The 72,089-nt window shown below is 40.0% G+C and overlaps 2 protein-coding genes across 2 annotated transcripts; both read left to right on the forward strand.

Annotated features, from left to right (window-relative positions):
• Positions 1-4,028: 4,028 nt before the first annotated feature.
• Positions 4,029-5,283, forward strand: LOC137260866 (beta-1,3-galactosyltransferase 5-like). Its single transcript, XM_067798416.1, has one exon. It carries the CDS (start codon positions 4,029-4,031, stop codon positions 5,244-5,246), a length of 1,218 nt encoding a protein of 405 aa, XP_067654517.1. The 3' UTR covers positions 5,247-5,283.
• Positions 5,284-33,409: 28,126 nt separating this feature from the next.
• LOC137260867 (beta-1,3-galactosyltransferase 5-like) lies at positions 33,410-34,540 on the forward strand. Its single transcript, XM_067798417.1, has one exon. It carries the CDS (start codon positions 33,410-33,412, stop codon positions 34,538-34,540), a length of 1,131 nt encoding a protein of 376 aa, XP_067654518.1.
• The last annotated feature ends 37,549 nt before the right edge of the window (positions 34,541-72,089 follow it).

A 72,089-nucleotide genomic window follows, 5' to 3' on the forward strand; every position in this document is an offset into this window, starting at 1 on the left:
ACCAAACTGACAATTGTTTTAATGACTTATACTAATCTTCCTAAATGCTTACACTCTTTCACATTCCCAGGAGTTGGCAGTCTATAGCCTATATATATATTGCATCATTCACCTTTTAATTATTAATATATATCTGAACTATTGCTATTGCTAAAGTGGCTTTAATTTTATTTATTTTTATACAATATTTTACTGAAAGGAATACAAGCCCGTACACAACTCAATGATCCAATAAGTTATAATTAATATATAATAAAAGTTTGAGCAATGTTTCTATGCAGAGTCAACTCATCTTTTATTCTTGTATATAGATATCACTGTTTTATTATTACTTTTCAGATAAAGCGTCTGATCCTCAATTTGACAAAGCAGACAACCGAAACCTGGACTTGTCCCATTCATCACAATCTAGAGAAACGGAACTAAGTGTGCCTCGCGCACACAGCTGGGCAAAGGCCATTTATAGCCATTCGTCCTTTCACCATTTGCATGTTTAGTACGGTTATTGTGAAGTTTGTGTGCATGGTAGTTGGAATATGATGCTTCATTACATTACGAATAAACAAGAATGTGAAGGTAAAAAGTGTATAGTTTGTTCTTGTATCATCAGTTTGAAGCCACATTTATTATTGTGATATCCACAGAATGATGCGTCAACAATTTACTTTTGTTGTCTTGTCATCTAAGCAATGATACGAATCTACTATTCCTTCCCCAGGCACATTCAGATTGAATTATAACACCTCGTGAAAGCTAAGTTTCAGTCAGGAATGGAAACCAACACATGACCATAGCTTCGTGTCAGTTTCCATCACCGGAGCTTAGAGTATCCATTATGGATTCTATTTGGAAACTAGGTCACCCAGTTTTACTGAATGGATACCAACTGGATGTCAGGATGGTAAACAATTTATGTTACTTAGTTCAAAACAGCGCAATGGAAACCAACATGAAACTACATTTTCTACTTTTATGTTGGTTTCCATTTAGTGAGATCTGAGAGTTGCAAATTCCAGGTATGGAAACCAACAAGAAACCCCCGAACTTAGTTTCAGTTTGGTTTCCATTTACAGAAATACCAAAATCACATTTCCAAAATGGAATCTAGTTGGAAACTCAGTTAGTGAGTTTCAGGGAATGGAAACCAACTGGATTCCGCAATTACCCACATTACGGATGGTTTCCAGGTTTCTGGAAACCAAGTCATTTTTGTAGTGATAGTTGCCTACATCTATGATGGACATTCCTCTGAGAGAGAGAAAGAGAGAGAAAGAGAGAGTGAGAGAGAGGGTGTGGGGTGGGGATGGATAACAACTTCTGTTTATGACGTTTCGATACAGATTCTGACGTTTCTATACAGATTCTTTATGGTTGTCAAGCAAAACTGATAACCGTACAGATCTCTGCATCGAACTCTCACGAAAAAAAGAAGTTGTTTATGCATCCAGTTTGTCAATATAGCGTGTCACGGTCGTTGGTTTAATAATATTTCATTGATCTTGAATTATTAAAAAATGAAAAATGTATTCCATGCATCATAAGATGTAAGAATATCGACATACATATTCACACGCAACAGAAGGTTGTATTAAAATAGATCCATAACATTCTAAACTCACGAATTGGTGTTTCTTAAACCTGAGTTGAGGAAGAATCTCGTATGAATGCATAAAACTGCAAAACATTGCCTAATTATAAGGTTCTCATTGGGTCATTGTACATGTATTGTGGAATGTTAAACTCCATTTGCCAACTATCCCTTTATAGGTACAAAGACAAAAATTCAAGACCTTTCAGCTCCAAAATGCCTTTCAAAAACTTGGTACACCCTGTTTCACCCTTATAGGTACAAAGACAAAAATACTACAAAACGAATACTTGTGCTCCAACAAATAATACATAGTATAATGTTCTCAGCGGGTCATTGCACATGTGTTGTTGAATGTTCCACTCCATGTGTCAACTACCTCATATGCGAAAAGTAAAAAATAATACAGGACACAGTGGCTATACTTGGTGTACCCCTCGACCGAGCGAAACAAGTCTTCGGGCTAGGCTTACTGCAAAGGCAGGTATGAAAGTCTCTCAGTCGGTAGGTTTACATCACCGCTAATATCGGATTGCACCTCCATCAATCATTCATTAACCGGCCTGATTGGATATCAGTTTCTATGCCAACCAATTGTCACCCGAAAATTAAGTGTAGATAGAAATCTCTGTGGGACTATTCCCACCCTGCACAGGACTGCTTGTCGCCGTGTACCTGCGTAATGGGCTTTGATCATGAACATTGTAGTGAATGTAGATTGTAAAATAAGACCTCACCCCCACCCCCTCACACCCAAATAAAATAAATAAATAAATAAATAAACATAAAAAAACAAAATCCCCCCAAAACAACAACAAAAATACAACAAAAACAAAACAAAAAAAGACAAAACCAAAAAAAAAACAAAACAAAAAAACCCCGAACCCCCCAAAAACAGAGAAACAACAACAAAAAACCACCACCCCAAAAATAAAAACCAAAACAACAAAACAAAACGCCCACACCCAAAAAAACCCACCAAAACAAAACAAAAAAACAACAACAAAGAAACAAACAAGCAAACTAAGAAACAAACAAAAACACACACGAACAAACAAAAGAAAACAAAACAAAAAAAACTACCTTTATTTTACAACCGTTCTGGTCTACATGTATTTGTGTATACAACAATTGGAAACAAAGGTTTGGCGAAGCCCTTTCTGCAGTGCTAAAGTAATAAATAAAGCAAGTTTCAAGCTTGAATCACGGCCTTCATTCTCCCACATACTCGTCAAGCTCTTGAGTTACAACTGGGTTGGGATAGAATACATGATTGAGTATAGTTTTACACCAGTTTTATCAATTTTACAGCATTGTCATCAGAAAAGGGATTCACATATAATAATTGTACTTTTATGGAGAATCGAACCTGGGTCTTCGACGCGATACCCGAACGCTTCAACCATTCGGCCCCGCCCGTAGGTCGCTGCCACAATAGTATGTGTATGATGCAATGAGACATATCTTGCCATGTTTATTCAGCAGCTCCAAGACATCACAGCCTCTGCAAAGCACCAATCGATAATTCCATTGTTATTAATTCATGATGTCGCGGCAACCATTAGTTTGGTGCTAACAGGGACAGGCGTACTGTTTCCAAATGATAACCAGTTGGGAAACTTTAATTAAGTTCTGGACAACGTAACAAATAATTAATGTCTCCCTAAGTATAAACTGAAACGAAGTCACGCGAGATGAGAACAAGTTTTGAAAAAGCCAAGTTGATTTACGTAATACTGGTGATGGGGGAATTCATGGTATGATTAGTGTTCGACATTGACAGTTCTTCATATTTCTAACTAATATTTTAGTAGCTTTACCAAAATGAATCGATGGTAATTTTTACCGTATTTCCATCACTGTATGAATTCTATATCTACTTGGTACACCGTGAATACATGACACGTTTTATGGATAACAACTTCTTTGATTCTTTTTTTTACACGTAGTTTCAGAGCTATTTCTAGCTCCTTCATATGGTGAATGCTGAGCTCCATAATTAGCTTAGAATTCATGATGAGAGAGCTAGAATTAAGTCAGCATTCATCTGATGAAGGAACTAGAATTAAGTCAGCATTCACTTGATGAAGGAGATATAATTAACTCAGCATTCATCCGATGAAGGAACTAGAATTAGCTCTGAAACGTCGTGCAAAAAATGAAAAGAAGTTGTTATCCATAAAACGTGCCATGTATTCAAGACCTTTCAGCTCCTAAATGCCTTTCAAAAACTTGGTACACCCTGTTTCACCCTTATGCACCGAACGATATTTAATGTTTCACAGACATCCCGGGTAGGAAATTGGTTGTTTCACAGATACACCTTATACGGGACGGAATATTTCAGATATATACTTTGTATTGGATGTTTCCCGGATATTCCTCATATGGGCTGTTTCACAGATACACATAGTGCTGGGTAGGATGGATCAAATCATATATGACTCAAAGAGACACATATACGTATGACGCAAAGATTCACTTTTACAAAAAGGTGTTTGTTTCAGATTCTAACAGCGTAGTCATGCGCCGCCGCCAACTATGTGGAATCGCTGTGGTTGTGATTGTCCTCATGTTAGGAGTTGTACGGTATACACAGTCACCAGGCATCGATAATTCCGTCTCTACCCAAAACCGGCGTCTACCGGGATCTAATGTATTAGATTCTCGCAAGGAAAGAGTCCAAGTACTTTCAAAGAAGACAGAGATAAAAACAAGGCGTGTTACAATTCCTTCAAGGACAACAGTTACGCCAAACAAACATGCACACAAAGACAATGTGCCTAGTGAGGAAGAATTATATTTTGTCAAGCGCCCAAAACGAATAACCCCGCTTGACTTCAAGTTTACCATACCTGGACCGCCTGTTTGCCACAGCAAGAACTATCCTTTGCTGCTAGTGCTTGTGTTGACAATGCATGACCATGTGGAAGAAAGGAAGGCAATTCGAGAGACTTGGGGCAGTGTTGTTAAGACCAAGAAATGGGGAGAAGCGGATGTCCCCGAAAACACCTTGCTGGTATTCTTGCTGGGGAAACCAGATAACGATTCCAAATCCGATCTCGCTCGTCAGGAAAATGAGGTATACCACGGCATTGTTGAAGCAGATTTTAAAGAATCCTATTTCAATTTGACCTATAAGGTTTTGATGGGATATAAATGGGCAAAACAGTTTTGTCCTGCAGCGAAATACATTCTAAAGGTAGACGAGGACACATTTATCAACCTGGCCGCACTCGTGAACATTCTAGGAACATTAGATTTGGGAAACACTGTCCTTGGGCCCTATTTTGAAACAGCAGGCGTTGAAAGAGGTGGAAAGCATCGGTTGGACAAGGCGAGTTATCCTTTCAGAGCCTATCCTCCTCATGTAAAGGGAAACTTCTATGTAATGCCATCTGACTTAGCGTTCAGGGTTGTGGAAGCAGCGGAGTATATGCCCTATGTCTGCATTGAGGACGCCCACATAACAGGGATTCTTTTAAAGGTCATAGGGGGCAAACATATAGGTGTTTCCCCAGCTGCCTATCGCCCGAAAGGACCTTCAAATCAAATATGTGACTTTAAAAACCCGTTCAAACTTGCATCACAAAAGGTGACCCCAAATATGGCTGGAGAAATTTGGAAGATTATATTAGGACAGAGAAAGTGTTCGTGAAAATATACACATCAAACAGTTTTACTTCTCTGCTATGAGTTGGCATTTGACAAATACATTATATTTAATTACCTTGCTTTGCATGTGTTTGTTCTAGGTGTAAGTGGTACAGGATATACCCTTTCCGCAGAAAACATGAGGTATATTGTTACATTTCTTAATGATATTCTACTTTTTACACCCAGTTTAATCTGTTTCATCACATATACGAGACTTGTTAATCCTTTGCCTTTAGTTGTATATTTGTATCCATGACCCGTGGCCGGGTCATTTTATTACCATTCATTGTATTATCCACTCATTGTATTATCCCGTTTTGCAGGAAACCTTTTCTGCTCCGACCCAACCTTCTGTGTTACTTGTCTGTTGTGCTCAGATACGATATACGTTGTACAAATGGAGGTACTTGTTTGTGAGTTTTATGTTCTTAAATCAGTTTGATCGTGAAAAGTGGGTGAGAGTTGTGTTTTACGCCGCTTTAGCAATACTCCAGCAATATCACGGGACATCAGAAAAATGCTTCATGCACTGTACCCACGTGGCGAATCGAAGCCTTCGGCGTGACGAGCGAACGCCTTAAGCTCTAGGCTACCCCACCGCAACTTGACTGTGAAGAATACTAAGGTGTGCATATACGAATATAGATGTCCTGTTAAGTACGCGTGTATCATAATTATTATACAAGGATTAGATTTGGCTAAGAATCTTTGTACCTTGTTAATGGAAAATGATTACAAAAATTAATAGAAATAACAAGATAAAGACTCGTTTCCTTCTCATTCTGGATATACATGGACGGAGCACTTAACCTCCGAGATTTCCACTTCCATGTCAGCAATTAACCAAACCCTAGAGTGAGTGAGTGTAGTTTTACGCCGCGGTCAGCAATCTTCAAACTACCTGGCGGGTTTCTATTAATAATCTAATCTGGATCAGACATTCCAGCAACTAGCAGCCTAAGCATCCATCTGTGCAATTGGGAAACCGACATGCGTCAACCAAGTCAGCGTGCCTGACCACCCGATCCCGTTAGTCGCCTCTTACGACAAGCACAGTCGCCTTTTATGGCAAGCATGTGTTGCTGAAGGTCTATTCTACCCCGGGACCTTCACGGGTCAAATACTCACAAAAATGTGGAGGGCCGTGGTCCAGGAGGCAATAGTGAAGGTTTTAGAAGATTGCTTACCTGCCGGTTTGAATATAACCTGACCCGACTGGTTACAAACCATTTGCAACGGGACATAGTCGTCCTGCGCAGCGTTGTGCGAAGGTGTGGAAGTCTACGAACTCGCCGTTCCAATTTGTTTGCCTGACAGAATGTTTACCGTGAGCTCCGGTGTGGTCTGTGTTGTAAGAAGCATGGGTTTTTGAAGGCCAATATTCTTACCCGGACCTTCACGGGTAGAAATCCAAAAGACTTCCCGAGAAATCTTTCAGTCAGACCTGCATCAAGTTCTGCAATAGCGGTTTGTGATTCATTCAAAATTGTGGTTGAGGGACAATCATTAAGTGAGACAACCATTTCTATACCAAGAAAGTCGTGACGATCCGGGTTAGAATTGCTCTTTAGCAACGCATGCTTGACGTAGAAGAGGCGGCTGACGGGGTCGGGTGATCTTGCTCACTTTCCTGGTTGACACATGTCATCGTATCCCTTTTGCGTAGATCGATGCTCATGCTATTGATCACTGAATTGTTCGGTACAAACTCGATTATGTACTTATAATTAGAATATTGCGGAGTGCGACGTAAAAAAGTCACTCACTCAATACGCCAACGAGGATGTCTGCCAAAAGCAGTCCACTGTACGGTTGCATTCGTGACCAAATCGTGCTATTTCGGGACAAGCCGTGGAGGTTACGAAAAGGGGCGAACGCTGACGAGTGGTGCGATTGAACACAGAGTGACCTCCTTCGGAAAGAGTATTACATATCAAAACTTTGGTACTCATGTTACGATATCATCATAATTTGATGATACAAGTGTTTACAGAATCCGTGTGATAAAATAGGTTACATAATGGTTGTGAGCGCGGGTTTTCAGCTGGAGCTATAAAGGGCAAGGAGCTGTGATGGGCAAGAATAGGCCCAAACGACATACTGGTTTCGAGTACACGATCTTAACGCCGAGAATTGACACCGGGTGGAGATCTGCGCTACTGATCACTGTTTGTTTCCTAGCAATGTGATTCACTCCCTCCAAGATGTGTGAGCTTTCATTATCCGAAAATACGAATATGAATATTTGACGGGATCCCTAACGTAAAGTGTACTGGCGGCTGTACATCTTTAGTAACCTGCGATATGCATGAATACTTGATGGAAACCGCAACATACAGTCTATTGCTAGCTGTACGTCTGCCTCACAGGCAAATCACAAACTTCAGTACCGTGATTTAGACTGCGTGTGAGGATTGGGGTTCTGAATTATTTCAGGTGAAGAAATGACTAGACTTAGCATATGTATATGGCGGGTGCCACCGGTGGGGCAGGATACGCTTGCCTTGTAGCAAACACCTGGTGTCATCACTATTACTAGTGATTCATAATCGCATGGGAGACGATTTAAACATTTGGCGTAGCAGAATTGGATGTTTTAGAATGTCACGGGAATGCAAACAAATAGAACATGTAAGTCCCTACTCATGCGAGACAAGATGGATACCGGCGATGGACTTTACGTACAGGGCTCTAAGCTCTGATCATGACACTGCCTACTGTTCTTTTTTTTATATTTTATTTGTGTGTGTGTGTGTGTGTGTGTGTGTGTGTGTGTGTGTGTGTGTGTCAAAGTTTGCTCATACAGAGTGGAAACTTTGAAATTATATTTTTGATCATCGCTAAACTACCATGCACAGACAAGTTCATATGTGGTTTCGAAAACAACAGCCTTCAGCCTGTCTTGTTTACCTTTGATCAAAGATTTCGGCTTGCGTTGTCAGGAGACATTGAGTCAAACCCCGGTCCTGGCCGCAACACAAGAGGAAAAGGACCACACCCGGACAAAGAGATGGATCCCACTCTGAATGAGTCCATTAAAGCTCTTACAAGTACGTTTGATGCATTGAATAAGACAATATCATCTATGGGTGAAATATTGAGCAGTCTCAAGCGCACTGCCGATGAAAGTAACGCTAAACTGAGCAGTCAGCTGGAACTTATTAAACAAGAAAATAGTGACCTCAGAAAGATAGAAACGCTTCAAACAAAGAGTATCATTGCCCTGGAGGATAAATTGATAAAAATGAAAATTCACGCCAGAAGAACTAAATTGTCTTTGGTATTGGCATGGACGATGTAAAAGAAGAATCAACGGAAACCAAACGGAAGGTTTATCTACTGGTATTTCTCAAAGATAAACTAAAACTGGAGAACTGTGATGATATTACTTTCGATACTGTGCACAGGCTGAGCCACAAAAGACCTCAGGGAGCTAATCCACCGATCATTATGAAGTTCATCTCAAGAGACGACAAATATCTGGTGCATAAAGCAGCAAAGGAACTGTAGAAAGGTATCGGAGGACTTCTCCCCCAAAATCAGACTCCGAAGAAAGCAAATGGTACCCCATCTAAAACGAGAAAGGGAAGAGGGGAAGACAGCTTATATTAAAGGTGACTTTCTCTTCATTGATGATGTGAAATTTTCTGTGGACAGCATAGCTCCAGATAAGGCTCGTATTTGCGTATTTTACTCGATAAAAATCACATTTACTGAATTAATTACAAATCTGAAAAAAAACCCGCGTAAGAATCACCAATAGGTTTTTAACACCTTGTGCACTTTTTTCAAAAGTAACTAAATCGGCTTGCGTATGACTCGTCGTGGAGCACAATCTCTACAACAGCGTTAGCTAATTAGCTAATTGTAAGAGATGCCTATATTTACATATAGTTTTATAGTTGAAGCCACTGTCCGGGGATACTGTATTTACTGAAAACCTTTTGTCTATTAAGATGCATTTAAATTTGCATGATTAGATGAGGTAACTACCGAATTTACATTGAGTTTAGAAGAGTTAAGTACCCAGTTTACACGTTTAGAAGAACTAAGTACCCAATGTACATGTTTAGAAGAGCTAAGTACCCAATTTACATGTTTAGAAGAGCTAAGTACCCAATAAGGATAAGAAACTCTGTACAAAAGTACTCAGTTCTTTTTACTAGAGGGAGTATACAAAATGCACGTTACTGCTAGAAAGATGCAGTTACTCACACACAAACACACATGGGAGTAAATACCCAATTACTTGAAAAGTTATCTGGAGCTCTGGGACAGTATGGGAATTCTTATCCGTTCCTCTGCTACTCGGACTCCGTGGCATGATGACCAGAGTGCTAGCGTGTTGGTGCAATGTGGCCTTGACCTCAGTGCTGCTAATGACAACCCCTCGGAAAGCTCGTGCACTCCTAACTTGCATTTGGTTACAAATTTATTGTGCTGGAATATACATGGTCTTTTCAGCAAAATTAGTAACCCTGATTTTATACATTTTATTTCTGAGTATTTAATAATATGCCTAACTGAAAACTGATGAGGACTTCAATCAAATACTCGACGATTTTACAGCTTTTCAGTCGGTGGAACCTAAACGTAAAACTCTAGGACGGTATAGTGGTGTTGTTGTTATATATATAAGCAATGTTATCTCATCTCTATTCACGAGAATTCGCGATGAGTGGTAGGGCTGTGTTTTTCTCCTTTAAACCCAAATAAAATAATTATTTTCGGATGTCTTTACATAAAACCAGAAACGCCCTCTTGTAATGATAACATGGAACCTATTGAAAATTATGTTGTTACACTAAAGGAAGAATTTCCTAATTGTGATTTTATTATCATTGGCGACTTAAACAGCCGCACTGGCACAGAGCTGGACTATATTTGTTTTGATAGTGCTGATTTCCTGCCACTAGATGATGGCACATATGAGGAGTTTGATGCTCCACCATTGTCTCCTAACCGTTGAGACAAAGACCAAGTTGTGAACAACTGTGGAAGAGATCTTCTGGAATTGTGTAAAATGTTGGATTTGTATTTATTAAATGGCAGGATTCCTGATGAAGGCGACTTCACCTACATTGGCCCAACTATGTACAGTACACCTGATTATGTTCTAGTATCTTCCTCTTTGTACCACTGTGCGGAGGTCTTTAAAGTTGTCTCTCGTATGGAATCTGATCATCTTACCCTCACAGTATTATATTCTGGGCTGTTTATTGTGGATGTGCCAGTCTCGGAGGATAATGTTAATAGCGGTGTTCAATGTAGGTTTAAATGGAATCCTGACAATGGAAAGCAGTATTGTGAAAACATGAAAAGCCAAAAGTTTCTTTTGCCCCGATTTCCACTTGTGTCTTGTCTTTCGTTTTCTTGCGAAAAGAGTTGCATTGCCGGGCACTATGGTTTGAACTTTTTGCATTTTGAACATTTGTGAGGATACTTGCAAGATGATCTTGAAAACTGAGAAAGATTTAAATCCCGGCAGACTTGCTTATCAGTGACGGCGGTGACGGGACTAGCAGTGCTAGTTTTTGTGTCTTTAGTAGTATAATACTACCTACCCTGAACCATGTAACGGAGTCACAGATCGCCATCGATGGCGCCCCAGGAATGCGTGCGATCCCTAGCCAATTTATGGCGGAAATAATAATCGTAGGTGTACCACGAGACATTACCGGACATGTATTCAGCGCCCTGAACTGCATCAACATATCCCAACAGTTATTGCACTGTACCTGGGTGTTTTTGTAGGTAAATCCTCACAATGGGTGAGTGAGTGAGTTGAGTTTTACGCCATACTCAGCAATATTCCAGTTATATGGTGGCGGTGTGTAAATAATCGAGTCTGGACCAGACAATCCAGTGACCAACAGCATGAACATCGATCTGTGCAACTGGGAAACCGATGATATGTGCCAACCAAGTCAGCGAGGCTGACCACCCGATCCCGTTAGTCGCCTCATACGACAAGCACAGTCGCCTTTTATGGCAAGCATGTTTTGCTGAAGGTCTATTCTACCCCGGGACCTTCACGGGTCAAATACTCACACAAGTGTGGAGGGCCGTGGTCCAGGAGGCAATAGTGAAGGTTTTAGAAGATTGCTTACCTGCCGGTTTGAATATAACCTGACCCGACTGGTTACAAACCATTTGCAACGGGACATAGTCGTCCTGCGCAGCGTCGTGCGAAGGTAGGAGTGCCTAAAAGTCTACGAACTCACCATTCCAATTTGTTTGCCTGACAGAATGTTTAGCGTGAGGTCCGGTGTGGTCTGTGTGGTAGGAAAGCGGGGCAAACCTGCATTAACTGTTGTGGAGTAGGATGTTTGCAATTGATTGTGGGAATGTTCAAATGTGAAGTTTCCCATTCGAAGCTAAATATGCTAGTTGCATAAGGGGCTGTGCGTGCTGCTACATCGGGATTAAACTCAATGTGCGCGTCTACCGCCTGCTGAAACATAGAGTGCGTGTTTGGCGCCGGCTGTGCTGCCGTGGTTTGGAAAACTGGCTCGGGCGTTAGGGGCGGTGCTGTTAACAAGTTTGGATCTATGTGGTTTGAACATATTTATTTCCAAAAGAGGAATCGGTTTGGTAAACAAGCGGTATGTTGCTTACGTGAATACCGCCCCGGGATACAAATAACTTAGATATAACAGCCATGAGGAGGAAAGCATGCTAATAACGAACAATAAACAATAGCCTTCTGAATATATAACAATCAAAAGTTGTTAACATAGCCACCTATAACATTAGAATCAGTAGTGTCGGAAGTGCAAATTCGTTTTTAATATTACAACTCAAATTTGCCTGAGAGTACAATGAAAGAATGAATAGATTCTAATAGTTCAAGATTATCTTTAGCAGATCCATTAGAGTGTCCGTATAGTATTGATTTGATATCATATCCTTTGATATAGAAGTGCATGTTATGTATTATGCCAGCGTAATTAATGCGCGAAAAGAAATAGTGAATTGGATCTTCGTAAGAGTAGCCATAAGAACAAGGACAGGAGTTTAAATTATAGACTAAGTAGTTTTGACTATTACTATTACTATTACGCGACTTTTACTATTTGACACATTAATTTGTTTCTTAAAACTACCCAAAGTATCTGAGTCTCTATGATCAGTAGACAAAGAATTCCATAATCTTATAGTATCTGGGAGAAATGACTTCGCACAAATTGCTCTTTTACTATCGATAGTGTGGAGTTTCAAACGGTCAAGGAAACTGTAGTTTGCAGTGTCAGATACCTTAGGAGGAACAAGACTGCTCAAATATTTTGGAGTTAAATTATTAAACATTTTATAGAAAAATGTCAGTATTTGGATGTGTCTCCGAGTACACAGTGGTTGAAAATTTGTCTCATCGTAAGTTTTCTTTTGACTCATACCGCGAACAGAACCACAAATAGTTCTAAGTACATCAAGATTACGTTTTTCAAGTATTATTGCTTGCTGTTTGGTACAATTGTCCCAGATGTGACAACAATAGTCGAAATTAGGCAAAATTAATTGTCTATACATTGTTTGTAAAGTTTTCCGTGAGAGACGATATTTGAAACCTCTAAGGTAGTTTACCAAGGGCGCAACCTTTTTAGCGATACAGTTAACATGGCCAGTCCAGGATCAATCATGCTTCAAGTAAGTCCCAAATGTTTATGGCTGTTAACATCATTAATAAATATTATAATCCTTCATTGTTAAATTAGGAGATAAACATCATGTGCTGGCCAATTTCCGGGTTTTATTGAGTATTTGAAGTCAGGGAATATTTCATTTGAAACCTCCGGCTGACAGGCAAGGTCGGTGGTAACGTGAGAAGTGAAACGCGAGAAGTGAAGTTACACGCAGTTATTAATACTGTCGCGTCGTGTGATAACGTAGTAATTCATGCATATGGCGTCATGTATTGACGTAATATTTGCAGCATCTCGTGCCATGGTGATGTTTATAAACAAAGGCATATGGTATGGCGACGCCAACAATAACATGATTTAGTAGTATTTTGTATTGAGCTGTATGACTAGATTACTTGTACATATATGATAAATAAATATAGACAAATATTTAATCAAATGTAGTATCATTTTACCACATTTTGTATCAGATACTCTTTCACTGGGAACAAAATAAGGGATTAAAGGGATTATCACACGCCAGTGATTTCTTCTACTGAAACAATAGAAGTTGGGTAAGTGGGAAGACAAGTCACTTTGTAAGTGTTATACATGTATACAGTACAATTACAGCGTGGTGAGCCATAATCCTACTTAACATGTGTTTTCGTTACTGATGAGATGTTCTCACACACGCCAAATCCTAATTAACAAGTGTAGTGACACGCATCCCTAGTGCTTTGATGGGCAATTAGTTTAGTCAATTCACATTAAATTGCACTTCGTCGTGCTGAAACAGTATTGACATATGCACGTGTGCACAGATTTGTGCGTCCTGAAAACACGATAATAACCGTTCTATGGGAACGGTTTGAAAATCCTTCACCCGGGTCCGGAAACGCGGGGTCCGATTAACCGAGTACAATTACTGAACGTAAGTTTCGTTTCAAGTCAAATCGTCCGGAAGGCGGGGTGCCCTGCCCTGCCCTGCCCTGCCCTGCCCTGCCCTGCCCTGCCCTGCCCTGCCCTGCCCTGCCCTGCCCTGCCCTGCCCTGCCCTGCCCTGCCCTGCCCTGCCCTGCCCTGCCCTGCCCTGCCCTGCCAATAGTGAATATTAATAACTGTGAATACACCATGATCTGTTCGGTCTTGCCTATATATGATAGCTGTGTATCTCCTTGAGCACAATGTGCATCAGATATTCCCCATTCCGATGAGTAACTGAGGTGGACATGCTGGCTCCTTCCCGGCAGATCAGCTGAGTGCTACCTGTCTTTCATATATGATTTACATACATTGTTCCGTGGGCTACTATATTCCTTGTGGTTATTCACGTGACCTGAACAACACAAGTGTTACGCCACTCGCTGAAGTATAAGTATTCGGTTTAACTCTCAGAGCTGCATCACTCGCGATCGCTATTACTAGTTTGTACAGTTACATTGCAATTTCTTAGTGTGTCATTTTAACAGGTTGACCACCACTGCGCATGAGGTAAGTGCGCTTGTTTGAGCTTTCTTTCGTATTGTTTCATTATGTTCCGACCCCCACGAACACCCTCCCCCCTCTCCCTCTCCCCCCCGTCCAACTTATCAGTCTGGTGGACATATGGAGGAAAGTTCCAAATTTGATGTACCAGTGACAAGAATTATGTCCGATGCTATTTCCCTATGATACTGTACTTTCACGAGTTATTGCTTAAATTCATTGCAATTTCGATGTAGCCTGTGTACAGCAGGGATTTGTGACAGTCAAGATACAAATGTCAGAACGTCTTTGAATGTCACTTTAAAATATTGCTAAATTTTCCCTTTCTTTTTTAATCTTTAAACATAGGGACAAGTGCACGACTATTGGTTTGCGCTCCACCAAACTGTACACTGTTAAACGTAACGATACGACATGAGATGCTCAATTTTACAGTAGAAGCTTGACATTGTGGAAACATGGACAGTGTTGATACATATATTTCGTGAATAAAGACGTTTCTTTGTCCATAAAACATGTCAATATACAGTCATAAATTTACCTAACAGTTGCAACATAAGTTAGAAAATATGCAACAGAAAATCCAATTTATTATACACTATCTGCAGGTCCCAGCATCTGACGTCAGTATTGATCCCTGATCGAACAGGTGGCCAGGCCGAACGATCTTTTGGCGTTGGATCATAGTTCCATATTAGATTTAGTCGGAACACATGTAGCGAACTAAGGGTGTAATGAACGAAAAATGTGGTCCATGGTTATAACGAGAGAGAATGCTGCGTATAATCGAATATGTCTTGTATTCATATATTGATGTAGTGGAGAGGTATTCAAAAAAGCCATAACGGCTTGTTTACCAATCCTTATTTAATTTATGCGTTGAATTGATATATGCAACATAATTATGTCATATTTGGGATTTCACTTTCTTAGTACAAATTCTAGTACTTTTTTGGTTGAGTCCCATCCGGGATTCGATCCCGCACCCTCAGATTCAGGCACCTAGTCGCCAGCGCACAAAGTCAGCCGCCTAGCCCACTCAGCCACCGCGACTTCCACAAAATAAATGCCGGACAACTGGAAGTCTAGACTGCGTATTTTGTGTACCCCTCTGATAGATGTAAACTGGCACGGCTCCCACGGCCGAAAGCTATGATTACACGATGCCATTTAGAAAGTGGTCAAATGCAAGTGTGAACATATGTCATATTTGGGATTTCACTTTCTTCCTAAGTACATTTTTGGTTGAGTCCCATCCGCAGAAATTTGCATTTGCATTTTTCTAAATGACATCGTGGAATCATAGAACTGATATATGTTTACACTAGATTCTGAAGTTTCGATACAGATTCTTTGTGGTTGTCAAACAAAACTGATAATCGTACAAATCTCTGCATCGAACTCTCACGAAAAACAAGAAGTTGTTTATGCATCCAGTTTGTCAATATAACGTGTCATGGTCGTTGGTTTAATAATATTTCATTGATTTTGAATCACTAAAAAATGACAGTTGTACTCCCCGTATCATACTCAGTAAGAATATCGACATACATATTCACACGCAACAGAAGGTTGTATTAAAATGGATCCATAACATTCTAAAGTCACGAATTAGTGTTTCTCAAACATGAGGTGAAGAAGAATCTCGTATAAATCTAAAACAAACTGCAAAACGAATATTTCTAATTCATAGCGTAAGGTTCTCATTGGGTCATTGTACATGTTTTGTCGAATGTTCCATTCCACAAGTGCAGGAATCATGACCACTAGGCCCTTAGTAAGACTGTGTTCAACGAAGCGTGTCCTCTAAGATTACAAAGAAGGACGCTTAGAAAACCTCCCTAAAACTTCCACATTCTATTATAATGCAATACTAAGTAGCTTTATGTCGTATTCACATTCATCTGTTGTTTGAAATGATATAACTGTGCAGTGAAATACATTTACACACGGAAATCATGTATTTTGGGCTACTTTCACACAGAGACCATATACCAGTATCAAATTAAATACAACACGCTGTAGCTTCACAACATATAGCTTTATCATATTGAAACTCAAATGATTTTCAAAAATTTAGTTTTTAATAAAACAAACATATTCTCGCTCTACACTTATACAAATATTTGCTTGAGTAGTGATAGCAATGTGTACAAATCTGCCAAGAGGCACTAACAGGGCGACACATTCATCTAAAGAATGAAGTCACCTCTTTCCACACAGTGTCGTGAATCAGCTCTGTCAAGTTGCTTTTAACGCCAGCTACGAAGTGTATATAACCGAAGCACATATCAATGTGGGTTATACCTTTCCTTTGTGCGGGAGACATTTGTGTTTGTGATTTTGGCGATTAACAACAGATTGCATAAGACGGTGGATCTACGTACACGAGGGACCACAAACTGGAAGCGCATACACGAAGGGCCCATGCAATCTTCACCTCGATCGCGATCAAGATCAGCTCTACCTGGACTTTTTCAAGTTGAACGTATAACCACTCGTCGTCGTGTCAAAGAGGTAAGGTGTCATTCTTTGTGCTTAGTAGATTAGTCAGTAGTTTCCTTAACTTAACACCAACAAGTTTTTTTAATGGAGGGTGTATTCAATTACTCAGTTCATTGTCAGTTCATATAACTGCAGCGAGATATCCAAACATTTGCATGCTAATCTTATATGCATCATTGAACTCATATGCAATGATACTATAAAGTTGGTATTCGCGTAATTGAGATGCCAAATAATAATAATCATAATAATCTGAGGGACTTGGGAAAATGCTATCTAAAATTACAACTGCACGCTAAGAAATTCGGGACAAATTCGCTATAGCAATTGCAGATCTACTCTCTATGCTAGATCCTTAATACCAGATGTAATTAGACAATGGATCTATCTGCCACATTCAACAAGCCCTGTTAATAATCATTCTGATTTCAAACGTTTAATATCTACTCCTAAAGGTGTCTCGTTCTTCTTTCATATCAACTTTGGCAATAGACAACATCAAGAAATCCATGCGCGCCTCGGGCTCAGGTGTAGCGATATAAATTACCATAAGTTCGACAGACACACCTCTTCAAACTGGGCCCAATCCCGTGGTCGCGAACAGTATTCCCTGTTTCTTTACTAGTCCCGTGTATAACGACTTACGGTTTCCAATGGACATTTATCAGCATGGGTATGACATATATTCGGTATTACATGGCAATTCTAATGTACACACTGAAACTAACAATAAGTTGATCTCGTGTGGCACAAATCCATTCTACTGCTTTATTTGGCATGGAACTTAATACATGTTTCCCCCTTCTGTTCAGGGTACAGGATATCTTGTCAAGTGGCAGGGGTATCCCACCGAGCAGTCGACCTGGGAACCGGATCGGCACATTCCAACTGTGATCGGGCTGTTTGCCTGTATCTCACAAGTTATCTAAAACTGAACAATATCAAAATATGACCAACAAGTCTGACTGCAGTTCAAGAGTGTTTATTGAAAACGGCAAGAATTGATAACGTCAATATATATTAATAATCATTGTAAACCAAAAGTCACTGTGTTCTGTAATCTGATTGGTTGAAAAACATGATCAAATGGTATTAGATTCCCGGAAACTGCAAGACTATTCACTGCGTATTTACACGTAAACAATTGTTTTGTTGTGTCATCAACAGTGGTGACGTCATTCAAATCATATTGTGACGTAAAGTTAGAATGACGTCACAAATGAGCAACTCCAGATGCTACCATGGGAACCAGCTGAAACGGCCTGCTGATGACACTTTACTGCTGTACTCATACTCGATGTAAACGAGTGCAGACAGTAAAACCCCTTTGGTTTACTTTTTTGTTTACAATGTCGATAAACATCATGTGTTGGCCAATTTCCGGGTGTTATTGAGTATTTGAAGCACGGGAATGCATTTGGAACCGACGGGAATATTTCATTTGAAACCTCCGGCTGACGCCGTCGGTTCTAAATGCATTCCCGTGCTTCAAATACTCAATAACACCCGGAAATTGGCCAACACATGATGTTTATCTCCTAAACGGATTATTAATATCGTCTGTAACAGATTTCAGAAATGATAACATCGTTGTAGATTACTTTTATGTCTGTATGTTTTACTATTATATAGATAGAAGTACCTGAATAACATCAAGAGTAAAATGATAGTAAGTTACATATACAATATAGGGTCTAATATTTCATATCATGACTTACAATAGAATAGGATATAACTTTATTAAGCGTACACGTTACATAAATGTTACCAGTGAATGTTTTAATCATACGTATTCAAGTAATACAATGAGAGTTATAAATTTAATCAGATATAAGTTCAAAATAATTCAAGTACAAAATAGTAAATCCAACATCGACTTAGTAACGTTTCATAAATGAAACGTAAGTCAAGTAATACATACACAAAATACAGAATGCAAGGTCTTACCTGAACAATATCAAAATATGACCAACAAGTCTGACTGCAGTTCAAGAGTGAAGATGAGGGGACGATACCCTGTATTTATGTGCAGGGAACATGCAGTCAAACCTGTTGGGGTAAGACCCGCGGCAATGTTTCACAATAACTCTTTTGGTTAAAGCTAAATGAACAATGCAGTAGTGTGGCATATTTACGCCGTAGGCTTGTGTAATGTCACAGAGACTGGCAAAGGTAATTCAGAAAACTTAAAACAATGGAGTGAGCAGTGCTCACGAGCTTAGCCAGAAGACAATGGGATACTGGCCAGGAAGTCCTGGCCGGGGGCTATACTGATGGTTATAAAGCGGTAGTTGTTTTGACAAGCCGAGAGGGAAGCGATAGGGTTTAATTTATGGTTATTGAAAGGAGCTTATCTGAGGTGTGTTTACCTTTGCCAGATGAATTTTCTACAGTAACATTTAGTATACAGTAAATGAAATGTATAAATGGTCTTTATTTCAAACAATATATTGTTATAGAGTAACAATGTGGAATATGTTTTGTACAGTTTTTACATTGTTACTCTATAACACAACCAGCATCAGACACTCGTTCGACCAACCCGAGATCTCAGCTACTCAAAGAGAGACCTTTTTCCATGACGTTCGACAGTTGTTTCAGTCAAGATTGAAGACCCGGGGCCTAAAGTTGTCGGGCCTTATTTAGGACTGACCTCTTTTAGACAGAGAGGAGCTAGAACATACATATCTTCCACCCTGCTCGTGGAATAGCATTGACGCGATGAAGGCACATGTGTTGTTTCCGATCACAGCTAAACCCTGGTTGAGAAAAAGTACACCGGGCATGACGGACGAATCGCCAAGACAAGTTCAACATTGAAATATCATCCTCGAGGAGACAGTTGTGTTTCAGTAAGTTCAAGGACACTACATCTCTGAAACTGAACCAAGCCCATGCATCAACTCAAAATACCTCTGGAAAGATGATAAATTCGCAGTGCTAATGACAAATCTCTTCCTTATAAAGAAAGGAAAAGAAAAGCATGACGATTTGATAAACTTCAACTTCCAGCTTACTTAGATCTATTATATGGTCTCTCCTTAGATCAGGACTCACCAGGATGATAGAGAACAGGCTAGCTACCCAATGTGGAATTGTGTTTCAAATTGAAGAAAATGAAAGGTGGGAAACAGAAAATGAAATGTGAGTAAGGAAATGTTGAAATCATCGGAAAGGAATAATGGTAAGTATGTGTAACAATTTGACTGGAACAGAGTGGAAGTAGAAGCTGAGTGTGACGAAATACGGTGCTCTTTAGCTGAAGATGCCATAGACACCCCAGTGAATAGTGATAGTCTCACCAAGTGACAGTCTAGACGACGACTCACAAATTCGAGAGAAGTTTGAGAAAACACCGAAGTTTTGGAAAGAATATGGGTTAACAGCCAAACGACTAACATGCGAATGGTAATGCTGGGGATATCAACATTACGTACTGCAAAAGTAGCTACTCCAAGCTACCAGAACCTGAGAAGGAGACCCTTCGTTCCTTAGTTGTTGTGCTGGACAGGTTTGGAATGAGTTCATCAGCGTATCACGAAATTGCCCAGCTGTTTCCTACACTTCCAAGATCTCATTCCGTTATCAGCATGAAGAATGACATGACATCTTCCACAGAAGTGAAGGGCGTTCTAGGGAATATGTGTCAGAGGCCATGCTAAGCTCCAGGCATGAACTGTAGAAGAAGGTGGCACAGAAGTTAGAAGGCGATCCTAATCTGAACCGTGTCACTGTTATGTATTTCTGTTGGTGAACAGACATTCATGGCAACAGACGCTGTGTTTTGTTCTAACATGAAAATGATACTGACCATACTGAGCTTAGGAGGCGCAAAAGGACATTTTGCATGTCCTTTATGTCTCGTGCACATGGATGACAGGCACGACATATCTTTTGCAATGGAATATTATTGGAGAAATGAAAAGGACTCTTCAAACGATCCAGGAACATGCGGACAAAATGATGTATGGCGCCCACCACGACCCTCCGCTGGACGTTCCATTGGAGAATTATGTCATTGATGAGCTCCATTGTCTTCTCAGAGTAACGGATGTTCTTGAGAGCAATCTGATCAATGAGGCAATAAGGCTTTCAGAAGAAACCCAAGATACACTTAGATGACCTAATGCACTGCACCTGTAGCTGTTGGGTACCATTCAAGGTGTGGGAGAACAAGGACTCTAAAATGGACAACCCGGTCAGGTCATGACAAGAAGACACTTCTCGCTAAGTCACTGGGACTTGGTGGGATCTTTGCTCCGGGACGGAATCTACAGTATGTTCAATATGGATGACGTCTGGCGAATACCTCATCACTTCTGACGATGCATGCATGTCTGACCATGCAGTGTTTGAAGCTGCCAAGTCCTGGATCGAGAGTTTTCTCACCTTGGCTCCTCCATCTGACGGCTGTCGGAGAATGAACAATACTTCCTACATACACTGCATGGTCTACCACGTTGCCAACATAATTAACAGGTTTGGATCCGTAAGTCCATTAAGCTGCCGAGTTGTTGAGAAAACAAATGATGAAATACAAAACGATTCATCTTAGAAAATCTCAGAAATGAGATGCCACATTTGACACCTTAACTATTCGGAAGAGAATCACTTAGCTTAGCTAGTGAAAAGCGGCCTTACTGCGAATGGCGCCATGAGTATTGGATGGAAGAACTTGGAGAGGCAAGACAGGCCAGAAGGGCTTAGTTCGTAAAAGAAATTCACGATCAACCGTCCACACAGGTTGATCCTGAGCAAATGCCTAGAGCTGAGTCACACGATATTCAATCTAAATCAAAGAGCAGGAAACTATTGTTGGAAATGCGTTTGCAAATAATAGTGATAGTTCCATAATCTAAAACAATATATTAGGGTGTATTTGAGGTGTGTGAAAAATGTGACATATCGCCGATCTGCTCTGATCCGCCATTGAAGTACTATACGTCCTTGTTTGAGTGTTTCTAATTATTACTTAAAAAACATCTTTCATATACACCTTTAATTCTTATAACGGGAATATACTATCAAGTGAAATGTGTTTGCAAGTAATAGTGATAGTTCCATAATCTAAAACAAAATGTTAGGCAAAACTGGAAAGGTGTTTAGATGGAAAGGTGTTTAGAACGTTTTGTGAGAGTTTTACACTTTATTTTTGAGGGCAGTGTTACAGTGTCAGTTAACATTTTGTTAATGTCCATTCCATTCCCCACATGCAACAAGATATCTGAATTGATTATTAATGTAGACACAAATGTCTCAAAGTAGATTTTGTGAAAGGACAGCTGATGTTAACACGTGTTCTCGCGATACTTTTGCGTTCTTTAACATGTTTTGGAAGGGAAGGCCGTGGTGTATCATTTATTCTGTCATTCATTCACATACCTACCATCTGTCTTGTATTCTTTTTCTTTACTTCATTCATTCACATAATTCTTGCTCTTAATTCTTACTATAATTCATTCATTGTAAAATTCCGACTGACACAATAAACTGGCTTAAGTTCGGTTAAAACAGGAAAATCTACAACGTATATACTCCATATATTCTCCATGTTAAACACAACTTAAGTTGCACTGGGAAAGAGCCAAGTCAATGTGTGCATTGGAGCATGACGAGGCTCCCGTTATTAAAGAAAGCAAGCGAGTGACCTATCCCTGTTTTAAAGTATCCCTGTATAGACAACATACACGTAATAGGACGTGCGTGCGAGTTATGATTTCACATTGGCAAACTATAAAGTGTCTAGATATTACATTTCTGTTATACATTCTCTATAAGTATCAGCAGATCGCTTCTTTATATTAAGTTTCCCAATGCATACAAGTATGGTTGTAAAGTGCTGTGGATTATAATAGCAAAGACGTACATTCACTAGTGTCTTTATACAGGTGACTGAACGTTTATGAACCAAGTGAATTTTGTAACTGAAGAAATTTATCGCGCAGTATTGTCACTTCGACCCCCACCTCTCCTCCGTGGAAGACGTTTTATTACAAGTTGTGTCCTGCAAAATCCTTTTGGTCATGATTCAAATACATATTTAACTGCTAGTAGAAAGTAGTTTTGATTTTCTAACTTGATGAAAACAAAGCAAAATCTCATAAATTCTAACGGACTTTAGTCCGTGACTTTACCCTTTTCAAAAATGGCTGAGCCCTTTCTGAGGATAAATGCTATTTAAGTTTGTTTTCACCTACTTACATTATCAAAATTAGTTTCTACCGACAGTGAAGCAGACGACTTTGGGCAACTTTTAATCGCTCGGTATGAATTAACCACAAGTGGTTTTAACAACGAGTTTAGTTCCGCTTAAGACTAACCACAAGTTTTTCATATGTAATGGTTTAAAGAAGAAAAGAATGAGTTTATTCGTTCTTTGTGAGATTAGCACGATCCTTTGATCAGGAACCTTCAAACAATACCTGCTGGCAAACTGGAGACACCCCACCATGGTAACGTAAGATGTCACAACGACCCGCAAATAGCTGGTAAGTAATATGTGCTGTGGAAGGCAGGTTGAACTGATAAGCTATGTATCTCGGGGACAACATAGCCAGATAACAAATAACCACTTTTTATCCGAACTATCAGTCCAGTTAGAATACATGTATATGTATGCATATATGGCTTCCCTGAGTAGATCTACCTATTGATTCCAATGGATTTGGTACGTCTGTTCTTTCAATATTGAAACACAGACACACTCACATTGCACATTACACATATTGTACAAACATACACGTATACACACATTGCACATACACACATTGCATATACACTGAACACTCATTTTCCTTCGTAGCGTTATGAGCTATATATTCGTCCTAGAATGGTGCTATATAAGTGGAATATTATTAATATATTTTACAGATTAAGAGAAGGTTCAGGTGATCCTGGCAGTCACGTCGGTAAAGCTCATTACCAGCTCAGGCAAATTATAAGTTGTCTAATTTACTATTTTGTCTTCCCTTGCCTATGGAAACAATCTGTTATTATTCCAATCCAATGTATACGTGGTTGTCACTTTATCAGTGTTATACATGTATACAGTACAATTACTGTGTGGTGAGCCATAATCCTACTTAACATGTGTTTTCGTTACTGATGAGATGTTCTCACACCCGCCAAATCCTAATTAACAAGTGTAGTGACACGCATCCCTAGTGCTTTGGTGGGAAATTAGTTTAGTCAATTCACATTAAATGCCTTCCGAGAGATTAATGATGAATACAGCACTGACGGGACACATACATATGCACGTGTGCACAGATTTCACCTACCTACCAACCTACCCACCCACCCACCTGGACCAATGAAGCAATAGGGAATATTAATAGCAGTGAATACTAATAACGGTGAATATATCATCATCTGTTCGGTCCTGCCTATATATGATAGGTGTGTATCTCCACCAGTTGAGTGTGCATCAGATTTTCGTCATTCCAATGAGTAACGGAGGTAGACGTGCTGGCTCCTTCTGGGCAGATCAGCTGAGTGCTACCCGTCTTTCATATATAATTTACATGCATTGTTCCATGGGCTACTATATTCCCTGTGGTTATTCACGTGACCTGAACAACACAAGCGTTACGCCACTCGCTGAAGTATAAGTATTCGGTTTAACTCGCAAAGGTGCATAACACGGTACTACAAGTTTGTACAGTTTCATTACATAGGAATTTCTTAGTGTGTCATTTTTACAGGTTGACCAACACTGCGCACGGGGTAAGTGCGCTTGTTTGAGCTTTGTTTCGTATTGTTTCATTATGTTCCGACCATCACGAAGACACTCCACCACCCTTTGAACTTCTCAGTCCCACAAGTTTTCTGGTGGACATGTAGGGGAAAGTTCCAAATTTGATGTATCAGAGACAAGAATTATGTCCGATGGTATTTCCCTATTATACTATACGTTGACGAGTTATTACGTGAATTCATTACAATTTGGATGTAGCCTGTGTATAGCAGGGATTTGTCACAGTCTAGGACATTTATCAATCAAGGAGAGAGAGAGTTTCATTGTCATGCTGCGTATAATTTAATATTTCTTGTATTCATATATTGATGTAATGGAGAGGTATTCAAATAAGCCATTACGGCTTGATTTTACCAATCCTTATGTAATTTATGTTGAACTGATTCTGATGTTTCAATACAGATTCTTATATGGCGACACTGGGATATATTATTTATATTTCAATTTATTTTCACGTACATTTTTTCCGCTCTGTGAAACCTTTAAAGCTTGAATCACTGGAAGTTAAAGCTTTAATCACTGATAGTTAAGCTCGAATCACGGATATTTAAAGCCCGAATCACTGGGAGATATAGTCTGAATCACTGGTTGATAAAGCCTGAATCAGGGGTAGTTAAAGTCTGAATTAGTGGTAGTTAACGGCCGTATCACGTGTAGATTGGTGGCAAACGTGTCCAACAGACTGCAATGTCTCAGTTTTGTTTGAAATTTCAAATTCATCTTCTTCGAGAGTCATTTTAGAAGTTGTAAAGATGAAAAAAATAACTATGTGGATAGTCAACTTCATTATTGTAGTGAATACGGCATTTCGGCATAGAAACTATATTTACACTGTGCGCTCACTTTTTTCTTTCAAATTCACATTGAATACAAATATAAATCATACATTACATGTAAATTTAAAACGCCAGAAAATACCAACCTGGTTTATAAATTTTCGTATATAAACAATATTTACTTGCACTCATGCAACAATTAGATCTTTTTCACGCTGTTTGATCATTGTGAGCACTGTGGTCGGAACAAACGGAATTTATATTTTGTTTCAGGTAATAACATGGATATTCACCACGTTATGAAACATTCCATCAATATATCGACCGGACACACAGGTGTATGTCAAAATGTCCATATCACGTGGCATGGTCATATTTGTTGTTTACAGGCTCGAATAGTCCAAAAATGACATCATCAAAGACCTGCGTGAGCGCATTTCGTCAATGGCCTTGGAGAACACTATGGCGGTGACTTCATTTCACCGAGGGTGGGGGTGAATGACTGTGGTGTGACACATATCGGACCGACTGAGGGGTTCAATGACCGCGCACCTTTGGGAAACCGACATCACGCCAACGAACACCTGCGTGACCTCATCAGTTTAGACGTCTGACGTGAAACCAGTTTTTTCCGGTTTCATGTCTTACCTATATAAACCCCATCATGAAATCACCTTGCATCACTTGCCGACTTCCTCTGTGCTACATGTAGACACTTGCCGATTTTGACAAGCACACACACAGACACACACACACACACACACAGACACACAGACAGACAGACAGACACACACACACACACACAGACACACACACACACACACACAGAGCGTAAATGATAATCGCTCACATACCTGAACGGGCGGGCGCCCATTAAGGCATGACGAATCACCACCCACAAGACAGTAATCGCTCTGTTTATGAATACAGAAAACATATGTGTCAGATGCTCGGTTTAAACACGTCACAAGCGCCCGTGAACCTGTGGCGTGTACAGGAAATATGTCATGGCTTAAAGGGCGGTTGTTTATCATCGCGCCTAGGCACTTATCAGATGCTTATCAGACGTCGTAGTTTTAAAACAGAAAACACATTTGCATGGTTTAAACGCGAGCAGTTAATTCGCGCGCATCCGTTAACGCTTTCGCGTGTACACAAAGTGTTTGTCATAGCGTCCCGTTAAACTACCGCATTTTAAATATGTATTAGTGAATCGGCTTTAGTCATGTCTCTGTCGACTGTTTTGAGTGTACGCGTACGAGGGCGCTCGCATTATTACTAGGACGGAATTGTGAACTTGCTCTGGCTAAATAGGATCGAATGAATGCCCCATGATAAGACATTTTAAAACAAACATAAATGAATAACTTGAATACACTCATATATACGTGCGCTTCATCAGATTTCCATCAGGAAAGTGTCAGACAACACATTGGTGTAAATAGTTGCATGTTCCCATGTGCAATGGACAACTCCCTGAGGAGCATCCAATTGACACACACTTTGTGACTAAAGGTGGTTACCACTCATTGAGAAACACAAAAGATATATAGATTTCATGGTTTATTAGCTCTGTTTTCAAATGAGTAAAACTATGGGATAGGAGCACGCCCAATAGTCTACTGTACGTGTCATTGTCCTTCATCATCCTCCTGTCCTTCGCTCTCTGTCTCAGATAGGGTGTCTGTATCATCATCATCATCCTCAGTCAACCCTTCCGCCAAAGCCTTGTATTTGTACAATTTGGAAAACACATCATCATACATATTATTGCTATCATTTACTTCTGTTACTATTCCTTGTGTCTTTGGGCCCAACTGCATATGATACAGATAAGTAATAAAGCGAGCATTCGCCTCCTTAAAACGCGATCTAGGTTAATTTTTTTCAGTCTGGTTTGGATTACGTCCTCGCTGAAACCTCTCGTCGTGTACAGCTGGCGTTTCGCATCCACTACATCTCTATTCAGCTCACGTGTACGTGATTACATTTGGCGGATACCTTGCTCTTCGTGATCAGCCATCGTACTTTTCCTGTTGTTGACATTGCTTGATGATTCATCATCGTAATCATCCTGATCCATTTCAGTACATTGCTTGTCGTGTAAATGTCGTTGTAAGTTATGGTTACTGATAAACACTTCTTGACCACAATAGTCACATTGTGACAGAGGACGTGGTCTCTTCACATCAGAGTTGTCTTGCTCCCATTTCCTTTTAACTTGGGGTATTCCAGGAGAACCCCCATTGGACTTTTCGGGACACAAGTTTCGCCTGTGCTTTTGCAAATCAGAAGGATCTTGAAACGTGAGTCCACAGACATCACAAGATGGCATGGCTGAGAGCTGTTCTTCACACTTCTGCTCACGATGAACGTCGAACTCTGACTGAATCGTCCTAGCTTGGAGGTTTCCTCTTAAACTGAACGCATTAGGACAAAGTCGCAAATGGGGAGGTGTTTGGGGTTTTAGATCAACCAGCAACTGTCCATAAGGCTTCTGGGTAGCCCTTTGAAACTGGTCCATGAAATGGCCTGTGTTACCCGGAGACATTTGCCTCGCCAAAGTCATGATGGATTGTGCATCAATAGGATTATTGAACAGAAGTAGATAATGACAATTTCTTCATTGAGTGGGATCCTTAGTGTAATACAAATTTTGGTTCAAGGCAATGACTGAGAGATTCCGATTATGACTTCCTTCCCTAAACAGATCTGTAATGCGTGGATCTTTGGTCGCTGTGAACATTAAGTCGTCAAGCACAACGACATTCACCACATGAGGGTTCAGAAACTCATCCCTTTCCAGGTCAGTAGGAATGCCTTGATGGAACTCAACGTAGGGATAAACACAACTTTGAATGACATTATACCGGGACCGCCATCGTTTGTAGAGCCATAGAATACGTTCGGGATAAGGTTTAATGTTCAATCTTTCTGAAAGCTGCTTCACCAAGTAGGTTTTTCCACAGGAGGTCGGCCCAGAAACAATCATGGTAAACGGGTGTAAGAGTCTAAATTCGTCCTGGGTATTACTTTCCGATGAATGTGGTTGCACTAGTGTTGGCAATTGCGGCGGCGGCGGCGATGGATTTTCAAAATCATTAATGTGCTTATGTTTCCTGTGTGACAGCATAACATCCTTTCTTGAAAACCGTCTCTGACAATCTGGACATGTTACCTCCATGGTGGTCCAAGTCTAAATGAGTGGCAGACTCTCTGGCAGCTACTTTTATCTAAAAATCTATTTTCATTTTCTTTTTTGACACTGTTTCCGTTGTAGTTCCCCCTGGCTAAATGAACCTTTGCCTTTCTCTATTCAACTTTGCTTTCGCCTGTTCGACCACTTTTTGAGATGGGGTCACGAAATTAATTTTAGGTTGTTGTTCTGAGGTTTGTTTTTGTTTATCTTTCTTCCACTCTGGATCGTACAGTTCTAAAAAGCGATCCACAGACATCATGGCAGATTTTTCTCCTCCATGCATGATGGAATGATAAGGATCTCCTTTCCCTTCAGCCTGTAGCGTGTAAAACCGAGTCCATTTTTCAGCATCGGGTACAAAGAGTTTGTATCGTGGATTATTGATAATGAATACCAAAACGGGAGCGACTTGAGGTGATGTGTCACTGTCACTGGTCCACAACTAAATGATGCAAGATTGTCCTCGTGGTCATTTATATCTTAAATGGCCATCCATGGCTTGGTATAGTATCACTGCTAGTCATATGAAGCCATAGCTCTAAGCCAATGCTTTATTGAATAACCAGGCATTTTGACAAACTGTGGTTTCAAAACAAATGCAACGATAGGCATGTTACTGGAGAAAAGACTCTTCCAAAAGCTGTGTGTCGTCCACAGAGGGTGAACGAATCTTCGTAACACAGCTAGATAGTTATTGCTATCATTTTTCCTCAGGAAACGACGTCTTTCATATCGAGTCACTGGTAATCTTCCTTTTAATAACCTATTGATAATACCATTGACGACAAGAATCTGTTCTCTGTTCATGTCTAAGATGTCTTGTAGAATTTCCTCAACATCTTGAAACATTCATATGTCCCTTAAAATGAATAATGTTTCAACACGTACCTGGCCATAATTCTAGAAAACAGGTTTCTGTCTGATCGCAATGAGTAAATCTCTATTTATGCACAGACAACACATATACTCTCATATTCATTTATTTCCCAACAATAGACAGTATTTTACATTACAAATCTACAAGACTACCCCAACGTTCCATCTCTGTCTGAGGGACTCCTACCAGAGTCAAATACGGACAGTTTGGAGACCACTTTTCATGTTCGACCCAGGGATCATCATCGACTTCCCAGTTCTTGAGAATGACACCACATTGAACACACTGAGCAAGTACACAAATCGTGCCTGGGCCATGTGACTAGGACTCTGTTTCACCTGTACAGGCCAAGACTGAAAGGAATTCAGCCGTTCTTGGAACTGCGGTTTGAAAGGAATACTGTCCATACATAAGTACCCATCATCACATTCGGTCTTGTCTGTCTCTAGTCCCAGCAATGTCATGGCTTCTGTCTCTCCACATTCCTGCAGTGCTTTGCAGAAGAGGGAGTAAGCTTGAGGTCCTCGTCTCGGAAGTATGGTGAGTAGTTTTCTGACCCTGTCAAAGGACAGTTTCTCCATAATGTCCGCTTTCATGAAGTTATCGAGCACACCCAACTGTACCAGTCTGTCGACCACTCTCTGTATAGTTTGCATGAGGCCAGAATAATTCTTCCTCAGGGTATCCCGGTGAGTAGCTTCCATTTTCAAGAGGAAGAGAGAGAGAGAGACATGGATGACATCTGAGTATTCAGGAATGAAACTGCTGCCTAATCCGAAATGACAAGGGTTTTATATATTCCCAGTGTCAAACCGGATGGAAGCGGTTGATCTGTCTGTATGGTTGCTAGGCGTCTGACCTAAAATACGCCCATGACTGTGAGGACCGCACAAGGTCGTGGTGAAAATGAGGTTAGTGTTTTCCAAGGCCACTGATGAAATGCGGTCACGCAAGTGTTTGATGACGTCATTTTAGACTATTTGAGCGTGTATACAACATATATTGTACTCGTGTAGATTTATACTCAGCAAAAAATGAAGAACCACCTTAACTATATGGTATTTCAATATTTAGCAATATTCAAGCTACATCACGGTGGGGAACACCAGACACGGGCTTAAAACATTATACCCATATGGGGGTTCGAACCTGGTTCTTCGAGGTGAAGAGTCGACGGTTTAACAGCTAGGCTACCCCGCTACCCTGATAGTATCACAAACATCTTCCTCTTATCGGTCTAACTATCAGTGAAACGCATCGACAGTCATAAACTTCACTTCTTTTCGTGGCATTCCTTACAATTTGAATAGTAACACGCGGACAAGACTAATGGATGAACAACTTCTTTATCCAGATGAAGCAAAGTTTTAGATTCTTGTATCGTTGTCAAACTAGGAATGCCAACTTTGCAACGATACAAGAATCTGTATCAAAACGTCGCTTCATCTGTCCATATACAGTTATACATTTAACTGATAGTTGCAACGTAAGTTAGAAAATATGCAATAAAAATCCAATTTATTATACGCCATCTGTGGGTCCCAACACTTGACGTCAGTATTGATCCCTGATCGAACAGATGGCCAGGTGGAGAGAGAGATTCTGGCAGGTAAAATCTTAATCATTGGTATTTAAAGCCTGAATTACTGGTAGTTAAAGTCCGAAATCACTTTTTGTTGAAGCCTTAATCACTCGTAGTAAAAGGCTGAATCAGGGGTATTTAAAGCCTTAATCACTCGTAGCTAAAGCCTGACCTAGGGGTATTAAAAGCTCGAATCACTGGTAGATAAAAACGTTTCGATGTACATTCTTATATGGTTGTCAAGCAAAACTGATAAACGTAAAAATCTTTGTATCGAACGTCACTTGTGTTCATTCGTTGATTTCATACTATTTCATTGATTTATAATCACTAACAAATCACAGATGTACCTGTATCATACTCAGTATGAATATCGACATAAATATGCACACGCAGCAGAAGGTTGTATCAAAATAGATCCATAACATTCTAAACTCATGAATTAGTGTTTCGTAAACAGGAGTTGAAGAAGAATCTCGTATGAATATATAAAAACGCAAAACGAATGTTTCTACTCCGTAATCCATAGCCTTAGGTTCTCACTGGGTTATTGTACATGTATTGTGGAATGTTGAACTCCATTTGTCAACTATCCCGTTATAGGTACAAAGACAAAAATACAACAAAATGAGTGCTTGTACTCCAACAAATAATACATAGTATAATGTTCTCAGCGGGTAACTACCCGATATGTGAAAAATAAAAAATAATACAGGACATAGTTGCTATACTTGGTGTACCCCTCAACCGAACGAAACAAGTCTTCGGGCTAGGCTTACTGTAAAGGCAGGTATGAAAGTCTCTCAGTCGGTAGGTTTACATCACCGATAAAATCGGATTGCACCTCCACCAATCATTCATTAACCGGCCTGATTGGATGGATATCAGTATCTATGCCAACTAATTGTCACCCGAAAATTAAGTGTAGATAGAAATCTCTTTGAGACTATTCCAACCCTGTACAGGGCTGCTTAATGGGCCTTGATCATCAACATTGTAGTGCATGTAGACTGTAAGAAAAAATGATTAAAATGAAATAAAAGTAAAAAAAAATCTACCTTTATTTCACAACCGTTCTGGTCTACATGTTTTTGTTTAATCAAAAGTAGAAAACAAAGGTGTTGCCAAGCCTTTTCTGCAGAACTAAGGCCCTAAGTAAAGCAAGTCTGACACACTGTCTTCATTCTGTCAAACACTCGTCAAGGTTTTGAGTTACAACTGGCCTACGACAAAGTGAACATGGTTTTACAGCACCTTTAGCAATTTCACAGTATTGTCACGCTTAAACCATTCGGCTACGCCCGTAGGTCACCGTCACAGTTTTTAATGGTGTATGTTTAAGATACAATGAGACCTATGCAGCCATGTTGGGCCTGTTTGTTCAGTAGCTGCCAGACATCGCGGAGGCATTACAGGGACAAGTAAGCGTTGTTTCACAGCCTCTGCAAAGCACCAGTCAATAATTCGATTCTTATTAATTCATGATGTCGCAGCAACCATTAATAGTTTGGTGCTGACAGGCATAGGCGTACCGTTCCCAAATCGTAATTAACTGGGCGACTTTAAGTCCCGGACAACTTAACAAGTAATTAATGTCTCCCTAAATGTAAACTGAAGCTAAGTCACGCCAGATGAGAACAAGTTTGAAAAAAGCTATGTTGATTTACGTAATACTGGTAAGGGGAATTTATGGCATGCTTGGTTTTCGACATTGACGGTTCTTCACATTTCTAGCTGGTACATTGGTAGCTTTATCAACATGAATCGATGGTAACTTTATTGTATTTTTATCACTGTTTGAATTCCATGCCTACATGGTACACCGTGAATACACGTTTTATGGATGACCACTTCTTTGATTCTATTTTTACACGTCGTTTCAGAGCTATTTCTAGCTCTTTCATTTGGTGAATGCTGAGGTCCATACTTAGCTCAGCATTCAACTGATGAAGGAGCTAAAATTAACTCAGCATTCACCTGAAGAAGGAGATAGAATTAACTCAGCATTCATCCGATGAAGGAACTAGAATTAGCTCTGAAACGTCGTGCAAAGAATAAAAAGACGTTGTTATCCATAAACTTGTCATGCATTCAAGATCTTTCAGCTCCTAAATGTCTGTCACAACTTGGTACACATTTCACCCTTATGCACCGCACGATATGTAATGTTTCACAGACATCCAAGGTAGGAAATTATTCACTTTGTATTGAATGTTTCTAATAAGGGCTGTTTCGCAGAAGATACACATGGTACTTGGTAGCGTGGTTCAAATCGTATATGACTCACGGTAGCACAAATACTTATGACGCAAAGATTCACTTTTACCCCGTTGTTTGTTTCAGAAACTAACATCGTAATCATGCGTCGCCGTCAACTATGTGGAATCGCTGTGGTCGTTGTTGTCTTCATGTTAGTTGTACGGTACACACAGTCACCAGGAATCCCCAATTCCGTGTCTACCCAAAACCGGCGTCTACCGGGATCTAATGTATTAGATTCTCGCAAGGAAAGAGTCCAAGTACTTTCAAAGAAGACAGAGATAAAAACAAGGCGTGTTACAATTCCTTCAAGGACAACAGTTACTCCAAACAAACATGCACACAAAGACAATGTGCCTAGTGAGGAAGAAATATATTTTGTCAAGCGCCCTAAACGAGTAACCCCCCTTGACTTCAAGTTTACCATACCTGGACCGCCTGTTTGCTACAGCAAGAACTATCCTTTGCTGCTAGTGCTTGTGTTGACAATGCATGACCATGTGGAAGAAAGGAAGGCAGTTCGGGAGACTTGGGGCAGTGTTGTTAAGACCAAGAAATGGGGAGAAGCGGATGTCCCCGAAAACACCTTGCTGGTATTCTTGCTGGGGAAACCAGATAACGATTCCAAATCCGATCTCGCTCGTCAGGAAAATGAGGTATACCACGACATTGTTGAAGCAGATTTTAAAGAATCCTATTTCAATTTGACCTATAAGGTTTTGATGGGATATAAATGGGCAAAACAGTTTTGTCCTGCAGCGAAATACATTCTAAAGGTAGACGAGGACACATTTATCAACCTGGCCGCACTCGTGAACATTCTAGGAACATTAGATTTGGGAAACACCGTCCTTGGACCCTATTTTGAAACAGCAGGCGTTGAAAGAGGTGGAAAGCATCAGTTGGGCAAGCTGAGTTATCCTTTCAGAGCCTATCCTCCTCATGTAAAGGGAAACTTCTATGTAATGCCATCTGACTTAGCGTTCAGGGTTGTGGAAGCAGCGGAGTATATGCCCTATGTCTGTATTGAAGACGTTCACATCACAGGAATTCTTTTAAAAGTCATTGGTGGCAAACATATAGGTGTTTCCCCAGCTGCCTATCGCCCGAAAGGTCCCTCAAGTCGAATATGTGACTTTAAAAACCCGTTCAAACTTGCATCACAGAAGGTGACTCCAAATAATGCTAGAGAAATTTGGAAGATTGTATTAGGACAGAGAAAGTGTTCGTGAAAATATACACACTAAACTGTGTTACTTCTCTTCTGTGTGGTGGTATTTGACAAATAAATTATATTTAATTGCTCCAAAGGACATTCTTACCCTTTCCGCAGGAAACATGAGGTCTATTGCTACATTTCTCTCTGTCTTGAAATATGTTCACGTTCCAGTCGAAAGGTGGCTGACGAAGATGTCTGTGAATCGCGGCCCGGATTCCGACATGTTAAGACTTTGAGTAAAACTTGCCATCGCTGTTCCGGAACTCAATTACAACTTTAGACAACTCTTCGACGGTGTGAGTCTCGAAATCTTGCGATTGTCGATGGAACTCTATCCACCCTAAATTGAAAGAAAGGAAAACAAAATTAACTTTATTGATTTATACTCAACAATGGCTTTCGAGGTCTAACTCTTTCGGAAGTCCATACGCTTTTTCACAGAGGTTATTATTATTATTTTTAAGTCGTTTATCGTGTTTATTAGTTCTTACGTTTTAGGATTTTCACACACCAGGTTTATGTTTGGTTTATGAAAATAATTTTAATTTTTGTTCATATTGTATGGTACTTTGTAGTTTGCAAAGTAGGTTTACTTCGGGAATTCAAAACAATGGTCTTTAGTTCAATGCCGCTTACGGTCTTGAATTGCTTTGAAGCTGGTTCATGTCTTCCTTAATCTGGGGAAATAATGTTTATGTTTCTTACGTTCATTGTTGTTTATGAAAATAATTTTAATTTTAGTTCATATTGTATTGTGCTTTGTTTGGTAGCAAACGTTTGCAGTACAGTTGTAGAATCTAGCGTTCACTTAGAGACACTGAAAGTTTGCTAATAAGACGTATCTGTCTTCTCTTGTTGAAGAATTTCATATGTATCCGTTTATTCCAGTAGGTCTTCATCGAACCGTCCTGATTTTCGAACAAATTCCTCTCCAAATATCTCGTAGAGGCTACCGAGATGGAAATCGCCCATGTCTGATTTAAAGGACATGTTTGTTTACAACAATAGGGTCAGCGAGTGCTATGTATTCATACGCCGGTAAGGCGGTCTACGTGTAATTAGCGGTCCTTTGATTCAGGTTTAAGGGCGGTCATGTATATCAATCAACCAATCAGATTCGAGTATCCCACAAGGTCGTGCAGGAACTGGTCTTCAACATCGCAAGTTTGGCGTAAGAGGTGGCTGACGGGATCGGGTGATCAGGCTCGCTATCTTGGCTGACACATGTCATCGGTTCCCATTTGCGTAGATCGATGCTCATGCTGTTGATCACTGAATTGTTCCGTCCAGACTCGATCATTTACTTATAACTGGAATATTGCTGAGTGCGACGTAAAACTAAAGTCACTCATTCACTACACCAAGAAGCATGTCTGCCCAAACCAGTCCACTGTACGGTTGCATTCGTGACCAAATTGTGTTATTTCAGGACAAGTCGTGGAGGCTACGGTAAGGGACGAGTGGTGATGAATGGTACGATTGAACATCGAGTTCTCTTCCTTGGAAACAGTATTACATATCAAATGCTTGATAGCATCACAATTTGATGATACAAGTGTCCTCAGAATCCACGTAAATCCATGTGATAAAATAGGTTACATAAAGGTGAGCACAGGTTTACAGCTGGAGCTATGAAGGGCAAGAATGGGCCCAGACGACCAACTGGTTGCGAGAACTGAGACCAGCTAGAGATCTGCGCTACAGACAACTGCTTGTTTCTTAGCAATGTGATTCAGTCCCTATAAGATGTGTGAGCCTTCATTAACCTATAATATAAACTTGGAGCGTCCGCCTCACTACATATTAGGTCATCTGTTGTTTTCCCACAATAACCTCATTTGAGCTTTTTGTTTTGTAGGGGCAGGTTTTACTTTTCTCTAGAAAGACCTCTTGCCAGGTTTCACTTTTCATTAGTAAGACCTTTCCCATGTTTTACTTTTTGCAATCACCTTTTCCTAACTGTACATCAACATCAACTTTCATGTGATCATCTGGTTAAATATTGTTTAGAATTAAGTTCAAAGTGCAAATGTTTTCCCTAGCAAGATTGGATCTGCAATCCTCTGATTTTTAAACAGACGCTCCACCGGGCCGACAGAGGAAGTGGGCTTGAATTATCTATTTGTAGTGCACGGTCATTAAAATGATTTTACGTGTGCTTCAGTTATTGTCATGTAGTTTCATTAAATGATCATCTACACTGTAACTATCCATCACTGACGGTATATATGTTAGAGGAAACACTTCTCCTCGGTTCGGTTTTGGTAGACTATGTAAAACCATCAGGGTCGGGAAACCCTCACCGGTTTCTATTGTCTACCAAAAGCTCGGAGAAGTGGTTTCTCCTATACATATGAATGAATACTTGACGGCAACCCTAGCATAAAGTGTATTGGCTGCAGTACACCTTCAGTAAATTCCGATATGCATGAATAGTTGATGTAAGCCGCAACATACAGTGTATTGTTAGCTATACGTGCAACCGGTGGGGCAGGATACGCTCACCTTTCCGCGAACACAAGCTGCCACCACTATCACTAGTGATTTATAATCGCATGCTCTGTCATCGTATCGCATGATGACAATCAGGGGCTTTACTGTTCCAAGCTCAATTTGTTTACGAAGCAAACAAGCAAAGAAACAAAACAACGACAACAGGAACAAATATAACAAACACACACATACATATATACTCATGATACAATGGCAACTGTACAATATTTTGTGATTATATATATCCTCATTGTAAAGTGGATGAAGTGTCATGGTATGTTGGTCCAGATTACTTTTTGTTACACAAAACTGCTGTAAAACTGCTGACACAAATATACATATATAATGAGTGAGTTAGTTTTACGCCGCACTTAGTAATATTGCAGCTATATGGCGGCGGTCTGTAAATAATCCAAAATCCAAAATTCATACACAAAGAAATTATGCAGTAATGAGGGCAAGGTTTCAACCGTGTACGGTGTTGTGTTGGGTCAGCAAAAAAACAAACGGGAAGAGATGCCAAACGTATACGGTGTTACATTTGGTCAGCAGAAATATGTAGGGGAAAACGTCAGCTGTATACGGTGTTACATTTGGTCAGCAGAAATATGTAGGGGAAAACGTCAGCTGTATACGGTGTTACATTTGGTCAGCAGAAATATGTAGGAGAAAACGTCAGCTGTATACGGTGTTACATTTGGTCAGCAGAAATATGTAGGAGAAAACGTCAGCTGTATACGGTGTTACATTTGGTCAGCAGAAATATGTAGGAGAAAACGTCAGACCTTTCCACCAACTGCACCAATATCTACTGTCTCCGACAGTCTCAGTACGTCCTTCAGTACGGCAACGAAGTATCAGAACCAACACATTAAATCGTTTAATGCCAGATGTTTCCCTTTCATCACATGGAACCATTAATCAAAGTCCCGGATGTGGAAGAGTACATGCAAACGTACGTCAAGCAAAATAATGGAAAGGGTTATCATCTTGGTTCATATCGAGGCAGTAAACAAACAGATCCATGAACACTGAACAGCACAAGAATACATGACGTCACAATTTGTGACGTCACAGGCAATAACATGTAGTACTGCTTCACATGGCTACTATTTTATCAATTATCTGTCATAGTTAAGCCCAACATATCTATGAATAAAATTACGATTTTATTCGATAACAACCTTATTACTGAGTGCAAAAGACATAAAGGAGACGCCAGCAGACTGGCTACAATCAAATGTAAACACAATACCACTGTAACATGTTTTAAAACACAATCTGACCCATCTGTAAATAAGGATTTATAATTGCTCTATTTATGTTTTAATTAAATATATCATTGTTTATATTGTAATTCATTTGTTTCTGATTTTTAAAAATGTAGTTAATGTTAGGTCGACCTGTGGCCTAACCAACTGCCGAGGAGGAGAACAAAGAAGACGCCAGGGAGCTATGTTTTCCAGCTCAATGCCATCAGAAGAAAGAAAGGGTTTAATTCTATGTCCTAGAGGCGGGACAAGAGAAGACCTTTTGTTGTATAAATCCTCATAAAAGGTATTGAAAACACAGTTATATGCAGGGTTAGATTCATTAGAGTATAATTTAGTAATGTACTGTAAAGCTAACTTTATACGACACTGCTCAAGAGATGGTTCATCAGCCTCAACATAGAGGTTGTCAATAGGTGAAGTTCTAAAGTGAGTGAGTTTAGTTTTACGCCGCACTCAACAATATTCCAGCTATATGGCGGCGGTCTGTAAATGATCGAGTCTGGACCAGACAATCCAGTGATCAACAACATGAGCATCGATCTGCGCAAATGGGAACCGATGACATATGTCAACCAAGTCAGCGAGGCTGACCACCCGATCCCGTTAGTCGCCTCTTACGACAAGCACAGTCACCTTTTATGGCAATCATGGTTTGCTGAAGGCCTATTCTACCCAGGGATCTTCACGGGTCGTGAAGTTCTAAAAGACCCAAGACAAAGTCTTAGACCTTGATGATGGAAAGAACAGTTTTAAGTTGCTTTTGCAGGCTCCACCATAGACGATGGAGCCATAATCAAGTTTAGAACGAGTGATCAATAGAGATGGAGAAGGGTAGCTTGATCCCCTCCCCATTTAGAATTTGAAACCACTTTCAACAAGTCAAGTGCTTTCAGGCATTTAGTTTTAAGAGATTTAATATGTGGTATAAATGTTAAGTGTGAATCAAAGATTAGACCCAAGAACGTAGCTTCCTTAACAACTTTAATTGGCATGCCATCTAGAGATAGTTCGGGGTCCTTATGTGGATTATATTTACGACAAAAATGTATGCACTTAGTTTTCGATTCATAAGAATTTAAAGCCGTTTTCAAGGCACCATTTATTAATCTTGTTTAAACACAACTGCAACTGCCGTTCAATGGTATGCATATTTTTACCACGACAAGAAATATTAAAATCATCCGCAAATAACGATCCATCAATTGAATCGTTTAAAACTTTGGATAAACTGTTTATCTTTATACTAAAAAGTGTGACTGACAAAATACTACCTCGTGGAACATCCTGGTCCTGATTGTAATGACCAGACAGGGTAGAACCAACGCGGACTTGAAATTGTCTGTTATTTAAGAATTTGGCTATGAATTCTGGCAAACGATCTCGCAAGTCGAAATCATGTAAATCTCTCAGAATGCCATATTTCCAGGTTGTGTCATATGCTTCCTCAAAAAAGATAGACACAGCATGTTGTTTATTAATCAGCGCGTTTTTCACAAATGATTCTAAACGCACTAAGTGATCAACAGTACTTCTGTTTTTCCGGAAACCACATTGTATATCTGTGAAAAGATTATTTGTTTCCAAGTACCAAACAAGTCGATTATTTATCATGCGTTCCATGGTCATGCAAACACAACTAGTTAATGAAATCGGACGATAATTGGATGGATCCGTATGATCACGTCCAGGTTTAGGTATTGGTACTACTATAGCATCACGCCATGAAGAAGGAAATTTCCCGAAAATCCAAATATCATCAAAAATTGATAAGAGCGTCTCTAAACAGGATTCTGGTAAGTGCTTCGAGAGTTCATAATGTATGTTATCAGCTCCTGTAGCAGTGTCATGAGCTTTATCAAGAGCAGTATGGAATTCATGAATAGAAAACGTTTCATTATGATCTTCCCCCATTATCAGAATTGAAATTATTAGTTTTCTTTTCTTGTTGCTTTTGATATTGCATAAATTTAGGTATATAATTAGGAGAGGAAGAATGTTTAGCGAGAGTTTCGCCCAGTTTATTCGCAATATCTGATTTATCAGTAAGTAATTGATTTCCATGTTTAAAATGATGGACAGTAGATTTAGTACCTTTACCTTTAATTTTCTGGACCATGTTCCATACCTTGGACATGGCTGTCCGAGAATTTATTTTGGATACATAATTTTTGTCAAGATTGGCGTTTGTCCTGTTTAAAGGTACGCCGTGCTTTAACATTTAAAATTTTAAATTTCTTTAAATTATGCACCATAGGATAGCTACGGAAGTAATGTTTTGCTTTTTTCCTTGCCTTCCTAGCTTGTTTGCATTCATCGCTGAGCCGTGGTTTTCGAATATGTGGAACTGCAGAGGACTTTGGTATACACTCATCAGCTATGGAATTCAGTTCATCAGAAAAAAACATTTAATAGCATCAGGAACGTCAATAAAACGTCCGGGTTTAAGTTTCTCAGCACACAGTGTTTCATATAAAGCCCAGTTAGCCTTTTTAAAAAATCCGCCTTGATGATGGAGGAACACCAGATGGAGTTACAGATTTTAGTATAGTAGGAAAATGGTCAATTCCACCAGGGATACTCTATAACAGGGATTGGTCACTCGCTTGCTTTCCTTACCATTTGTACTAATTAACGTGTGCCTCGCCATGCTCCACTGCACACGTCGACTTGGTTTGTTCTCAGCGCAAATCGGCTGCGCTTAACAGTATTTCAACCAGTTTATTGTCGGAAACTATCGGCATCTCCCGGAGTAATACTCGGTAAATTGGAGTAGGCTCCCCTGAATGTTGTCACAACAAGCTGGTTACACTTCCTGTCGCCGAATGATGCATGTGTGGATTAATGAGAGGACTTGAGAATGTGTTTACACATTGCCTTGTTCAAAGACTCTCTGTTTATGTGACAATTTTGATACAGCGTTCGAAACGATCGCCAGCCCAGAGGCCCAGCGTCGGTTGTTAATGTATCAGGCCAACAGTTTCAGTTATCTGCAGGCCCTTGTGGTCTTCTGTCAATTAGATCTCATTTCTTTTCAACTAGCATCTTGCCCATAATTTGTATTAATGTTCAGGAATTATCCCTGATCCTTCATGTTAGGATAACTTCCAGTTTCACTTCATAGTATTATATATTCAGTGCCGCATAGGAATGTCAGCAGTCTATAACTTCTCTGTGTAAACTTCTCTGTGCTCCATACACTTCACTAATGGATTTTGTAGGGATTGTGAAACCCTCTACAATGAAGACTATTTTGTTTTTATTGGTTTGATTTCAACAAAATGGGTATGCAGTATGCAAGTGGCAGCAAGCCCTGATGGCCAAATGGCAAACTAAAGAACTGCAAACACTGTTATTATAAATATTTGAAATTATCTGTTACACAATTAAAATGTCTCATTATGTTTCAGTGGTTTTCTTAGGAATGTGGAATGCTTAGGCTGCATAAAAATATGTTTCTCAGGCACATTCTTTTCAAAAGTGACGAGTAAGACTTTGGTTTTTAATTTTTGATAGAAAAATGTGACGAGGGAGGAACACATTTTTATTTCTTTTTCCTTCAGGAATACAGTTTGGAAAGTTAAGCACATGTTAATGAGTTGTAGATTCAGTCAGTCTCATTCTTACAGACACTCAGTCTATAATGGACAAATGGACGGTCGTGGCAAAGTCGAAATTATTTTTTTTAAGAGGGCAGTTAATGAAGATGACCAGATGTCTTCCTGCATGTGCGCTATTGCATGGATACTGACACAGTCACTCCCACCTAAAAAAAACAGAAAGTTTAAAACCATCACAAAGCGTTAAAAAGTCCTTTGCAGTTTTGTGATATATCAACAATAGTTTCAGAACTAAAACATTCAAGCATCAAAGGCATCCATGGCAGATTAGAACAGATCAGATATGTCATACCTCACACTTTCACCAGATAGAATATTCCCCTCAATACTTAGAGGTGTATTTGAAAGAAATGAATTTTAGGATGACATTGGCTTGTAGTAATGAGTGATCACATCAGATCAACAATATGTCATATTTTTCACACACATGAAATACTTGTGAATGTATACACCCTACCAATTTTTTTTTTAATTCATAAAATCATCACTATTACTTCCAAACACCTCTCACCAGATGGAACGTTCCCCTAACAGAAATTAAAGGTGTGTGTGAAAGAAGTTTTTTGAGCAATAACTAGAAACACTCAAAAAATGCTGTGTAGTATTTCAATGGCGGATCAGAACAGATCAGCGAGATGACACGTTTTTCACACACCTCAAATACATCCTAACAATATGTTTAGATTATGAAATTATAAATATTACCTGCAAACACCTTTCGGGTCATAGTATATTCCCCTCATAAATATTTAAGGTGCATGTGAAAGAGGTTTTGGAGCAATAACTAGAAACACTCAAAGTTATACTATTTCAATGGCGGATCAGAACAGATCGGCGAGATGGCACATTTTTCAACACCTCAAAAACATCCTACCGATTTTTTTAAACTTATAAAATTATCACTATTACTTCCACACACCTTTCACTAGATGGTATGTTCCCCTAATGGAAATTAAAGGTGTATGTGAATGAAGGTTTTGAAGCTGAAACAAAAGCACTCAAACAACGCCGTGGAATATTTCAATGACGGATCGGATCAGATCGGCGAGATGACACATATTTCACACACCTCAAGTACGTCCTAACAATTTATTTTAGATTATGAAACTATCACTATTACCTGCAAACACCTTTCGCCTGATGGTAAATTCCCCTCATAAAAATTAAAGGTGTATGTGAAAGGCGGTGTTGAGCAATATCTAGACACACTTCAAACAACGGCGTGTAGTATTTCAATGGCGCATCAGATCAGATCGGCGATCTGCCACATTTTTCACACACCCCAATTAAACCCCAACTTGTTTTTAAGTCACAAAACTATCACTATTGCTTGCAGACACCTTTCAACTAAAGGTATATTTCCCTGCTAAAACATAAAGGAATGTGTGAAAGAAGCTTTTGTTGACGAAACTCAGTCTATCTTCGCTGTGTACCGATAATTGAAGCCAGAGAGTTACAAGATGCCGACTTGAAACTTTACTACAAACATATTTTCTTATACTGACACTAATTACAAATATGTGACTAGAACTGAAGTAACAGAACAGGTGACTTACCTTCTACGTGTAGGTTCCGAGTTGTCACAAAACTCAGCGAATGTAATCAGCTGTTGAAAATGAACCGAGCTCAATCTTAAATACTAAGCTGCCGCCATATTGTCTCCACTGGTCACGTGACAAAGCGAGACATACGTTCAGCGGTTTTTCGAGGAGTTTCCACTCCCCTCTCTATATAGGCTCCCTGATTCCACAGAGGTCCACTTACCTTCAGCGTTTGTAGTTACACTACCCCAGAGTGGGTTGTGTCCATTTAAGTCTCCCATTATAATACAGGGCTTCGGGAGTTGGTCATAAAAAGCTTGAAGATCAGTTTTGGGAAACGTCGAAGACGGCGATATATAGAGAGAACATAGCGTAAACGCTACATGTAAAGTAATTCTCACTGCAACAGCCTGCATATTAGTATTAAGTCAAACAGGGCTTTGAACAACGTTTTGTCTGACTAGAATGGACGATCCGTCAGTGGCCCTATCACCCGAAGGGGAAAAACAATGATATGCATTAAAATGACGAAGGTCAAATGTATCTGTTTGTTTTATATATGTCTTTTGGAGACATATTGCTGAAGGTGTAAAATCTTGGACTGATAGCTGTAATTAATTTAAATTAGTCCTCAATCCTCTGCAGTTCCACTGTACAATATTATTGGAATAAACTATCTTTTGGGGAGATTTATTGGGGATCTACGCTGCACTCTTTTGCTCTTTTGGAGGGCGACAAGCTATGTGCCCTAGAATGGACGTTTCTGAAAACGTCCATGTTTTCAAGAGACCCGTATTTATTGAACAATGGAATTTTGTTTTGTGACCTTTTTGGAGCTCTGCCACTTTGTTGTTTTGAAGCATCAGGCTTTGGCTTCGGTTTACTTTTCACCGTTTGTTGACTATCAGCTGCCGATTGAAACTTTCAGTGTGACTGAGATGATGATTTGTGATCAGAAGAAGACTTTGAGGTACTAGGAAGTGATTGATGTTGTTTTAGAGCTAGACTCTGATGATGTTTTTGCTACTGTAGCATAACTTTCTGGAAGATCAGATCTCTTTACCAGTTTTTTTGGTCTCGGAAAAAGAGATATTTTGAGTAAATTTTATTTTATTGATCTCCATTTGCTCTTTCCAAATAGGACACTGTTTAGAAAATGAAGAATGGTCGCCTGAGCAATTGGTGCATTTTTTATAATCACTGTCACAATCTTCTGTTGTGTGTGTCTTCTCACCACAGTGAGCGCACACAACAGACAATGTGCAAGTATTTACACCGTATCCATATTTCTGGCATTTAAAACATCTTAGCGGGTAGGGGATGTAGGTATCAAATGGAATGTTACAGTAGCCTGCCTTCACTGATTCACTATGGGGGTGTCGGCGAGCCCTTAGCGTTACCCAGCACCCACCACGAGGAGGTAGCTCGCCACGGGTGCCCCCTCCAAAAAGATTCCAAGGTGAATTTCAGGCTTATTTACAATATGAAGGAATTCAAGAATGATTATATATTCAGACCTGCTAGGTTCAGGATGATCCTTCTACTGCAGTTCCGACATCTCGTGCCTCTGGCGGATTATCCTGCAAGCACTGACGTACAGGATGCTTACCTATACATACCGAAACATCCAGAATCCAGGAAATATCTGTGCCACCTTTTCAATGGTCGTCACCTCCGACTGAACGCCCTGCCATTTGGAATATCATCGGTAACCAAACCAACTGCAACTTGCTTACATCGCTGAGGGCTGCACAGTGCCTTTTACCTGGACGACGGCATTCAAGTTCATCACGAGATCAGTCGACTGAGACTGCAGTTGTATTTTACCATCACACTGCTCATACAACTCAGATTACTTGTCAATCCATTAAAATCAGAAATAGAGCCACAACAAGATCTACAATTCCGGGGAATACGACTCATCACACCACTGAATCGCATTGTCATGGAGGATCGCTCGACCATGATTCAAGCCATGACAGCACAAGCACTAGTCCCTCCATCAACACTACAACAGTGGCAATGTCATCTCGGTCTACACACCTCAGCACAGGATGTGGCCCGAAGGGGAAGACTGAAGTTACGCCCATTACAAAGGCTCTTGAATACTCACCTGGACAGTTCGGAAATATTGAAACCATATCTGTTATGGGGGACTCACAGGTCGAGTCGGAAAAGTCAAAGAAACAAGGATGCTTCAACTGACTTTGGTCGCGCCTTATTGGCCAGTGAGGAACTGGTTTCCAGTACTCATAAACGAACAAGGACACCATCATTAAAACAACCAGAAAGGAGGAATCTCCTCGTCCACCCACACATCAAACAAGCTCACAGGAATACGCCATCGTTCCAACTACACGTGTGGATCGTATCAAAGCTTGCTTAAATAAAATGAGAGTATTCCGCAAGAGTGTCAAAGGTTGTAACCTTCACTCTACGGATTTCGACTCGCACACTATATGGCAAATAAATGCGATTTGAGACGTATGCCAAACAGATTAAAGGCTTTATGGCCTTGAGTGAGTGAGTGAGAGCACTTTTTGCGCCGCACTCAGCAATATTCCAGCTATATGGCGGCGGTCTGTAAATAATCGAGTCTGGACCAGACAATCCAGTGATCAACAACATGAGCATCGATCTGCGCAAATGGGAACCGATGACATGTGTCGACCTAGTCAGCTAGTCTGACCACCCGATCCCGTTAGTCGCCTCTTACGACAAGCATAGTTGCCTTTTATGGCAAGCTTGGGTTGCTGAAGGCCTATCCTACCCCGGGACCTTCACGGGTCCTTTATGGCACTGACAGACTCACATCCTCAGGTGGCGGGTTATCTATGCCATTTACGATATACTCGATGACTCAAAGGCTCCACAATATCAACTGACATGGCCACTGACAGCTCGGTAATCAGCATGAAATCAGAGATAGAGCTGACGCCAGAATTACTCGCCCAATTACGCTCGTTCAAGCTGGATGATCAACATCGAAAGTTTAAGATACCAATTTGCGACTTGAACAAGTGATTTACAACATCTCACCAGTCATACATACGAGCCAGTCAATCGGACATCCTTGGAATTATTAACCAAACACTGTTTCTGCTTGCTTTGGCAACGGCAGCTTAGATGTCGGAAATATCAAATCAAATATGTGATTATTAAATAAAAACAAACCAAAAACGCTGAAACTTGCATTACAGAAGGTGACTCCAAGTGTGGCTAGAGAAATTTGGAAGATTATATTATGACAGAGGAATTGTTCACGAAAATACACGCATCAAACTGGTTTACTTCTCTGCTGTGTGGTGGCATTGGACAAATGTATCATATCTAATTACCTTGCCTTTGCACGTGTTTGTGCTAGGTGCAGATGGTACAGGACATTCTTACCCTTTCCGCAGAAAACATGTATATTGTTACTTTTCGTAACGGTATTCTACTTTTTACACCCGGTTTAATCTCTTTTGTCAGGTACACGAGACATATTATTCCCTACCGTTTAGATGCTCATTGGCATGATCCCGGGCAGGAACTCAGTAACATCTCATATTTACGTGTTCTAATTTACGATACGGCTGAAATACATATTGCCCTGGCCACGTTATTTTTGATCTCACTCATTGTATTATCCACTCATTGTATTGTTTTGCGGGATACCTTTACTGCTCTGGCCTTGTCTTCTGTGCCACTTGCCTGTTGTGAGCAGATGTAATAAACGTTGTACAAATGACAGTACATGATAGTGAGTTTTATGCTCATAAATGAGCTTGTAATTGAGTGTGACAAGTCTGTGAGTGAGTTTATTTTCATGCAATTTCTTAGCACTATCATTGGACACCAGACCGAAACCGGGACATCTGCGTGACAAGCTGTAATTACTAAGGTAACCCATATCCACTTGACTGTGAAGAATACCGAAGCTGTCCCATGTGCACGTATCAATATAGATACACTGTCAACTATATCCATACACAAAGACTTCTTGAGGAATCTGTCAAATCCTGCTTCAAAGTTCGGCTGGGGTAGTGAAAAAATCTATTTCTGTACTCACAAGCAAACTCTGTCAGAAGTTAAGTTTACTGTACGACTGAACACCGAGTGATCTCCATATGGAAGAGTTACATTTTACTCCTGAAATGGTTTTAAATATCATATATAGCGTGCTTATATTTCAATACCATCGCATAAGCTGATGAAACAAGTGTCCACATAATTCAAAATAAGGCCACAACTGGAGCAATGAAGGGCAGGAATAAGCCCAGAAGACGCAGTGGTTGTGATCATGTGTACACACATCGGAACGTCAAGAATCGAGATCAAGTCCCTACAAGATGTGTGAGTCTTCAGTGGTCTATGATATGAATAAATGCTTGATGAGTCTTCAGTGGTCTATGATATGAATAAATGCTTGATGAGTCTTCAGTGGTCTATGATATGAATAAATGCTTGATGAGTCTTCAGTGGTCTATGATATGAATAAATGCTTGGTGAGTCTTCAGTGATCTATGATATGAATAAATGCTTGGGGAGTCTTCAGTGATCTATGATATAAATAAATGCTTGATGAGTCTTCAGTGGTCTATGATATGAATAAATGCTTGATGAGTCTTCAGTGGTCTATGATATGAATAAATGCTTGATGAGTCTATGATATGAATAAATGCTTGATGAGTCTTCAGTGGTCTACGATATGAATACATGCTTGATGAGTCTTCAGTGATCTATGATGTAAATAAATGCTTGATGGAAACCTCAGCATGAAGTTTATAAGCGATTAAATTGCTGCTCGATATCCCCCAGGTGTTATGTCATGTTGGATTACTATTAATGACTGAGGTCATTAATCATTATGAACTGTGGTCAGTGAGTGTGAACTTTGCGGTGAGTGAACTCCACTTACTCTGAAAGACTATAATTGAGGCGTTGGACTGTTGATCCTACTGTATTAAAATGTAGACAAAGAGAGAATATACCAACTATACATCTGCTTCATGGGCAAACCACAAACCTCAGCACTGTGAATCGGAATGCGTGTAAAGATTGGGTCTCCCGAATTATTGCAGGTCAACATTTGACAAGGCTTTGCATATGTACAGTATGGTTCAAAATTATTGAGAATAGCTAAAGCATTTCATATTATTAAACGAGAACAAATCAGATAAAATTGAATGTATTGTGAAAGTGAACTGACCTTTTCATGTTGTGTAGGTAACAATTTAATATTTTATCAAGTCTCCTTGAGCTTCACGGCAGAGTCTAAGACGTTTAGGCATACTTCCTATCAGAGAGGTTAGTGTCTCGTGAGGTATGCTGTCCCAGTATCGGGCCACTTCTCTCTTCATGTCTTCAATTTTTGTCAACCCCTTTTGATTCACACATTCCTTCATCATCCCCCAAATGTTCTCAATGGGATTTAAGTCAGGACTATATGCAGGAAATGGTAATGCAGTCACATTTTTCTCCTGAAACCACTGCTTGACATGTTTTGCGGTGTGTTTAGGATCATTATCTTGCTGCAAAATCCAGTCATTTCCATAAAACACATGTGCACTTGGAAGGAGAAAATTATCTAATATGTTAGTGTAGCGTTGACTTGTCAGATTTCCCTCAAACACACACAGCGGGGTCGTTCCTAATAAGGATATCCCTCCCCATACATGGAACTTTGGGCTGTATTTAGGTCGTCGATACAACGGTGCTGACGCAGACTTTGTCCATATTTTCACATTATTGGGATATACCCATATTGAGCTTTCATCAGTAAAAATCACATTTTCCCAGTCAAAGTTTTCATGTGCCAAACACGACTCAACACGCCTGTCTTTATGTTCTTGTTTCATGAGAGGAGAAGGAATCCCAGTCTTTTTCTCCCATCCAAGATCAATCAAATTTCTTCTAACTGTACATTTTGATACAACTGTTGATCCCCTTTCTATCATTTCATACCTGATGTTGGAGATGCTTGCCCTTTGCTTTTTAGACGCTAAAATTCCCAGCCGGACGCGATCTGACAAGTCCAACTTTCTGGGTCTCCCTGCTCCTTTCTGGTGCCCCAAATCCTTTCCCTCTTTAAAATTCTTCCTAATCTTATACACAGTAGAAAGAGGAGTTCCTGTTCTCTCTGCCAATGTATTTACATCATCAATTCCTTGATTAAACAACTCAAAAATCAACCTTCTTTTATCTTCAACAGACATTGTTGACAGTGCTGAGGAAAATGACGTCTGCTACAAATTCAGGGGAGGTAACTCTAATTGTACTATACTCAGTAGGCCAAGAAGAGTTACCTCCCTTATACCATTACTTAGTTTTAAGTATCAGTGAATCAGTTGAGGTGTTAGGATAGCTCAAAGTAAGAAGAAAAATTCTCAATAATTATGAACCAGATTATATATGACGGGTACCACCGGTGGGGCAGGATACGATCACCTTTTTGCCAACACCTGCTATCATCTGTCGTCGTTTCGCATGATGACAATCACGGAAACAAACAAACAAACAAACAAACAAACAAACAAGCAAAACAAAACATAACAAAAAAAAAAAAACAGAAATAATTTTAAAAGTAAACAAAACAAACAAACACCCCACCCCATCCAGAAAAGACTGTAACAAAGATATTAACTCATGATATAGTGGCAGTTGTTCAATATTATGTGATTACATACATTCTCCCTTGTAAAGTGGATGGAAGTATCACATTAGGTATGACCTCTAAGGTTTGAAGAGTAGTCTCCCTTTGACCCTTAACTTAACATATCCACCCGGTACAACATACAAATCATAGAACATGACAAATAACCCCAAACCCCCAGACAAATATCGATCAAACCACCCCCACTACCCTAACTGAAACAAAATGGAAACTTAAGGTTCAGCTAGGTTTCCTGACCGTATTTCTAAATTTCCTTCAAGTTTCCGGAAAAAGAAAGCTGCAGCGTGTTTCCGTTACCCAGATTCCGGTAGGGCTGCAGTGTGTTTCCCTTACCCAGAATCCCGTAAGGTTCCAGCGCAATTCCGTTACTCGGATTCCTGTAAGGCTCCAGTGTGTTGTGTTACGAGTGTGTATTTTCTGTATATTTTTGTTATTAATTAAGTAATTATTATTATTATTGGGTCACAATATTTAGTGTTTTGAATATTAATTATGATGGGTCACATTTCGTTTTGATAGCTGGTCAACACTTTTAGCATTCTGGTTTTCCGGAATTTATCTGTTCCTAGTTTTCTGTGTGTTCACTTCCGGGATACTGTTTCGAGACCATTCTACAGTGTTGACGATGTTTGTTTGTTCCCTGAACTTTCGGGAAATGACTTAGTTTATATATAAATAGGCCGGTTGCCGTGTGGAGGGTGACACTCACACTGACATTCATTCATATTTGCTGGAGTTACTGCCAACACTTGAAATCCTGTCAACGCTTGAATCTACATTATCTGCTGTCGTACCGATCGCTGTGTTGACATTCTGCCATAGCTGTTCTCTCTCACACCAAGACTTTGGTGATTTTGCTACGATATATATCTTGTGACCCACTGACTTAGATTTTGTGTCTCTTGAATTGTACATGAAATCTGCATTGTTATATTGACTTGTGACTTTGTATACCTTGCTCTCGTTACATAACAATACATAATTTGAACGTAAACGAACTGTCTCTGTTCTGTTTTGCTGGTTCACAGGGTTTTTCTTACATTGTTTGTCACAGTAAATTTTTAACCGTAAAAGTTTCCTTTACCCAGATTTCCTTAAGGCTCCAGTAGGTTTCCAGATCCATAAATGGTTCCATTGGGTTCCATTCTCTACTTCCAGTTTGTCTCAGTTCTTTTATTAATTCCATTAGGTTTCCCTTTTCTATTAGTCGCATTAACATATTTAATAAGTTTCAGTAAATAGAAACCTGTCATTTGGCTATGGTTAATAAATTGCCGTGACAAAAGGTAAAAGAAAGCCCCTTTGAACTAGCAAATTATAACACAAGTCTGTAATGTTCAAGAATATACTGAGCAAATAATGAGCAAGTTACAACGAATGACAAAATTTAGGCTCAAGTCTTTGGTGAAGGGTCACAAATAGCAAATATTAACTCAACAGAATCTTGGTTTTACAGAGAGACCTGATATACTAATTGAAGCTTGTTTACACACCGCAGTCAGACACGAAGTGTCAATTTTGTATGTAGGTCAGATGTTTTGACAAACAGACCATGATGGCAGGCAGAACGATATATACAACACCAGTAATTCCAAGTGTAAATCCGTGTGTGCTCGTCAACACATCAACCAGCCTTTATAAATTTATATACTGACACTGTTTGTTGAACATTTCAGCAAAGCATATATATGTATCAGTATTCAGTCAGAAAGTTCACGAACAGAAAGTAAACAACAGATTGCCAGTGGCAGGTAACTGGACCTCCATAATAAAGACCTGCCGCTAAAGGGAATACTATTGCCATTGAACATGATGCCAAATTTGACCCATAATAACTATCACCTAATCAGTGATAATACAGATTAGAAAATAACACACACTCTGGTAACAGTTTCAATTCTGTATTCACTGATTATCATATGTCCACATTAAATGTGTCCACATGTCCACATTTAATAAATTATATGATATAATACTTTAAGAAACATTTCCACTACAGTCACCTCAAACAGCCTGGACATGAAACCTAAATCCAGCAAAATTCAGTCCGTCAGTCGAATTCTCTTTATTCTTCATATTTTTTTATAAAAACATACATCATCAAAATATGCTCAATAGCACTAACATGTAGGAATACACACTCCAAAACAAACAAAGAAACAAACAAAAAACCCAAAACAAACAAAAATACAAAAACAATGACATCCATTGTTACGAGAGTGTAGTTTCTGTATATTGTATTATTAATTAATATATACTACCGACAAGAAATAAGGGAACTAATGAAATAATAGCGAATTTGAAACTGTTTTAAATATCCACTAAATCAATTTTAGGCGTCAAGTTCAATATCTGGTGTGTCCACCATGTTGGGCAACACATTCACGGCACCTTGATGGCATGCTGTTAATCAATTTCCGGATGGTTGCCCGTGGTATTGCCCGCCATTCCTCTTGGAGAGCTGCATCAAAGCTGGGCCAGGTTGGCGGGTCCTGGGTCCCTGGCGTACACCCTTCGACCAAGAACGTCCCAGAGATGTTCAATTGGGGACAGGTCTGGGGACTAAGAGGGCCAGTCCAATGTCTGGATACCTTCTTGTCGGAGATAAGCGGAGACAATTCGGGCCCGATGTGGTCTGGCATTATCATCTTGGAATACAAAATTTCGGCCGATAACTCTAGCCAATGGAGCCACAACAGGGCGCAATATTTGGTCAACGTATCGCTGACCAGTCATGGCTCCGTTAATGATGACCAAATCTGATCGTCTGTCATGTGTAATGTCACCCCAAACCATGACACTACGACCTCCATATCGATCATGGTCAAGAATTGCTGCTCTGGCATATCGCTCCCCGCTCCGACGCCAACAACGTTTTCTGCCATCTGTGAATCGTAGGCAAAACCTTGACTCATCAGAGAACATGGTGTAAAGCCAGTGGCGCATAGCCCGTCCCTGATGCTGCCTAGCCCATGCCAATCTTTGGCGCTTATGGTGAGCTGAAAGGGTGACACCCTTAAAAGGCCGTCTTGCTTTCAGACGAGCTTGATAGAGTCGGTTTTTAACGGTTGAGGTTGAAATGCGTCTTCCAGTGAGTGTGCGGAATTCTCTATTGATGGCAGGGGCCAATTTAAACCTATCGCGTAGAGCAATTAACGTAATTAGACGATCCTGTCGTGGTGTCGTTGATTTTGGTCTACCACGCCCAGGTCTCGTTGCAACCCCACCCGTTTGACGGTACTTATCCCACAGGCGTGAAATTACACGTGAGTTCCCTTTCGGTGTGACGTGGGCATGCGTTCCTATGTGTGTTCCTATTGATTTTCCGTTATAACGGCAAAATAAGCAAAAATATTTCCATCTTTACTTCGGGGACGTTTCTTTTGACCGTCAGTTTATATCTTCCTGCCTCCGTCAACGCTTGATCTACATAACCGCTGCCTGACCGCTCACTGTACGTGTTACATTCTGTATAACTGTTTCTCACTCTCCCAGCAAGACTTCGGTGAGATGACATTATATTTGTGACCCATTACTTTAGAAGTGACTCAGTTGTATTGTACATGAAACCTCTATTTTTTGTGAATCTCTGTATTTAGCTTTGTATCTTGTCCTTGTTTTTGCTGAATACAAAAATATTGAAAATCTTAGACTTGTCAGTGTTATATGTTGCTGGTTCTGTGGGAATTTCTTACACCTCTTGTCACGGCAAATTATTAACCGTAACGGTATGCTATGTCAGTTCTACTAGATATTGATAACTGACAGGGTGAAATAATTAGATGCAAAACAAGAAACGAGTTGATGGCAATTTTAATTAGGGTTTGCATTCATGTGTAAAATGGCGGAGGCAATGACATTCGTAATCTTGTAAAACCCAACATACATATTATTATCATATCGAGCAATAATATAACCCGGAAAAGTTATTCTATCTTACATAAGTCATTTTACTTGATTTTCAAAGGATTCTGGGAACGTTTCCATCATTCTTTCTCACAACAGCCTGAAACACTTTGGATTATGTACATATGTCGACTGATAATATTTTCCACCTAGCCATCATGGACTACGTGTTTCACCATTATTTGTTGGGTTGTTGCATATTATCATTTCAGACTCGGCGTACGGGTAGAATTTAATGGGGAACATGAAAGCATACTTCTTTTATGGTTATATCTTAATGAAATGTTAAGCTAATACCAACGTTGATTTTTTACAGACTTCACACCAAAACGCAATGTCCACATTAACAACCGTAATACGAGCAAACCGAAAGCCTTTTACTACGTGCCAACTGTCTGCTACGATGAGAAGAAAATAATCAATTTCAGTTTCATTTGACACCAGCTTGACAAAGACCGGTATGTCCTCACAACATCCCGTAAGACCTACAGCTGAAAACATGTTATGGTCCAGTGCACGGATTTACTATATCCTGTCACCTGCGTCAGCTCAATGGATTACAGAAGTAATGCATACCATTTATTTATTTGCTATTCATTAATTTTCATCTTTCACGCTCTCATTACATACAAATACAAAATTATAAAGATAATATGCATCTGAACACAAAAGTCCAGCCATGTTCGTATTAGTTTTTTGGCATTTGTATTCCCTCATTCTTGAAAAATGCGATCGACGGGATCCCAAAAAGAAGAAATAGATTTGGTCTTTCATTATTTCAGAAAGCATTACTTCTACTCCGATATCCTAAGCTTGGCTTGTTTTTCTCTCTAACATATTAATGCAAGAATGTTCACTAACCACAATATACCCTTCTCTCTTACGTCCTTCACTTTCTGGTTATTAGATAATCTATTACAACAACATAAGATACTCGCCAATTAGACTATATATCAAGCTACTCGACAGTTGTAATTTTAAGCACATAATTCCAAATGGGCTGTGCCCATTACATGGCATAGAGGTGCCTCTAATCAGCCAATAAACCCCTCTTACCCAGCAACTAACTGTTAATTTTGCAATTTTTGAAGCATTAGTTTCGAATCTTACACATCAGCCAACCTCTGAGAATCAAACGCATCGGATCTTGCACCTTGCTGTTTTTCCCGCAGGTATTGTCTTAGTAAAGTGCACAGCTTGATTTTGCAAATAACACAAGGAAAACAGATTTAGAGTTATCTCCCTTCCATCGATTTGCATTCGCAATACATCGCTATTCAATGCGTTATTCAATGTCATCCGAGATATAGAAGTACTATCACGAAGGACCGACTGAGCAACTGGCGGGGGCTACATTGAAATGTACCTCGCTTGTAAATGGGGTACATTGGCTAAGTGCAGTTCTATTAATTTCAATCAGACACCATCATTTGTGCATGAGTTAAGATAAATAACCATACAATAACACACGCGCGCGCGCGCGCGCACACACACACACACACACAGAGAGAGAGAGAGAGAGAGAAGAACTCGCCCGTACACCTTCCGTACATCCATTCATGGACTTAGAAAGTTTCTCGCGCAAACGCACGCTGAAATTGACATTTTTCTGCTGCATACCGATCTGATTAGCACGTGGCTGGTTGTTTCACTTCAGTTTTGGACTCGGATGAGAGAAGTCACTCTTGGACGACTGTCTCTTTATGACTGAATGAATTTTAATTACGTTTTGTATGTTTTTATCCAGTTTGTAGATATCATAATGACTGAAAACATTACAGACTACACATTTGGTGTCTCTTTTGTTATGTGTGGTATTGGGACACGCTTTAGGACACGCCACTGAACAGAGTCATCTTTGGACATTCCCGTAGTATCAGATTTGGAGACAGTTTTACAGGTAGACATAGTTCTGAGCAAGAGGTAAGGGCGCTTGTTTTAGCTTTGTTTCGTATTGTTTCATTACGTTCTGTCCTCAGCAACTTGTCAGCCCCACAAGATTTATGGTGGACATCTGGCAGAATTTCTAAATTTGATGAATCACTGACACAAAATATGTCCTATGTTATTCCCTATTTTGACAGAACGTCCTTGAATGTCACTTAGATTATTGATATACAGATTTGTTTCTTTCATTTTCCATAAACACATTTTATAGGCCAAAAGACAAAAGGATCAGGCACAAGTGCACCGGTACTACTGGTTTGGTCGCCACCGTTCTGAACACAGTTAAACGTAATGATACGATGTGACAATGCACACACACACACACACACACACACACACACACACACGGAACCATAACAAGTCACTCCCTTTCTTAAACTGACAATCAGCTTAATTCAAACACATGCAAATAACATAATATTTTTCGGGAAGTTTTCAAAAATGACACGTTTGATCATCAATACTTGTACCCGGTTTTCAGACAATTACAGGACAAAATAACGACAGGTGACACCACACTGCGATCCGAATATCAATAACATGTATGGCCTCGTTGAGCGTTGACAACATCGTCTGTACATGGAGTGAATGAATGGCTGATGAAAGCCGTAGGAGCTTGCACCCAGACTCGGTGATACGCCTGAGAGTTGAGCTACAGTTGTCGGCCTTGGTCGCACATCATTGAGCCTTCTCTGAATCTCGTCGCACAAGTGTTCTATCGGGTTTAAGTCTGGACTGACGGCAGGACACTGAAGTGTTTGTGTGCCATGTTGACGGAGGGAGTCTCTAGTTGCTTTGGCAGTAAGTGCACGCGCGATATCCTGATGACGTTTCCATGACGACCAAAAATGGGACATGAGGAAGGGTCTCAGGGCTTGATCTATGTAGCGGGCACATGTTACACCATTTGCTCAACCAGGACCAATAATGTGGAACACCATAGGGCCTAGTATGTGACTGAGAGCAATAGCACCCAGCACCAATATGCTCGGACCTTCTCCCACAGTCATCGCCACACCCTCACTCGGCTTGCATCGGAGAAGATTACCGTTCCCCACTCCCGTTGCTATTCCGATGAATCTGTGAAGACGAGCACGACACGATGTTGTACAGTGAGGACCCCGGCAAGACCTGCGACACCTGATGTTTCGCAGTCTAAAATGCCAATCGGCGCTGATTGGTCTGTGGTGATTCCTAAAGCTTGTCCACGCAGTTTCCGTAGCCCTAGCGAAACGATTTTGCAGGTGATGACGGACAACCTCCCGATTTGCCTCAACGTTGTCACAGGCGGTCGTCCACTGCGAGGACGGTGTTGTGCTGTGTTTCCAGTGGCTGGACTTGTTGCTGTAGGCAGTATGTTGTACCAACATGAACAGAAACATGATTTGCAACATGTTTTGCCGTGTGGCCAGCATTCACTCTTCCTAAAGCTTGGTACCTCTGTTCCCTTGATAGTCGTGGTATGTCGCTACTGTCGAACACTGAATGATTAAGTACATGTTCGGTGGCTCTAAAGTGACATCTCAGGATCTTGTGCATTGTCATTTTCGTGACACAAGCAATACTAACGCTATTGAAAACGGTGACACTACTGTCACTGACACAAATGTTGATGGTGTTATAAGCAAAACTTACGCTATTGATGACGGTGATCCTACTGACACAAATGTTGGTGGTGTTATAAGGAACACTTACACTACTGATAACGGTGATACTACTGTCACTGACAGAAATGTTGATGGTGTTATAAGCAACACTAACGCTACTGATGACGGTGATACTACTGTCACTGTCAGAAATGTTGATGGTGTTAAAAGCAATACTAACGCTACTGATGACGGTGATACTACTGTCACTGACAGAAATGTTGATGGTGTTATAAGCAACACTAACGCTACTGAGAACGGTGATACTACTGTCACTGACAGAAATGTTAATGGTGTTATAAGCAACACTTACGCTACTGATAACGGTGATATTATTGTCACTGTCAAAAATGTTGGTGGTGTTATAAGCAATACTAACGCTACTGATAACAGTGATACTACTGTCACTGACAGAAATGTTGGTGGTGTTATAAGCAAAACTAACGCTACTGATAACGGTGATACTACTGTCACTGACAGAAATGTTGATGGTGTTACAAGCAACACTAACGCTACTGACAACGGTGATACTACTGTCACTGACAGAAATGTTGATGGTGTTATAAGCAACACTAACGCTACTGCTGACGGTGTTACTACTGTCACTGACAGAAATGTTGATGGTGTTATAAGCAACACTAACACTACTGATAACGGTGATACTACTGTCACTGACAGAAATGTTGGTGGTGTTACAAGCAACACTTACGCTATTGATAACGGTGATACTACTGTCACTGACAGAAATGTTGATGGTGTTATAAGCAACACTAACGCTACTGATAACGGTGATACTACTGTCACTGACACAAATGTTGATGGTGTTATAAGCAAAACTTACGCTATTGACGACGGTGAAACTACTGACACAAATGTTGGTGGTGTTATAAGCAACACCTACGCTACTGATAACGGTCATACTACTGTCACTGACACAAATGTTGGTGGTGTTATAAGCAACACTTACGCTACTGCTGACGGTGTTACTACTGTCACTGACAGAAATGTTGATGGTGTTATAAGCAACACTAACACTACTGATAGCGGTGATACTACTGTCACTGACAGAAATGTTGGTGGTGTTATAAGCAACACTTACGCTATTGATAACGGTGATACTACTGTCACTGACACAAATGTTGATGGTGTTATAAGCAACACCAACGCTACTGATAACGGTGATACTACTGTCACTGACACAAATGTTGATGGTGTTATAAGCAAAACTTACGCTATTGATGACGGTGATCCTACTGACACAAATGTTAGTGCTGTTATAAGCAACACTTACGCTACTGAGAACGGTCATACTACTGTCACTGACACAAATGTTGATGGTGTTATAAGCAACATTAACACTACTGATAACAGTCATACTACTGTCACTGACACAAATGTTGATGGTCTAAATAAGCAACACTTACGCTACTGATAACGGTGATACTACTGTCACTGAAAAAAATGTTGATGGTCTTATAAGCAACACTTACGCTGCTGATAACGGTGATACTACTGTCACTGTCAGAAATGTTGTTGGTGTTATTAGCAAAACCTACTCTATTGATGACGGTGATACTACTGACAGAAATGTTGATGGTGTTATAAGCAACAATTACGCTACTGATAACGGTCATACTACAGTCACTGTCAGAAATGTTGGTGGTGTTATAAGCAACACTTACGCTACTAACAACGATGATACTACTGTCACTGACACAAATGTTGGTGGTGTTATAAGCAACACTTACGCTACTGAAAACGGTGATACTATTGTCACTGTCAGAAATGTTGGTGGTGTTATAAGCAACACTTACACTACTGATGACGGTGATACTACTGTCACTGACAGAAATGTTGATGGTGTTATAAGCAACACTAACACTACTGATAACGGTGATACTACTGTCACTGACAGAAATGTTGGTGGTGTTACAAGCAACACTTAAGCTATTGATAACGGTGATACTACTGTCACTGACAGAAATGTTGATGGTGTTATAAGCAACACTAACACTACTGATAGCGGTGATACTACTGTCACTGACACAAATGTTGATGGTGTTATATGCAAAACTTACGCTATTGATGACGGTGATACTACTGACACAAATGTTGGTGGTGTTATAAGCAACACTTACGCTACTGATAACGGTCATACTACTGTCACTGACACAAATGTTGGTGGTGTTACAAGCAACACTTACGCTACTCCTGACGGTGTTACTACTGTCACTGACAGAAATGTTGATGGTGTTATAAGCAACACTAACACTACTGATAGCGGTGATACTACTGTCACTGACAGAAATGTTGGTGGTGTTATAAGCAACACTTACGCTACTGATAACGGTCATACTACTGTCACTGACACAAATGTTGATGGTGTTATAAGCAACATTAACGCTACTGATAACGGTGACACTACTGTCACTGACACAAATGTTGATGGTCTTATAAGCAACATTAACGCTACTGATAACGGTGACACTACTGTCACTGAGACAAATGTTGATGGTCTTATAAGCAACACATACGCTACTGATAACGGTGATACTACTGTCACTGACACAAATGTTGATGGTGTTATAAGCAACATTAACGCTACTGATAACGGTGACACTACTGTCACTGTCACAAATGTTGATGGTCTTATAAGCAACACATACGCTACTGATAACGGTGACACTACTGTCACTGACACAAATGTTGGTGGTGTTATAAGCAACACTTACGCTACTGCTGACGGTGTTACTACTGTCACTGACAGAAATGTTGATGGTGTTATAAGCAACACTAACACTACTGATAGCGGTGATACTACTGTCACTGACAGAAATGTTGGTGGTGTTATAAGCAACACTTACGCTACTGATAACGGTCATACTACTGTCACTGACACAAATGTTGATGGTGTTATAAGCAACATTAACGCTACTGATAACGGTGACACTACTGTCACTGACACAAATGTTGATGGTCTTATAAGCAACATTAACGCTGCTGATAACGGTGACACTACTGTCACTGACAGAACTGTTGATGGTGTTATAAGCAACACTAACACTACTGATAGCGGTGATACTACTGTCACTGACAGAAATGTTGGTGGTGTTATAAGCAACACTTACGCTATTGATAACGGTCATACTACTGTCACTGACACAAATGTTGATGGTGTTATAAGCAACATTAACGCTACTGATAACGGTCATACTACTGTCACTGACACAAATGTTGATGGTCTTATAAGCAACACATACGCTACTGATAACGGTAATACTACTGTCACTGACAGAAATGTTGATGGTGTTATAAGCAACACTAACACTACTGATAGCGGTGATACTACTGTCACTGACACAAATGTTGATGGTGTTATATGCAAAACTTACGCTATTGATGACGGTGATACTACTGACACAAATGTTGGTGGTGTTAGAAGCAACACCTACGCTACTGATAACGGTCATACTACTGTCACTGACACAAATGTTGGTGGTGTTATAAGCAACACTTACGCTACTCCTGACGGTGTTACTACTGTCACTGACAGAAATGTTGATGGTGTTATAAGCAACACTAACACTACTGATAGCGGTGATACTACTGTCACTGACAGAAATGTTGGTGGTGTTATAAGCAACACTTACGCTACTGATAACGGTCATACTACTGTCACTGACACAAATGTTGATGGTGTTATAAGCAACATTAACGCTACTGATAACGGTGACACTACTGTCACTGAGACAAATGTTGATGGTCTTATAAGCAACACATACGCTACTGATAACGGTGATACTACTGTCACTGACACAAATGTTGATGGTGTTATAAGCAACATTAACGCTACTGATACCGGTGACACTACTGTCACTGTCACAAATGTTGATGGTCTTATAAGCAACACATACGCTACTGATAACGGTGACACTACTGTCACTGACACAAATGTTGATGGTCTTATAAGCAACATTAACGCTACTGATAACGGTGACACTACTGTCACTGAGACAAATGTTGATGGTCTTATAAGCAACACATACGCTACTGATAACGGTGATACTACTGTCACTGACACAAATGTTGATGGTGTTATAAGCAACATTAACGCTACTGATAACGGTGACACTACTGTCACTGTCACAAATGTTGATGGTCTTATAAGCAACACATACGCTACTGATAACGGTGACACTACTGTCACTGACACAAATGTTGGTGGTGTTATAAGCAACACTTACGCTACTGCTGACGGTGTTACTACTGTCACTGACAGAAATGTTGATGGTGTTATAAGCAACACTAACACTACTGATAGCGGTGATACTACTGTCACTGACAGAAATGTTGGTGGTGTTATAAGCAACACTTACGCTACTGATAACGGTCATACTACTGTCACTGACACAAATGTTGATGGTGTTATAAGCAACATTAACGCTACTGATAACGGTGACACTACTGTCACTGACACAAATGTTGATGGTCTTATAAGCAACATTAACGCTACTGATAAGGGTGACACTACTGTCACTGACACAAATGTTGATGGTCTTATAAGCAACACATACGCTACTGATAACGGTGACACTACTGTCACTGACACAAATGTTGGTGGTGTTATAAGCAACACTTACGCTACTGCTGACGGTGTTACTACTGTCACTGACAGAAATGTTGATGGTGTTATAAGCAACACTAACACTACTGATAGCGGTGATACTACTGTCACTGACAGAAATGTTGGTGGTGTTATAAGCAACACTTACGCTACTGATAACGGTCATACTACTGTCACTGACACAAATGTTGATGGTGTTATAAGCAACATTAACGCTACTGATAACGGTGACACTACTGTCACTGACACAAATGTTGATGGTCTTATAAGCAACATTAACGCTGCTGATAACGGTGACACTACTGTCACTGACAGAACTGTTGATGGTGTTATAAGCAACACTAACACTACTGATAGCGGTGATACTACTGTCACTGACAGAAATGTTGGTGGTGTTATAAGCAACACTTACGCTATTGATAACGGTCATACTACTGTCACTGACACAAATGTTGATGGTGTTATAAGCAACATTAACGCTACTGATAACGGTGATACTACTGTCACTGACACAAATGTTGATGGTCTTATAAGCAACACATACGCTACTGATAACGGTAATACTACTGTCACTGACACAAATGTTGATGGTCTTATAAGCAACACTTACGCTGCTGATAACGGTGATACTACTGTCACTGTCAGAAGTGTTGTTGGTGTTATAAGCAAAACTTACTGTATTGATGACGGTGATACTACTGACAGAAATGTTGATGGTGTTATAAGCAACAATTACGCTACTGACAACGGTCATACTACTGTCACTGTCAGAAATGTTGGTGGTGTTAAAAGCAACACGTACGCTACTGAAAACGGTGATACTATTGTCACTGTCAGAAATGTTGGTGGTGTTATAAGCAACACTTACGCTACTGATGACGGTGATACTACTGTCACTGACAGAAATGTTGATGGTGTTATAAGCAACACTAACACTACTGATAACGGTGATACTACTGTCACTGACAGAAATGTTGGTGGTGTTACAAGCAACACTTACGCTATTGATGACGGTGATACTACTGTCACTGACAGAAATGTTGATGGTCTTATGAGCAACACTAACGCTACTGATAACGGTGATACTACTGTCACTGACACAAACGTTGATGGTGTTATAAGCAAAACTTACGCTATTGATGACGGTGATACTACTGACACAAATGTTGGTGGTGTTATAAGCAACATCTACGCTACTGATAACGGTCATACTACTGTCACTGACACAAATGTTGGTGGTGTTATAAGGAACACTTACGCTACTGCTGACGGTGTTACTACTGTCACTGACAGAAATGTTGATGGTGTTATAAGCAACACTAACACTACTGATAGCTGTGATACTACTGTCACTGACAGAAATGTTGGTGGTGTTATAAGCAACACTTACGCTACTGATAACGGTCATACTACTGTCACTGACACAAATGTTGATGGTGTTATAAGCAACATTAACGCTACTGATAACGGTGATACTACTGTCACTGACACAAATGTTGATGGTCTTATAAGCAACACATACGCTACTGATACCGGTGACACTACTGTCACTGACAGAAATGTTGATGGTCTTATCAGCAACACTTACGCTGCTGATAACGGTGATACTACTGTCACTGTCAGAAATGTTGTTGGTGTTACAAGCAAAACTTACGCTATTGATGACGGTGATCCTACTGACACAAATGTTGGTGGTGTTATAAGCAACACTTACGCTACTGATAACGGTCATACTACTGTCACTGACACAAATGTTGATGGTGTTATAAGCAACATTAACGCTACTGATAGCGGTGATACTACTGTCACTGACACAAATGTTGATGGTCTTATAAGCAACACTTACGCTACTGATAACGGTGATACTACTGTCACTGACACAAATGTTGATGGTCTTATAAGCAACACTTACGCTGCTGATAACGGTGATACTACTGTCACTGTCAGAAATGTTGTTGGTGTTACAAGCAAAACTTACTCTATTGATGACGGTGATACTATTGACAGAAATGTTGATGGTGTTATAAGCAACAATTACGCTACTGATAACGGTCATACTACTGTCACTGTCAGAAATGTTGGTGGTGTTATAAGCAACACTTACGCTACTAACAACGATGATACTACTGTCACTGACACAAATGTTGGTGGTGTTATAAGCAACACTAACGCTACTGAAAACGGTGATACTACTGTCACTGTCAGAAATGTTGGTGGTGTTATAAGCAACACTTACGCTACTGATGACGGTGATACTACTGTCACTGACAGAAATGTTGGTGGTGTTATAAGCAACACTTACACTACTGATAACGGTGATACCACTGTCACTGACACAAATGTTGATGGTCTTATAAGCAACACTATCGCTACTGATGACGGTGATACTACTGTCACTGACAGAAATGTTGATGGTGTTATAAGCAACACTAACGCTACTGATAACTGTGATACTACTGTCACTGTCAGAAATGTTGGTGGTGTTATAAGCAAAACTTACGCTACTGATAACGGTGATACTACTGTCACTGACAGAAATGTTGGTGCTGTTATAACCAACACTTATGCTACTGACAACGGTGATACTACTGTCACTGTCAGAAATGTTGGTGGTGTTATAAGCAAAACTAACGCTACTGATAACGGTGATACTACTGTCACTGTCAGAAATGTTGATGGTGTTATAAGCAACACTTACGCTACTGATAACGGTGATACCACTGTCACTGACAGAAATGTTGGTGGTGTTACAAGCAACACTTACGCTTTTGATAACGGTGACACTACTGTCACTGACAGAAATGTTGATGGTGTTATAAGCAACACTAACGCCTTTGACAACGGTGATACTACTGTCACTGACAGAAATGTTGATGGTGTTATAAGCAACACCAACGCTACTGCTGACGGTGTTACTACTGTCAATGACAGACATGTTGATGGTGTTATAAGCAACACAAACGCTACTGATAACGGTGACACTACTGTCACTGACAGAAATGTTGATGGTGTTATAAGCAACACTTACGCCATTGACAACGGTGATACTACTGTCACTGACAGAAATGTTGATGGTGTTATAAGCAACACTAACGCTACTGACAACGGTGATACTACTGTCACTGACAGAAATGTTGATGGTGTTATAAGCAACACTAACGCTACTGCTGACGGTGTTACTACTGTCACTGACAGAAATGTTGATGGTGTTAAAAGCAACACTAACACTACTGATAACGGTGATACTACTGTCACTGACAGAAATGTTGGTGGTGTTACAAGCAACACTTACGCTATTGACAACGGTGACAATACTGTCACTGTCAGAAATGTTGATGGTGTTATAAGCAACACTAACACTACTGAAACCGGTGATACTACTGTCACTGACACAAATGTTGGTGGTGTTATAAGCAATACTAACGCTACTGATAACGGTGATACTACTGTCACTGACAGAAATGTTGATGGTGTTATAAGTAATACTAACGCTATTGATAACGGTGATACTACTGTCACTGTCAGAAATGTTGATGTTGTTATAAGCAACACCAACGATACTGATAACGGTGATATTACTGTCACTGACAGAAATGTTGATGGTGTTGTAAGCAACACTTACGCTACTGATAACGGTGATACTAAGAGCTGTCACTGACAGATATTTGGTGGTGTTTTAAGCAACACGTACGCTACTGATGACGGTGACACTACTGTCACTGACAGAAATGTTGATGGTGTTATAAGCAACACTAACACTACTCATAGCGGTGATACTACTGTCACTGACAGAAATGTTGGTGGTGTTATAAGCAACACTTCGCTACTGATAACGGTGATACTACTGTCACTGTCAGAAATGTTGGTGGTGTTATAAGCAACACTTACGCTACTGAAAACGGTGATACTACTGTCACTGACAGAAATGTTGATGGTCTTATAAGCAACACTTACGCTACTGATAACGGTGATTCTACTGTCATTGAGACAAATGTTGATGGTGTTATAAGCAATACTAACGCTACTGATAACGGGGATACTACTGTCACTGTCAGAAGTGTTGTTGGTGTTATAAGCAAAACTTACTGTATTGATGACGGTGATACTACTGACAGAAATGTTGATGGTGTTATAAGCAACAATTACGCTACTGACAACGGTCATACTACTGTCACTGTCAGAAATGTTGGTGGTGTTAAAAGCAACACGTACGCTACTGAAAACGGTGATACTATTGTCACTGTCAGAAATGTTGGTGGTGTTATAAGCAACACTTACGCTACTGATGACGGTGATACTACTGTCACTGACAGAAATGTTGATGGTGTTATAAGCAACACTAACACTACTGATAACGGTGATACTACTGTCACTGACAGAAATGTTGGTGGTGTTACAAGCAACACTTACGCTATTGATGACGGTGATACTACTGTCACTGACAGAAATGTTGATGGTCTTATGAGCAACACTAAAGCTACTGATAACGGTGATACTACTGTCACTGACACAAATGTTGATGGTGTTATAAGCAAAACTTACGCTATTGATGACGGTGATACTACTGACACAAATGTTGGTGGTGTTATAAGCAACATCTACGCTACTGATAACGGTCATACTACTGTCACTGACACAAATGTTGGTGGTGTTATAAGGAACACTTACGCTACTGCTGACGGTGTTACTACTGTCACTGACAGAAATGTTGATGGTGTTATAAGCAACACTAACACTACTGATAGCTGTGATACTACTGTCACTGACAGAAATGTTGGTGGTGTTATAAGCAACACTTACGCTACTGATAACGGTCATACTACTGTCACTGACACAAATGTTGATGGTGTTATAAGCAACATTAACGCTACTGATAACGGTGATACTACTGTCACTGACACAAATGTTGATGGTCTTATAAGCAACACATACGCTACTGATACCGGTGACACTACTGTCACTGACAGAAATGTTGATGGTCTTATCAGCAACACTTACGCTGCTGATAACGGTGATACTACTGTCACTGTCAGAAATGTTGTTGGTGTTACAAGCAAAACTTACGCTATTGATGACGGTGATCCTACTGACACAAATGTTGGTGGTGTTATAAGCAACACTTACGCTACTGATAACGGTCATACTACTGTCACTGACACAAATGTTGATGGTGTTATAAGCAACATTAACGCTACTGATAGCGGTGATACTACTGTCACTGACACAAATGTTGATGGTCTTATAAGCAACACTTACGCTACTGATAACGGTGATACTACTGTCACTGACACAAATGTTGATGGTCTTATAAGCAACACTTACGCTGCTGATAACGGTGATACTACTGTCACTGTCAGAAATGTTGTTGGTGTTATAAGCAAAACTTACTCTATTGATGACGGTGATACTATTGACAGAAATGTTGATGGTGTTATAAGCAACAATTACGCTACTGATAACGGTCATACTACTGTCACTGTCAGAAATGTTGGTGGTGTTATGAGCAACACTTACGCTACTAACAACGATGATACTACTGTCACTGACACAAATGTTGGTGGTGTTATAAGCAACACTAACGCTAATGAAAACGGTGATACTACTGTCACTGTCAGAAATGTTGGTGGTGTTATAAGCAACACTTACGCTACTGATGACGGTGATACTACTGTCACTGACAGAAATGTTGGTGGTGTTATAAGCAACACTTACGCTACTGATAACGGTGATACCACTGTCACTGACACAAATGTTGATGGTCTTATAAGCAACACTAACGCTACTGATAACTGTGATACTACTGTCACTGTCAGAAATGTTGGTGGTGTTATAAGCAAAACTTACGCTACTGAAAACGGTGATACTACTGTCACTGACAGAAATGTTGGTGCTGTTATAACCAACACTTATGCTACTGACAACGGTGATACTACTGTCACTGTCAGAAATGTTGGTGGTGTTATAAGCAAAACTAACGCTACTGATAACGGTGATACTACTGTCACTGTCAGAAATGTTGATGGTGTTATAAGCAACACTTACGCTACTGATAACGGTGATACCACTGTCACTGACAGAAATGTTGGTGGTGTTACAAGCAACACTTACGCTTTTGATAACGGTGACACTACTGTCACTGACAGAAATGTTGATGGTGTTATAAGCAACACTAACGCCTTTGACAACGGTGATACTACTGTCACTGACAGAAATGTTGATGGTCTTATAAGCAACACTTACGCTGCTGATAACGGTGATACTACTGTCACTGTCAGAAATGTTGTTGGTGTTATAAGCAAAACTTACTCTATTGATGACGGTGATACTATTGACAGAAATGTTGATGGTGTTATAAGCAACAATTACGCTACTGATAACGGTCATACTACTGTCACTGTCAGAAATGTTGGTGGTGTTATAAGCAACACTTACGCTACTAACAACGATGATACTACTGTCACTGACACAAATGTTGGTGGTGTTATAAGCAACACTAACGCTAATGAAAACGGTGATACTACTGTCACTGTCAGAAATGTTGGTGGTGTTATAAGCAACACTTACGCTACTGATGACGGTGATACTACTGTCACTGACAGAAATGTTGGTGGTGTTATAAGCAACACTTACGCTACTGATAACGGTGATACCACTGTCACTGACACAAATGTTGATGGTCTTATAAGCAACACTAACGCTACTGATAACTGTGATACTACTGTCACTGTCAGAAATGTTGGTGGTGTTATAAGCAAAACTTACGCTACTGAAAACGGTGATACTACTGTCACTGACAGAAATGTTGGTGCTGTTATAACCAACACTTATGCTACTGACAACGGTGATACTACTGTCACTGTCAGAAATGTTGGTGGTGTTATAAGCAAAACTAACGCTACTGATAACGGTGATACTACTGTCACTGTCAGAAATGTTCATGGTGTTATAAGCAACACTTACGCTACTGATAACGGTGATACCACTGTCACTGACAGAAATGTTGGTGGTGTTACAAGCAACACTTACGCTTTTGATAACGGTGACACTACTGTCACTGACAGAAATGTTGATGGTGTTATAAGCAACACTAACGCCTTTGACAACGGTGATACTACTGTCACTGACAGAAATGTTGATGGTGTTATAAGCAACACTAACGCTACTGCTGACGGTGTTACTACTGTCAATGACAGACATGTTGATGGTGTTATAAGCAACACAAACGCTACTGATAACGGTGACACTACTGTCACTGACAGAAATGTTGATGGTGTTATAAGCAACACTTACGCCATTGACAACGGTGATACTACTGTCACTGACAGAAATGTTGATGGTGTTATAAGCAACACTAACGCTACTGACAACGGTGATACTACTGTCACTGACAGAAATGTTGATGGTGTTATAAGCAACACTAACGCTACTGCTGACGGTGTTACTACTGTCACTGACAGAAATGTTGATGGTGTTAAAAGCAACACTAACACTACTGATAACGGTGATACTACTGTCACTGACAGAAATGTTGGTGGTGTTACAAGCAACACTTACGCTATTGACAACGGTGACAATACTGTCACTGTCAGAAATGTTGATGGTGTTATAAGCAACACTAACACTACTGAAACCGGTGATACTACTGTCACTGACACAAATGTTGGTGGTGTTATAAGCAATACTAACGCTACTGATAACGGTGATACTACTGTCACTGACAGAAATGTTGATGGTGTTATAAGTAATACTAACGCTATTGATAACGGTGATACTACTGTCACTGTCAGAAATGTTGATGTTGTTATAAGCAACACCAACGATACTGATAACGGTGATATTACTGTCACTGACAGAAATGTTGATGGTGTTGTAAGCAACACTTACGCTACTGATAACGGTGATACTAAGAGCTGTCACTGACACATATTTGGTGGTGTTTTAAGCAACACGTACGCTACTGATGACGGTGACACTACTGTCACTGACAGAAATGTTGATGGTGTTATAAGCAACACTAACACTACTCATAGCGGTGATACTACTGTCACTGACAGAAATGTTGGTGGTGTTATAAGCAACACTTCGCTACTGATAACGGTGATACTACTGTCACTGTCAGAAATGTTAGTGGTGTTATAAGCAACACTTACGCTACTGAAAACGGTGATACTACTGTCACTGACAGAAATGTTGATGGTCTTATAAGCAACACTTACGCTACTGATAACGGTGATTCTACTGTCATTGAGACAAATGTTGATGGTGTTATAAGCAATACTAACGCTACTGATAACGGGGATACTACTGTCACTGTCAGAAGTGTTGTTGGTGTTATAAGCAAAACTTACTGTATTGATGACGGTGATACTACTGACAGAAATGTTGATGGTGTTATAAGCAACAATTACGCTACTGACAACGGTCATACTACTGTCACTGTCAGAAATGTTGGTGGTGTTAAAAGCAACACGTACGCTACTGAAAACGGTGATACTATTGTCACTGTCAGAAATGTTGGTGGTGTTATAAGCAACACTTACGCTACTGATGACGGTGATACTACTGTCACTGACAGAAATGTTGATGGTGTTATAAGCAACACTAACACTACTGATAACGGTGATACTACTGTCACTGACATAAATGTTGGTGGTGTTACAAGCAACACTTACGCTATTGATGACGGTGATACTACTGTCACTGACAGAAATGTTGATGGTCTTATGAGCAACACTAACGCTACTGATAACGGTGATACTACTGTCACTGACACAAATGTTGATGGTGTTATAAGCAAAACTTACGCTATTGATGACGGTGATACTACTGACACAAATGTTGGTGGTGTTATAAGCAACATCTACGCTACTGATATCGGTCATACTACTGTCACTGACACAAATGTTGGTGGTGTTATAAGGAACACTTACGCTACTGCTGACGGTGTTACTACTGTCACTGACAGAAATGTTGATGGTGTTATAAGCAACACTAACACTACTGATAGCTGTGATACTACTGTCACTGACAGAAATGTTGGTGGTGTTATAAGCAACACTTACGCTACTGATAACGGTCATACTACTGTCACTGACACAAATGTTGATGGTGTTATAAGCAACATTAACGCTACTGATAACGGTGATACTACTGTCACTGACACAAATGTTGATGGTCTTATAAGCAACACATACGCTACTGATACCGGTGACACTACTGTCACTGACAGAAATGTTGATGGTCTTATCAGCAACACTTACGCTGCTGATAACGGTGATACTACTGTCACTGTCAGAAATGTTGTTGGTGTTACAAGCAAAACTTACGCTATTGATGACGGTGATCCTACTGACACAAATGTTGGTGGTGTTATAAGCAACACTTACGCTACTGATAACGGTCATACTACTGTCACTGACACAAATGTTGATGGTGTTATAAGCAACATTAACGCTACTGATAGCGGTGATACTACTGTCACTGACACAAATGTTGATGGTCTTATAAGCAACACTTACGCTACTGATAACGGTGATACTACTGTCACTGACACAAATGTTGATGGTCTTATAAGCAACACTTACGCTGCTGATAACGGTGATACTACTGTCACTGTCAGAAATGTTGTTGGTGTTATAAGCAAAACTTACTCTATTGATGACGGTGATACTATTGACAGAAATGTTGATGGTGTTATAAGCAACAATTACGCTACTGATAACGGTCATACTACTGTCACTGTCAGAAATGTTGGTGGTGTTATAAGCAACACTTACGCTACTAACAACGATGATACTACTGTCACTGACACAAATGTTGGTGGTGTTATAAGCAACACTAACGCTATTGAAAACGGTGA

The sequence above is a fragment of the Haliotis asinina genome, chromosome 14 (assembly GCF_037392515.1).
Source record: "Haliotis asinina isolate JCU_RB_2024 chromosome 14, JCU_Hal_asi_v2, whole genome shotgun sequence".
In the NCBI taxonomy this organism is placed as follows: Eukaryota; Metazoa; Mollusca; class Gastropoda; order Lepetellida; family Haliotidae; genus Haliotis; species Haliotis asinina.

Bases quoted from the DNA above. Each gene is read 5' to 3' on its own strand.
- LOC137260867 (XM_067798417.1), top strand. From the start codon at position 33,410: ATGCGTCGCCGTCAACTATGTGGAATCGCTGTGGTCGTTGTTGTCTTC.
- LOC137260866 (XM_067798416.1), top strand. From the start codon at position 4,029: ATGACTCAAAGAGACACATATACGTATGACGCAAAGATTCACTTTTAC.